Raw genomic sequence first — 72,089 nt, 5'->3', positions numbered from 1 at the left:
GAAGGATAATAATAACTGAAGTGAGGAAGTGAAATATTAGGTTGGTATAAATGTAATTGCAGTTTTTGCATTGTTGGGACTTGCCATTTGATATTGGAATACATTCTTAAATAAATATGGTTATGTTATACAGTGTTTTAATGGGCTTTTCTCACTTTATGTATTTTTGCTAATGACTTATTACTTGCTGTTTATTTTATGTTTATTTTAGACTATGGAAATGATATTAGAAAAAAAGCAGATTTGGGCAATTTTCTTATTCGAGTTCAAAATGTGTCATAAAGAGTGGAGACACCTCCCAACATCAACAATGCATTTGGCCCAGGAACTGCTACCGATCATACAATACAATAGTGGTTCAAGAAGTTTTGCAAAGGAAAGGAGAGCCTTGAAGATGAGGAGCATAGCTTGGCATTTGAAACAAATTGGAAAGGTGAAAAATATTAGTAAGTTGGCGCCTTGTGAACTGAGTCAAAATTTTTTAAAATTCGTCATTTTGAAGCGTTGTCACCTCTTATTCAACACAACAACAAACCATTTCTTGATCCCATTGTAATGGGCAACAAAAAGTGGATTTTATACGACAACCAGTGATGACCAGCTCAGTGGTTTGACTGAGAAGAGGCTCCAAAGCACTTTCCAAATCCAAACTTGCACCAAAAAAAGGTCATGGTCACTAATTGGTGGTCTGCTGCTGGTCTGATCCACTATAGATTTCTGAGAAGTATGCTCAGCAAATCGATGAGATGTACTGAAAGCTGCAATGCCTGCAGCCAGCACTGGTCAACAGAAAGCCCAATTCTCCATGACAACACCCAACTGCACGTTGCACAACCAGTGCTTCAAAAGTTGAATGAATTGGGCTACAAAATTTTGCCTCATTCACCATATTCACCTGACTCTTGTCAACTGCCTACCACTTCTCCAAGCATCTCGACAACTTATTGCAGGAAAAACACTTCCACAACCAGCAGGATGAAGAAAATGCTTTCCAAGAGTTCATCAAGCCCCGAAACATGGATTTTTATACTGCAGGAATAAACAAACTTATTTCTCGTTGGCAAAAATGTGTTGATTGTAATTGTTCCTATTTTAATTAATAAAGATGTGTTTGAGCCTAGTTATAATTATTTAAAATTCACGGTCCACAACCACAATTATTTGTGTACCAATGTGATGAATGATAATTTTAAAAAATGAATAATAAAGTGAGAAGTGAGATGAATCTTGCATGAATAGAAATGAACTCAACCTGAATCCCTCTCCCCATCTGAAATGGGGAGAGGAATTGCACACACCTGCAACACATGCACACATAAATACACACATACAGTAACTGAGAATTTCTCAATGGCTTGAACCTCCTAAAGATAGCTGCAAGTGTCAAAAACCTTTGTGGAACAAAATACACAATCTATTGGGGATAGGAGAGGAAGGTAGCCCAAGAAAAGCTCACTAATAAAGGTTACCTAAAATCAGTCTTCTAATCTTGGCTCAGTCACTTCCTCTCTATTACATTAAATAGATTATTACACTCCCTAGGTACCAATTTTCTCAAAATGAGCATATTAACACCCATTGCATAGGTAGTTATTACTGAGATAACATATTTGTGAAGAACTTCACACAATGTTTGACATATAGTGGGCATTCAAATAACATCAGTGTTCTTTCTTCTTTTTCCATCTACTTCCATTCTTTTTTCTGCTTTCTTTTTCTACTTAAATTGAGATACTGGCCTATTTTTTGGGTGGAAATAATAATGATCAATTTTGGAACACTCTCATATTCCATCCATTATGCTCCATATACATAATTCCATAAATTAGATGTAGCTATCCTAATGATCTTGAAGCTTGATGCTAATATTATGTTTTTCCAGATGAAAAGACTGAGGCTCTGAAAGGCTAAGCAACTCAACCAAGTCTATACATTAGTCCAGGCATTACCTAGAATACAACTACATTTTCCCAACCCTCACAGAGAGACAAAAGTGTTTGAACAGTTAATTCTTTTGGGAAATAATCCTCAAACTTCAGCTACTGTCTGGCTAACAGCGTGCCATAAAATGGATACAGTACAACATTGGCATTTTTCTTATGTTTGAGTGGTTCAAAAGTGACCACAAAGTGAGAAAGACACAGGATGGGAGCAATAAAAGGAAGGAAAGAATCCAACACACCTCTGCAGACACATCGACAAATGGAATAGAATGGAGAGCCCAGAAGTAAGGGCACACACCTACAACCATCTGATCTTTGACCAAGCCAACAAAAAGAATCAATGGGGAAAGGACTCCCTATTCAATAAATAGGGAAGTAAATGATATGGAGTAAGTGGTGCTGGGAAAACTGGCTAGCCATATGCAGAAGATTGAAGCTGGACCCCTTTCTTACACCATATACAAAAATCAACTCGAGATGCATTAAAGACTTAAATGTAAAACCTAAAACTATGAAAACCCTGGAAGACAACCTAGGCAATACCATTCTAGGCATAGGAACTAGAAAAGATTTCATGATGAAGACCCTAAAAACAATCATAACAAAAGAAAAATTGACAAATTAGATCTAACTAAACTAAAGAGCTTCTGTACAGTAAAACAAACGATCAACAGAGTAAACAGGCAACCCACAGAATGGTAGAAAATATTTGCAAACTATGTGTCCAACAAAGGTCTAATACCCAGAATCTATAAGGGACTTAAACCAATTTACAAGAAAAAAGGAACAAGCTTGTTAAAAAGTGGGCAAAGGACATGAACAGACACTTTTCGAAAGAAGACATACATGCAGCCTATAAACATATGAAGAAAAGCTCACTGATCATTAGAGAAATGCAAATAAAAACCATAGTGTGATACCATCTCACACCAGTCAGAATGCCTATTAGTTAAAAAGTAAAAAAAGTAGATGCTGGCAAGGTTGTGGAGAAAAGGGAAAGCTTATACCCTGTTGGTGGGAGTGTAAATTAGCTCAACCGTTGTGGAAAGCTGTGTGGCAATTCCTCAAAGAGGTAAAAACAGAGCTACCACCCCACCCAGCAATCCGATTACTGGGTATATCCCCAAAGGAATATAAAGCATTCTACCATAAAGACATATGCAATATATGTTCATTGTAGCACTAATCACAATGGCAACAACATGGAATAAACCTAAATGGTCATCAATGGTAAACTGGATAAAGAAAAAGTGGTACATATACACCATGGAATACTTCACAGCTCTGAAAAAGAATGAGATCATACCCTTTGCAGGAACATGGATGGAGCTGGAGAACATCATCCTTAGCAAACTAACACAGGAACAGAAAACCAAATACTACATTGTTCTCACTTATAACTGGTAGCTAAATGATGAGAACACATGGACACATAGAAGGGAACACACACAATTGGGGCCTACTTGGTGGGGGAGGGTGGAAGGAAGGAGAGGATCAGAAAAAATAACTACTGGATACTAGGATTAATATATGGATGATGAAATAATCTGTACAATAAGCTCCCGTGACGTGAGTACCTATATAAGAAACCCGCACGTGTACCCCGAAAGTAAAATAAAAGTTTAAATGTTTTTAAGAAATTGAGACAATTATAAAAATATTTCCACCCTTTTCATGGGTTTAGACTGTGCAGTCTCTGAGAATAAATATTTATCCTTGGAAGCCATGTATATATTTTGTTCAGCAACTACTCATTGGTTAATCAAAGGAAGAAACAGGTTTGTCTGAAATCCACCCTGGTGGAGAGATCTTAAGGAAACTTGTTCAACATGACTCTTTCTATGTAAGAGGAAGCAATAGCCTATCAAGTGGACAGTACCTAAGAGTCCCGGGTGGGGCTCAAAACAGGAAAAGTAATGATGGCATTTGGCCAGAGGTGGAAGCAGTTTTGAGAAACACAGGAAGCTGAGGAGCAATATTCAAGCAGAAATAAGTCAGAAGCCATTTTCAAATAAGTAAATCCAAAATTTCTTCTTATTTTAGATGAAAGCTGAGACTATATTGGCAAAATCAGAATTCAGTCTCAAACCTGGGTTCATTCCATCAGACTACAGTCTTTCTGTATGATTCTTGTGACTTAAATATTAAATATAGACTTTTTAATTCCAGTGATCAAGCAGACGTACCGATTTCCTTATACCTGCTGAGCTTTTTCATGTCTCTGTTAGTTCCACATGCTAGTATTAGCTTGGTGCATAAGTAATTGCGGTTTTTGCCATTACTTTTAATTGTGAAAACTGCAATGACTTGTGCATCAACCTAATAGTTAACACCTTCCACTTCTACCCCATTCATCAAGATCCAGATCAAGTCCCCAACTTCCCTCTGAGGTTTGTCTCAACATAACCTAGTTGTACTGATACCTCCCATTCCAGAAATCATATCACATCACACTTCCTATTGGCATCTTATAGACAATTATTACTTAATGTCTGAATATGCACAAATTCCACTTAGGTTTTCAGTTTTGTGTGAATAGACATCATGTTTTACTTCTTTTGTGGATCTTATATTTCTTAGCACAGTACCAGACACATAGTAGGTACAAATGAAATATGTGATCAAGTGATGGATTACTGATATTATTATTGATAATAACAATAACCCTTAATATTTCTGAGGAAGGAATATAAAAAGCAAGCAAGACAGATTCTAAAGAGGGAATATGATAAAGAAGGAATTATTATGTTAAACTTGATAAATGAAACTTTTCAGTGGGTGTTGCATCTTTTTTGTGTACCCCTGTTTAACAATGTGTAATCAGATATAAGCACAAGACACTCACCCCCAACTTAACATTTAGACACAATATCACTCTTTCCTATGACTCAGATTATTTGACCATTCGACTATCCAAGACTATTTATTTCAGTTTTCTTTTCCTTTTTTTAACCACTTCCCTGACCTTCCCCCTTCTCTGAAATCCGTGGCTTTGATATATTGTCTTCATTACTGGAAATTCTAACTCTAAATTTCCCACTGCAAATCTGTAGTTTGAGAGAGCTTCTGGGGCATTGAGATAATTTTTCCCTGTTTTCCAAAAGCCAAGTTTCTTCTCCCACATTTTCCCAAGTCCCACAGCCAATTATGACCTGAATACCTCAATGAATTCCAAGGAAAAATGCCACTTTGCTTGACTGACCTCATCGTTGGGACTGTCTTGCAAAAGGGATACTTAAATATTTGTTTTTCTCCTTTTGAGAAAATTCTGCCATTAGACCTTTTAAAATAATTTGTTATTTCTCCAATTCTTTTCAGCTACAATTTAAAAAGTTTGTTTTAAAATACTACCCTTCCTAGATTTCACCAGTTTCTTTCTTTGTATTTAGGAGACTTGAAAAGAGTAACTTCATTAAGACAATGGAGGGAGTGTAGATTCAAGGATCAGACCCATTTTATGATGAATTTATGAAGGGTTTGGCATGGTTTACCTACATGAGTAGTTGGGGTTTTGATTACAGAACATTGGTCATCAATTCTGGTGTGCATCCGAATGACCTATGGACATCTTTCAAGAATCTCTGTGTTTGGCCCATCCCCCTGGGATAAACTTAAAAGAACTCTGTACTGTATCAGGTAATAATTTATCCCTTTTAAGAAAACAGGTGGGTTCAATAAACTGTGACCATTGTTCTTAACTCACCCAGATCTCTGTGCCTTCTGCTGAAAATAAACAAGATGCTACAATAAGAGAGAACATATAATGTTTGCAGAGTTCCCATTTCAAACTTTAGCTCTATTCAGAATTATGAGTGCTCATTGTTTTAGGTTTCTATTAAGAGAAAAACAGGTCCCTCAGAGTAAAGAATGAGGTAAGAGCATTATGATATAATATTCTCATTATTTCTGACTATATGTACAAGCATATAGACCTCTCCAACATACCAAGAACAGTTTTTCCTCTTCTTTTAGTTTTAGGTTCTGGGATACATGTGCAGGATGTGCAGGTTTGTTACATAGGTAAACGTGTGCCGTGGTGGTTTGCTGCACCTATCAACCTGTCACCTAGGTATTAAGCTGCATATGCACTAGCTATTTATCCTGATGCTCTGCCTTCCCCACTACAGGCCCAAGTGTGTGTTGTTACCCTCCGTGTGCCAAGAATAGTTTTTCAATTGCCCATTGCTCTCCCTCCACCAACAGAATTTGGTTGTCAGCTGCAAGCGAAACTCGTCTGGGTGCACTTCATTACTAAGGAATCCAGGCCTGCTCAGAGTTCAGCACTGTACTTACTTATATCAGGAGTCTGGAAAGATGTAGGTGTCATTTGTTTGTTAATACCTTGTTTAAATAAGGGAAAAAAAGAAACAACAGAACCATTTGATTTCCGCTCTGTGCTGACTCAGAACTTGTGTTTCAATAGCAAAGATTCAGTGAGACCTAGCTCTAGAAGGTCTCATTTAGATATTATGCTAACAGGTCTAGGGTGTGGCCAGGATGTTTGAATTTTTAAAATCTCCACAGGTGATTCAAATATGTGCCAAAGGCTTAAAAGTTCTGCCTAAAATCACTTGAGAAGGTTGTCCTAAGGTGTGCTATCTTGTCTTCTTTTCCAGGGCTTTCTGGTAAAGGAGTATGCAGAGAGCACTGTCACTCACCAGACTGCACTCCATTTCACAATCACCTTTGAAACCCTCCTATGTGCAGATATTGTGCCAAGTGTTGGGAGTATCCAGAGCCCTTGCTCTCCTGGAGTCTATAGTCTACTATCTTTTTCTTACACTAGGGCAGTGAAAAAAAGAGGTCTGGATTTCTACTTATGCCTAGGTGTGAATCTGTGCTCTGCTACTTAATAACAAGCCATCAAACCTCTGGGACCTTGGCTTCCTCATCAGTAAAAGCAAGGATTATAAGACCTTAACAGCATTGTTGTAATATATAAATTGTGTACACAAATAATATAGTCTTGTGCTTGTGATCTGATTACACATGGTTAAACAGGGGTACACAAAAAAGATGCAACACCCACTAAAAAGTTTCATTTATCAAGTTTAACATAATAATTCCTTCTTTATCATATTCCCTCTTTAGAATCTGTCTTGCTTGCTTTTTATATTCCTTCCTCAGAAATATTAAGGGTTATTGTTATTATCAATAATAATATCAGTAATCCATCACTTGATCACATATTTCATTTGTACCTACTATGTGTCTGGTACTGTGCTAAGAAATATAAGATCCACAAAAGAAGTAAAACATGACGTCTATTCACACAAAACTTAAAACCTAAGTTGTGTACATAAATATGCTCTGCATGTGCAAGTATAAACTATTATTTCTATTGACTCTCATACAGATTCCTTCCCCCCGCTTTTTGTTTTTGATTATCTCTTTAATTTAGTCAAAAACATTTTACCAATTTGAACTCCATCTTTGACTCACCATGCAGACTACAGCAAAGGAGTTGTTATTTGGAGCTAGTTTCTTTATCTTGCTAAAGTGGGTATCACATTCTGGAAATGCTAGAAGAATAATTTGTTTTTTAACGAAAAAGTCTTAGGTAGCAATAGCATTTGATGCCAGTGTGATCCTACCATAAATCTACCTTTGTGATCTCAGAAACTTACTTCGGGCTGCATTAGACATGGCTTTGGAAACTTTTTCTTGGTTGTGAATTGTGTTCAGTGCAGGAATAGCCAATTTTGCTAGCTTCCCATCTTGTAAAAGTCACTCATCTCATTTGCATGATTTCCTTAATTTCATGCTGCAGAGTTCCCAGGAAGATGGGGAGGACATTACAATGCTGTTTTGATATGGATGTTATTTGTTACAAATCCAAGAGTCATAGAGTCAAGAAAGATAAAGATCAGAGAGAAGATAGTTAATTTTGCCATGCTAACCTTCATCTAAGATCTCCTTCACTTTATATCTCTTCTACAGCAATTGGTACATTCTAATTTGTATTCAAGTTACACATTGTATTAGTTTTGTGTTGCTACATTAATAGATTACCACAAACTCGCTGGTTTAAAACAACACAAAGTTTGTTAGCTTATAGTTCTGGGGGTGAAAAATGTGACACGGGTGTCACTTGGCTCAGATCAAGATGTTAGCAGGGCTGAGTTCTCTTTTGGAAAATTTTCTAGGGGAAAATTCGTTTTCTTGCTTCTTCCAGCTTTTCAGGCCACCCACATTCCTTGGCTCATGGGCCCCTTTCATCTTCAACGCTAGCAATATTGTATTTCTCTGACCATTTACATCTTTCTCTGCTTATAAATAGTCTCTTATTTTAAGGAATCATGTGATTATGGTGGGCCCACCCAGATAATCCAGGATAATCTCTCCCATCACAAGATGCTTAATTTTAATCACATCTGCAAAGTACTTTTTGCCATGTAAGGTGATATATTCACAGGTTCCTGAGTGTAGGGCACAAACATCTTTAAGATGGCTATCAATCTGCTGAACACATGTATATATGTCTTATTTCTTTTTACTAGATTGTAAACTCCTTGGAGCTTCAAATCTGTGTCCGACGTATTGTTGTATTCCTCACGGAATCTATCCAAGTCTACTGCTTACAACAAAGGTTTAGACCACAGCATTTGCTGAATGCGTCAGAAGAACTGAAGCAATTTCAAAGATTCATCCGAGAAAATGGCATACTCGTGGGACTTTAAAAATCCCTGAAAGAATGATTTTTGAAATATTTCCAAATCTACTGAAAAATTCCTGAACATTAAAATAATTTTATAAGTATATTATTACAAAAATTATTGTTTATTTTTGGTGCTTGTACATGACTATAGTTATGTAACCATATCACATATTCCAGGATGCTCTGATGGTGTTACTTTCCAGCTGGATTTCCCGCTATCAGTAGAATTCATGCCTTAGTGTTTTGCAGTGATGACAAGTACAAGTGAACAATTGGAAAACAGGTGCCATTGGAAAGACTCAGCACTGCATATCATATGTCAGCCATGGAAGGGTCAAGGGGAAATTAAACATTACAGGGCTGGTTTGAATTCTTTCCTTGGGCAGTTAACTTGCTGATAATTTTTCAAAGTTCATGTCTAGTAGAATTGAATGTGATGTGTGGCTAGACTCCCCAAAGAAGTGGCTTTTGAGAAACATGTCTTATATAGTTTGTATCACAAAGAGTTCTGCAAGTTGTGCAAGGCAGCCTTTGGAATCTATAGCTGGCAAAAGAAATAAACATTTCCATATTGCATTAGCAATTGCTATGTATTAAGGCAATTTTGTTTAAAAATTATTAAGGGCTTTGTAGCACAAAGGCACTGTTAAATTATACAGAATGGATTTGATGTAGGAGATGGGGTAGACTGGGGGATGTTAGATATGCAAATGCAGATGGTCTTGATCTACTCAAGAACACACCAGAGCCAAGCAGAAATATATGTTTTGCGTGGTTCCGTATGTTGTAAAGAAAATTGCCCCAGCATCTTTCCTGTAAGAAAGTATGAAGAAGGAAGAGAAGGGGCAAGAATAAGATCATGTGGGGAAAGGTGAAACAGAAACAACAGAAGCATATGTAGCAGATGTCTGGCTGACAGGAGCCAGGCAGGGAGGCAGGAGAACCAAATTTCTTCCCTGGCATGTGAGTGACTGAAGAGAGGAGGGATCTTCTGTGCCAAGGCTCAGGAGCACTGGGTGGATGTCTGTTTTGTGGATAGTTGCCTTGGAATATAGGTGTAACTCCCGAACCACCCTGCCTGGTTTGGCATAAAGACTGTTCTCCCATGAGGAATAGGTGCTTCTAATCCACCCAATTCCTTCCTTTTCCACAAAAATTCAAGACATTTGAGAAGGGCCTGGACAACCTCAGTTACTCTCAACTCCATTCTGAGCTTTTTCTAGAACTTAACTCATATTACCCTTACAAGAACACTACTATGAGGTAGGTTTCAGAGTGTTTCCCTCTTTTATAGATGAGGAAACCTAAGCACAAAGAGGTTCAGGAACTGGCCCAAGGTCATACAGCTAGTTGATATTGGGGCCAGGATTTGAACTCAGGCAATTTGGTTCCATGGTGCCTGCTTTTAAACCTTTCCTCCCTTCATCAATACACTATGGACTGATACCTTTAAACAAATGAGCCCCTTGAAAGCAGTGATTGCAGATTTTCATATTTATAGTCTTCACAGAACCTGTTGGAGCACCAACCCACAAAATAGATATTTCATTTTAGTAAATAAATAATTTACCTAAGGTTTCAATGTCTTTTGTCAGAAAGTAGAAAAAGCCCTACTCTTGTGTTTTAGTTAGTGAGGATGTGTTGTAAGGGGAATAAAAGAGGACAGGGTATAACCTCAAGAACTCCACAGTCAAACTTACAGAGGACTGGGCAGCTGGTCAGAATGCATCCGTTTCTCTAATATCTCAGCTGTGGTGGTGCGTGGCAACCCCCATTGATACTCTGCCATGTTCGTGGTTCAGTTTCCCCTCTGCCTTGTTCTCTACCTATTTTCTGTTTGAAACCTTCTACCACTAATAAATCTTTCTATTCTCTCTCCTTCCTTCCATTTCACAACTTCTGCTTGAGAACTAAATCTGCAACTTATGGGTTGTGCTTCCTTTAGGCTTCTACCCCCTGTTTGCACCTTCTATCTTATTTCATTTATCTCTCAAGTTTGTTCCCACTACTGACTCTGAGTTTGTACATCTCTCAGTCAGATCTCTCAGTGAGAGATCTGATGGTATCAGTCATTCCATTATGTTATTGAGTGGAGTTTTCTAGCTGGACTTCTTGTGGTTCTTGCCCAGTCTGTGGATGCTGCATTTGGATTGGCCATGCATTATCTGGACAGAGATGTTGCAACCAGAGTTGAAGGATAAGGGGTGAAGATTATAAGACATAAAGTGCAGCAATCTATGAATGGAGAACCACCCTGAAGGGAGCCGTGGTCTCAGGAGAGACTCCAAGGTTTCTCAGAAGGATACATTAGTTGGCGTGTCTAGTAGAGTCAAATTTGTAAGAGTGGACAAAGTTACAGTCTTAAGAGTGTTTGAAAGTCCATGAGAATGTGGTATTCCCAGTGTGCAGTGTGAAATAATGAGGTAAGCTTTGCAAAGAATGCTCAGTTTCTTAGACTTTAAAATTGTGCTAAATCTGCTTTGAAAGAGTTGAAATAAAGCATAGATGATTTATCCTTCTTCAAGACTCATTTATAGAGTCAATCAAACTTCAAAACATAGCAAAAAATGCAAACCAAAAGCCTACAACAAATTATACGTATATAAGGGTTCCAGTTGCCAAGAATATATGTATTTTTGTTTTTGTTTTAAATCACAATCCAATAATAAACCTAGTATTCAGTCTTGGCAAAATATGAGTCAAACTCGTTTGCAAAGCTTAGAAAATACAGAAATAGTTACAAAGAAAATTCTTTTTTGTCACAATCTTAAATTTGTAATCCCTTGTTACCTTTCAGAATGCCATATGGAAAGGAAACAACATCTTAAACGGGTTTCTGAAGAACTGCAGTTGACATGAATACCAAAAACCTTCACAAAACCACCAAATACTTGGCTAGCATTGAGTCTATTGGAGATTTTTAAAAGTCTGAAAACAAATTGTTATGTCAAAAGAAAAAGTCTTCAGACCATGGCTGACCTATCAACTGACCAATAACTTTCCTCACGGAGTATTTACATCACTCATTCTCCAGAACTAGCAGCTTCCCTAATCAAACAGCATTTCCCCAATGCTTAGGAATGGCCCAGTGTATTGCTTTGCCTTCCTTGAAACAGGGATGCACTATGTCTGGCCTGGCCAACTATCCAAACCACTTTTCTATATATCAAGGATCCAAAACAATTCCAGCAGACGCTAAAGTGCAGTGCCAATTTGCCTATTCCCATCTCACATATCTTCCTAGGAAATTGAGATCAACACAGAATACATGATATTTTTGCTCAAACATGGACCTTGGCAGATGTCTCGGAAATGCAGGAATGGATATACCACTAGCTATAGTGCTAAATGAAACATTTTTCATATTGGTCATTGGTATACAATTATAAAGTGAATAATAAAGGAGGTTTATGTTTGGGATTATAGTTTGAACCTTTTTGAAAAGCCTTTTAGATTTAAGAATATAGTGAATTCAAACAGGTAGGCAATATGGCATTACTGTAATAGGGATATAAAGAGCTTTCCTGAAGCCATAGGCCCTGTAAAATTTTCAAATGAAACATCTTTGCATTTCAAACTCCAAGTCAGCCGTTTCAGTAAAATTGTATATGTCAAAAGAAAATATATTAATGGTGGGTTCATATTCTGATTTCCTTGGACTTTGCAGTGGTGAGAATTAAGCTGTTCTCTTTAGAATGCTGGCCAAAGCTGAAAAATACTTGTTATAGAATTTCAGATGGTAACAAAGCCTGCCTGGTTTATTCATAACAAGTGCTATGAGGGTTGAAAAAATGGCACTTAAACTGCAAAGAGAAAAATGGGGCATCTTTCTGAACATCAATGGTGTTATCTAAAAACACTTTGCTGTTCCTCAACCTGAGGTCACGTGTGTGCATTAGACCTCATTCTACCTTTTGTGAAAAGATCTATTTGTCTTTGGGGCATAAAGGGAATAAGCCAGATCAATATCTGATGGTCACTCACATCCTCTGACTGCATGGCAGCTGCCCAGGGTTGAACTTCCCTTCTATTCACGCATCCGCTGAGGAAAGCTCGGGCTCAGCAGCTGTTCAGAGAACAGGAAGGCTAGGGCCACCGTCAGGTCCTAACTCTGCTCAGCCATTCAAGCAGCAGCCTTGCCTCATATGACTCATTGCCCCGTCTCTAGGGGTTGGAAGTACCAGGCTCTGTTGGCCTGCTGTGCAACTGACATTTCTAGCATCAGCATCTTTTGGAACCTAGCTGCATTTTATCTGATTAAGGATTTTGGTGAGGTGAGAAGCTACAAGCTAAAGCTGGTGCCTAACAAATAATAGGGTCCACAAATGTTTGTGGAAGAGTACATGAAGTTGATGTGATGACTATTAGTTAGTAAGTCTAGAGGGGAAAGGAACTTATTTCTTGGGGGAAAACATTCCTTTTAGTAGTTAGTAGTGTGAAGCCTTAGATAAAGATGGATAGCATAAAGACATTTATTAAATATGGCAAAAGATAGTGAGGAGGCAGCTGAGCAGTAGTGTGGGGGTGGCAGTAAGAATGGGAATGGGCGGAATGTTTCCAGGAATAAACTTCATTCTACTTCATGGCTACCTCTGTTGCCCCAATCAACTCTCATCTTGGACTAAGCAAAAACCCCCATCATGGAGGGGAGCAGTGAAAGTAGATAAGTGAATCCCTCTCCATTCTGCATTCTTCCCAACTGCATGACAAAGTGTTCTGGAAATAGAAATACATGCATTTTCAACTCTCTAATAGCTGCCAGGGTAGCAGATAATAATTCACCTTATTCTATATTTTGCAGCTAGATTACCTGTCAAGGCCTCTTTTCAACTTTATCAACCCATTACTTTATAGCTCTTCATGCTGTAGAGAGTGTCCCTTTCATTTTGCTCATTTGTATTCCTCATAGCATGCTGGTTTATCAGAACTTACTTCTACCTAGCAGATGAAAATTGGGCCTGGAGAATTTTGGTGAATTGAGCAATTCATCTCAATAAACAGGATAGGACCAGAGAGTAAGCTTAGAAGTTTTTGGAACACATGCTGTTGTAGAAGCCACTAGGCCCCGAAAAAGTCTCCTCATCTAAGTCTCTACTTTTTATTTCATTTGTATTCATTTAAGGTCTTTTGCTTGTGTGATCCCTCTGGCCTGTGGTTATCTTGAAGTGGAGTTCTTTTTTTTTTTTTTTTTTTTTTTGAGATGGAGTTTCTCTCTTGTTGCCCAGGCTGGAGTGCAGTGGCAGGATCTTGGCTCACCACAACCTCCGCCTCCCGGGTTCAAGTGATTCTCCTGCCTCAGCCTGCCGAGTAGCTGAGATTACAGGCATGCGCCACCAAGCCCAGCTAATTTTGTATTTTTAATAGAGAAGGAGTTTCTCCATGTTGGTCAGGCTGTTCTCAAACTCCAGACCTCAGCTGATCCGCTCGCCTCGGCCTCCCAAAGTGCTGGGATTACAGGCGTGAGCCACTGTGCCCAGCCGTGAAGTGGAGTTCTTAAGCCTTATTCTTTTTAAGCTTGACAGAGAGGCTGCTTTAAGATAATAAAGTATGTTCTGTTATGTAACTGTTGCTGAAGAAGAGACACAGGACTGGAAGCCAGGAGTTTTGTGCCATACATAAGCCCATGACTTGGGTGAAGCATCGGGTGCCTTAGCTTGTCCATCTGTAATCTCTGTTTCTCTGAACCTCACAGGGGTATTATGTGGCCAAATAAAATCAAATTATTTTGGCCTACTTGGACTTGATGAACTCTGAGTTCTCTTCCAGTTCTGAAATGCTATAGCTCTTTACCGTGGGTGAAGAAGTTGAAAAAGATAGCACAACTGAGATTTTTAGAGGATCTACATTTTTTATTTTCACCAGTAAACGAGAGATGACAGTTCTTCAGCTCCTATCTTATCCTTATCAAATAACAGTCATTTTATTCCTAGAGATATTTATTAGGATAAAAATCATTGATTTTCTCAGTCTAGCTACCAATGGTGTATGCTATGTTTGAGGATTTGACACAGTATCTTGGGTAATTCCTTACTTTCTACAGGACAAATGTAGTTGTCTCTGTTTCCCAGTGTTAGTTACTTCTTTCTCTACTTTCCTCTTTTATTCCCTCTCACCCTATGAACTTTCTCTGTTCCTCTCTCAGTTTGAGTTGACCTATGAGTTCCATTGTCTACAGATCTTTGACCTCTTAGTTCAAATTCTTACCGCACGGGGCCAGGCGCAGTGGCTCACGCCTGTAATCCCAGCATTTTGGGAGACTGAAGTGGGTGGATCACGAGGTCAAGAATTTGAGACGAGCCTGGCCAACATGGTGAAACCCTGTCTCTACTAAAAACACAAAAACTAGCCGGGAATGGTGGCGTGCGCCTGTAATCTCAGCTACTCAGGAGGCTGAGGCAGGAGAATTGCTTGGATCACTGGGAGGTGGAGGTTGCAGTGAGCAGAGATCATGCCACCGCACTCCAGCCTGGGTGGCAGAGCAAGACTCTGTCTCAAAACGAACAAAAAAACAAAAATCAAATTTTTACCAGATGGAATCTGGGCTGCTCACCCAAGTCTTTGGATGCCTCTTCCTTTTGGTTTAGGAGTCTATTCTGGTTAAAATCTGAGGGAAAGAGGACATGAGTAGAAGACACAAATACGGGCTTCCACTCGGGGCCCATAGATAGGGCAGGTCTACTTCAGTTTACAACCCATAATAAAAGAGCTCCTCTGCAAAATTCAATACCTCTATTTGGTTATAGATGACAAATATTGTGTTTTGAGCACATGTTGTATTTGGAGTCAGGAAGTCTTTGTTCATGATCCTGGTTATGCCTCTTACAATCTATGTGAATTTTTTATCAAAAGTTTACTTTGTAGGGGAAGAGAATAAAATTAACACCTTCTAACCACTTCACAGAATTGTGTAAATAATGTGCAAAAAAGTTTATATTTGTGAATTTAGATAATGTCATGCATTTTAATGTTTTTAAATTCATGCTATCTTCTATGATAAAATAAAATAAAATCGTACTCTATGCTCTTAACCCTTGTTTGATTGTTCAAATTACTTCTCCCACATACACACGCAGATCAAGGAGGCTTCCTCTGAAGGCACATCTAAAGTGCACCTGGATTGTAACTCCATCTTTTACTTTATTATGCTTTTCAGCACTTACAGTACATGACATTATATCATATGTTTATGTGTTTACAAGTTTGTATTATGTTGCTGTTTTTGGAAGTCAAGCTCCTATAGGGCTGTGCTCTTCATTTCTGTATCCTCAGTGCTTTGTCTATGGCATATAGAAGAGGCTTAAAAATATTTGTGGAATGAATACATTAATTGAATAAATAACCTTTGTTGAATTCTCTGTCTGCCTCTGGTTCTATTCTTGAGCTCAGGTGAAGTATTTTGCAGAAATATCAGTATGGACTAGGTGGCAAATAAATTCTACAGTCAGCCAGGGTTCAAATTCTATCTACCAATTCCATCTCCATCTGAAAAGTGTATGGTTATTATTCACTCTTCTTGTGCTTCATGGTCTGGTGGCAAGCAATCAGAATTCATACTCTACACATACAATGTATGATAAGATATTTTTTTTCAACCAGAGCAAAGCTATTTTCCATAGGGAAAATAGCAGGCATAAGTCTTTGGTCAGGGCATGAGTATTTGATTTTCTAGTTTTTAACAGGCATGTGTAGGGAGAAGAACATGAAGGGAAATGAAAGCCATGTTGTCACATGTAGGCTGCTCTAGAAATGAAGCAAAGCAAATACTGTCCTGTCTTGAGAACTTGCCACTGTCTGAACAACATGGTTTTTGGCCATCTAGGACCAGATGTCTTAGAAGATTGGTGCTATGAAAATCATTCCTAAATTCACACCACACACACACACACACGCACACACAAAAGAAAAAAAAAACAGAAAAATATAAACTCCGTGGGGTGAAATGTATCCAAGGAACATCTGAATGTCAACCTTATTCATCCATGATAGTTTTTTCTTCTAACTCAGAGCAGATGCCAGACATATTCTATGAGGTCCTATGACATGTCTCAACACAAGAGATATACTAAAATGTGTTTTTAAAACACCTAAATAAGAAAGTGATTTTCTTGTAAAAGGAAAAGAAAAACATATTCATTGGATACAAGAGAGTGTTTCTTTCTAGTCTCCTCTCCTGCACTTTCTTTTGCAGCTCCATTGATTTTTTTTGCCTGCTAGGAGCTAGATTTGTGGAGGTCATATAGATTTCAGCAAGCAGTTGTGTAGAGCCATCAGTCTCTGCTCTGGTTGGAGAATTTACTCCAAAGCATTTACTACTTCTCAGCTCCCACGTGGATTGACATTGCACAAATTCCTGCAATGATTATTGCCATATATTTAATTATTGATGTGGCTGATATTCCTTACACATTGCACAACAGTTTGTGAAAGAGAGTTCCAGAGTTTGCAGTGCATAAGCCAAAAAGTCTGTGTACTACAGTGGCTGGGTCTGAAAGATGACTGCACTTTCACCTGAGTACTGAGGAGAGCAGAAGGGCTGGGAAGAGTCCACAAGTACATGGAGATTTTTTTCTTCATTGGATTACAGATCTCTTTGGCAATAGTAAACTTGAGAATACATCAGGAGATCAAGGCTCTTTCATATCTTCTCTGCAGGTATAGGATGGGAATCCTTATGTAAATGGATAAGGAGGATTATATTTCCCAAGGGATTCCTACCTGCCAATAAACAGTCCTGGTTTTCTCAGGGACAGTCTGCTTGATAGTTACAGCATAACATACTAGCTTCATATAGTTATTGATTTAAGCATAGGTGGTTCCTAGGAGAACTTACTTGTTTATGGGTTCTACCCCATGGGGAAAAAAAGCCATTGCACCAGCAGGATTGCTCTTTATAATATGCAACTTAGAGCAAGCAAGGCCACTTGACAAGGGATGCTTTTTGTGTTATTAGGTCACATTTCTGGAATGGAGTTTATTCCAGGAGTGTTATTCAAAATATGGAACAATCATAATGGCAGAGGCACATCAATCAAAAGAAGTGCCTAACCAATAAGAATGGTCAGCCCCCATCCCCAAGAAAAACCCAGGGGGTCATACCATGATGGGCAGGTAGACATCAGCTGTGTTTATTCCCCACAAACAGCTCAGCTCTTCTAAACTCCTAGATCTTATCTTAATATAACCAATGTATACTAGAGCCCTCTGATCAGACATTGCAGATGTGTGGTCTTTAAAAATATTTGATTGCATTTATCTTTAAAATTACTCAACATTAAAAATTCAGCTAGCATAGATAACTGAGTAAAATTACTCAACATTAAAAATTCAGCTAGCATAGATAACTGAAGTGCTTTCTCACCTTGATCCCCAGATAGTCTCATTAAAGATTAACTATCTCTTGGAAATATATATATATATATATATATACACACCACTTGGACATATCTCATACTAATTTTCCTTTATCAGGATGTGGGTATATTAGTCTGTTCTTGCACTGCTATAAGGAAATACCTGAGACTGGGTAATTTGTAAAGATACGAGGTTTAGTTGGTTCATGATTCCCCAGGCTGTACAGGAAGCATGGCTGGAGAAGCCTCAAAAAACTTACATTGATGGTGGAAGGCAAAAAGGAAGCATATGCATCTCACATGGTCAGAGCAAAAGGAAGAGAGAGAAGGGGGAGGTGCTACACACTTTTAAACAACCAGATCTTATGAGAACTCACTCACTATCACAAAAACAGCAAGGGGGAAATCCACCCCCATAATCCAATCACCTCCCACTAAGCCCCTCCTCCAACACTGGGAATTACAATTTGACATGCGATTTGGGCGGGGACACAGACCCAAACCACATCAGTAGGTACAGCCTCAGCTTAGGATGTGACTTCAATTTGCTGCTCACTTAGGCTTCTGAACACAGGCCCTTTCCCCCTTTGAGACTGAGACATACATAGGATTTCCCTTTTACATACACTTTGGCACTCTTAGACTCATTACTTTACCATTTATTATCTTTCCTCCCTTCAATCATGTCAAATGTCCCCACTATTTGCCACTGTGTCCTTTATATAATTATAATTTTAATTAATTAATTGATTCTTTTTTATTGATACAGAGTCTCACCCTATCACCCAGGCTAGAGTGCAGTGGCGTGATCATGGCTCACTGCAGTCTTGACCTTCCAGGCTCAAGGGATCCTCCCACTTCAGTCTCTGAGTAGCTGAAAATACAGGCACATACCACCACACCTGGCTAATTTTTGTATTTTTTTTTTTTTTTTTTGTAGAAATGAGGTTTCACCATGTCTACCAGTCTGGTCTCCGCCTCCTGAGCTCAAGTGATCTGCCTGCCTTGGCCTCCTAAAGTGTTGGGATTACAGGCGTGAACCACCTCATCCAGCTTATAATTATAAATTTTAAACTACTGAAATCATTGATTGATTGACTGATTTATTGGCTTATCAATTGTCATTGAGCGTACTAGAACTGAATTAGACTATTAGATTAAGAAATATTTATTTCACTTGTTTCTTTGTATCTCTGCTAAAAGTTTTCTTCAAGGAGGATATCAGAATGCTTCAAAAATAAAGAAAAGAAGTAAAAGAAGAAAGAACAGAGAGACAAAATCCTATTGATAGTAAAAGTTCATCTTGCTTACTTGCACCAAGTTTCTAAAATTTTTGCCTTCTAAATGGCTTAAAATCTCTGCTCCTCATCTTTTCTGTCTGTTTGTATTTATTTCCCCCTGTCTTTCCCTCAACCAGAGTCTCATCATTCTTGTATTTTACTTGTGTACTTTTTCTTATGCCCCAGGGTCACTGATTTGTGCCTGACCTTTCCGATGAATCTGGAAATATTTGAGAGACAGAAGGAAGTAGTGAAGTGGCTGTACAGACTCACCTTAGGTACTCCTTCCTACAACACCTCAATGGAAGATGATGGAAGGCCCTCCCCACTCCATCCATTTGCTTCCCGGCTGCTTGTTGTATACTCCTTTCGCTTTAAATTTGTCTCAATGCTGACTTCATCTATATGTAAAAAATATTTTGGAAGGGGAAAGGGGAGCACCAACTCTTTCCACGCTCCATTTTCCATCTTGTTCCCAGCCAACTTACAGTGGTACTGGTGCCATTTCAGTGGAAACAGATGTTTCCTCTTCCTCAAATGTTTAGTGTTGCTACAAGATCTGGGTCTTTTTTTATATGTTATGTCATTTCCCCAGGAAGGCTTCCCTAGACATCTCAGAGCATTAAACATATAGCATTAAAATATAGCTTTGCAACTGGGCTGTTTCACTGAACATAAGCTCTTTGAGATCAGAATTTATTTCATTGTATTATTACTTTTAAAATCTCTTTCCCTACATATATTCCAGAGCTCAGCTTATCACAGTTTCTTAGTAAATATTTTGGTGAATGTATGAATGAATTAATTTTTCAAAAAGAGAATAGGGTGTGAACATTTTTTAACAGTTCAGTAAAGCTCTTTGTACCCTGATTGTGGGATTTTTTTTTTCTCTTGTTTGGAAGATTGGGGTTGAGGAAAAGGGTAAACCCCAGTTGTCTATCAGCTGTGTGGGGCTGATTTGAAGAATCCAAGAAATAATGAAAAGGAAGTTCATGGAAACTCATAATATAAAACGTGAAGTTGTATGTTAATTGAGATTCTCCCTTATGGGAAAGGGTCAAGAGGATTTGGGAGAAAGACAGTAAACAATCATTTTTCATTCCTCTTGGTTACAAATATAACTGGATAAACTATAAAGCAATAAAAGTTACATTAATACATTTTCTCCGAGTAATTTTACAGCCCTATTTTTGCATTTTTACCAGAAGCTAAGAAAATTCAAATTTTCAGGTGAGGCACAGTGGCTGACACCTGTAATCCCAGCACTGTGAGAGGCTGAGGCAGGAGGATCACTTGAGCCTAGGGGTTTAAGACCAGCATGGACAACATAGTAAGACTGTTTCTACAGAAAAAAAAGAATAGCCAGGCATGGTGGCACATACCTGTAGTCTTACATACTTGAGAGGCTGAGGTGGGAGGATTCCTTGAATGCAGGAGTTCAAGGCTGCAGTGAGCTGTAATTATGCCGCTGCACTGTGTCTCTGAAAAATTAAAAAAAAAATTCAGTAATGAAGATTAGAAAGAGAAGGGGTTTGAGGGCCAGCCAAACTTGGATTAGTCCCATTTTTGCTGTGAAAAGGTGGTTGAATAAAACATTTTATGTCTTTAATCCACAGTTTACTCATTAAAAAATGAGGATAAAGACAACTGCTTTTTTGTGAGGTTATATGCAAACAATAGATGTAAAAGTGACTTTTGAAAAAAGTCTTCGTAAAACATTACAGAAGCAGAAAATAAGGTATGGAATGAAGACAATTATCTTCAAGGCTATTCCCAGTCAAACCGGGCCCTCCTCTTTCAACTATGGAGGTAGATGTGAACTTTCTGACTTTTCATGTAAAGAAAAGGGAATACAAAATTTCCCTATCGAGAGAAGGAAACATAACTGAGTGATTTAAGGCAACATGTCTAGTCTGTCTAAATTCCTACCACTTTCTTTTTTTTTTTTTTTTTCGAGACAGAGTCTTGCTGTGTCGCCCAGGCTGGAGTGCAAAGGCGCCATCTCAGCTTACTGCAACATCCACCTCCCTGGTTCAAACAATTCTCCTGCTTCAGCCTCCCAAGTAGCTGGGATTACAGGTGCCCACCACCACGCTCAGCTAATTTTTTGTGTTTTTAGTAGAGATGGGGTTTCGCCATGTTGGCCAGGCTGGTCTTGAACTCCTGATCTCAGGTGATCCACCCACCTCAGCCTCCGAAAGTGCTGGGATTACAGGCGTGAGCCACAGCGCCCAACCATTTCCTACCACTTTCAAGCAGTGTGACACTGATGGTTATATCTGAAAATCTCGGGACATTGAATAAATTTATCCGCATGACTTCTTCAGGAAGAAAGAAGCAGTGATGTACACAGGCCTCCCTTGGCTAATTGAGGCTTTGGCCTCGTAAAACTAGCACATTCAAACATGATTTTAGTATTTTGACATAGGTTGTCAGCCTCCAAATGTGAAGGCTTCTTAACCCTTTAAGGTAACTCTGTTTTCTTTCTCAAAGAAATGGAGGATTAGGCAATTTTTTTTTTCAAATAACTTATTCCAATGCCTTCTGGGCACACTCAATGTATCTGTACTCTGCTTGGTTTGGACTCTTTCATTCAGCAACCATGAACTTCCAGTTGCAGGGCACTGTGCTCCATCAGTCCCAAATTACATTATCATGTAGGAGAAGGTCAGCCACATGATGGTAGAAACCCAGAAATGATAGCAAATGCTCACATAATGCTTATACAAATCCTTGTATTTGAAATAATAGTGAAAACTTACATGATGCTTACCAGCAGGGACTATACTAGAAATAATATGAAGATATTTAATTTTCACTGTAATCCCATGGAAAACTTTAGAAATATACCATCTTACAAATTAGGAAAGTGAGGCACAAAGAGGTGAAGTAATTTGCCCAAGGTCACATATCTAATAAAGTCAAAACATGAGTGCAGACACTCCAGCTGCAGCGTTTGTATGCTTAACCTCTGTGTTACACTCTCTGGGGTGATAGTTTCGGATTTAGCTTTACTGGGAAGGGCTCAGCTTTAGCAGTTTAAATAACTGAGATAATTTCTTAGTAACTGTGTAGATAACCAATGAAGATTACTTTTGAATATCACTAATAGAAAAATTAAAATTGACTCTATGTAACCATATAACACAATCTATTCTCTTTTTTGAATATCTATTATAATTACTATAGGCATCTGAATTTATTATACTTTTGCTGTTTTAAGTGGGTAAATTTTGCCTCCACAAGATTACAAGCAAGTGAAAAGAGTGACTGTGTCTTAAACTCCTATTGTACTTATTGATTATACACACACATACACACACACACTTCACTGGTATATTTAAACTCCTGCAGACACAGTGTAAGGCAGGAAGTTGGTGCTCATAAGCAATGTTGATCGGTTCCGTCACATTTATACTTTTATTTTGATACTTTTAATTTTGTTTCCTTCTTGCTTTAAAGATATTTATGGGGCTGTAAAGATGTAAAGAATTGTTTCCACTGCACCCCACATTTACCTCTTGGAGCAGCATTCTCATCAGACTACAGTGGGAATGCATCAGCTACCCCTTAGGAACTGTGCTATCTTGGAGGTGAGGAAGTAAAAGGCAACTTTGGGAAAGTGGAGGTAGAGTAGTATGGACAAGCCATGGTGGGGTATGTTTCTCATGTCTTAAAGGATCAGATACTGAAAGACAAATAGCCTCTCAAAATCGTATTCCACAAGACTGTTGTTGATGGGGTGGGACTAGTGTCTGAGTTATGTGGGTCTTTCTTCATCATGCTCATTTGTGCAATAGCTTGGCTCATGAACACCTGACTACTCTGGAAGTTAATTCTAAATATGGAAAACAATACATTCACATGAGATTTGGGATTAGGATGACTCTTTAAACTACTATGTTTTCCCTTAAGCATACCTTGTCTGTATTCAAACTTAGGCTGAGTGGCAAAGAGAAATATACACACATATAACACAGGCAAGTCAGGAGGCAATTCTGTTTTAATATGCCAGGTTTTATGAAAACCCTCTTGATTTCCTAGGCTTTATGAAAAAAAGAAGATGTTTTTATGAATGAAATAATTTTATATTGAAGATTAAAATGGAAAATATATTCCTTTGGGCCTTTCTATTTCTTATTAGTAGGGAACAAATAAAGTAATTTTGTATCCCTTTTATTAATAATTCCAAAGTTTAGTTTTAACTTTTGAAATTAATTTGGTGGTAACAGATGGTAAAACCGAGTACAGCTGAGAGAATACAAATTGTTGTAAAGAACTATTGATTTTTTATTTTAAGATTATTGATTTACTGGTTTATTAAACATACATATAATGGACATTATGCTAGCACTGAGAGTATAGTGATGAACTCCATGTGTTTTAAGCATATATCTCAAAGCACCAATTAAATTGACAAGTAGAGGCAGTTGAAATACAGGTTTCTGCCTCCCTATGTTGATATTTTATATTCCTTATAAACTGCATTTGTGGAAGTCATTTGATGGAGCTGAGGATGCGTAGACGTGACAATATTGTATGGGAGAGAGAAACACAGCCTGCTGTTTTGAGGGCTCAACACAAATCTGATCTACCTCAATAAAAATACCATCAGAGAAGATGGTAGTGACCCACACTGCATGAAGGCCTTAGTATGGGAATGGAGGAGTAGGACTCATTCCTAAGGACTCCAAAATGAGCAAAACTGAGCTAAGGCTCTAATAGGCATATCCGACATCATATGTGAGCCAGAGCTCTCCAGTAGGACAGGAATATGTGACTTTTGTGTATACTTAATGTATCCAGGGAATTATAATATAATCACTTTCTTCACTGGAACTAAATTGATTTCACTGCTAAAGGTAAACTGAACCTAGATCAAGAGAGCTTGTTAATAAATTATTGGGAAGAATGGAATGCGTGTATGTATTTAGCTAACTTTTAAAAGTTAACTCATAATTAAAAGCAGTTGTGATGAGCCTTAATACTGGTATTTGTTTGTGGATTAATTTTTTTTCACTTCTAACCAAGTAGCCCAAATAAGTGTAAATATATATATTTATACCAAACACAGCCTCAAGCACATCCTGTATGTTAGGTTTTATTTTTGTTGTGTCCATTTATTCAGTCTTACAAACCAAAGAAAAAGGATTAATACCACATGTATGCTTATTCTTCCCTTGGCTGTGCTACAAACTACTTGATCACTCTGGAAACAGATCAAGCATAGGTTTAAAGCGGATGTCCTTTTCTCTTTGCTAAGATTTTTTTTTTTTTCATGACAAACATCACTTGGATACTTTGTAAGAAGTTTACATTAATATCTTGATTAACATGATCATAACCTATGTTTGTTCACCTTTTGTGTGCATAGAAATGAGAGACTTGGAGGACTACTACTGAGTGATTTACAGTCTCATATCAGGAAGAAGGCAAATATACAGGTAACATTTCTTAGCAGTTCCCCCACATACTTTCATTTAAATTTCTTATTCACTTATGCTTCTAGAGTGACTGCAGATATTACAGAGTAAGTGAAATGGTTTGGTCCTCCAAGGCCTAACTGTAAAATGTATTTTGATCTATATTTGAATTAGGTAAAACATATTAGAGAGAAAATGTCAATAAACTATGGGCTATCGACCAAATCTGAATTATTGATTGTTTTTGTAAATTAAGTTTTATTGGAATACAGCCACACATATTTGCTTATGTTTTGTATATGGCTGCTTTGACACTAAAATAGCAGAGTTAAGTATTTGCAACACAGAACCTTTAGCCTGCAAAACCTGAAATATTTGCTATCTGGCCCCTTTTAGAAGTTTGTGAGTGCCCATGTAGCAGAAAAAGAAGAGAGGACATTCCAGTCAAGATTGTAACCCTGTATATAGCAAACATTAAAGCATTTAGATAATCAAAAATAATTTATAGATGGCTCTGAGGTTATTTTCTAGGACTATTGATTTTCAATAATAACTGATATCTGGAAGAGACTTCTGAAAAAGAAAATAAACCAAAATAATTCTTGAACTTTGTACAGAATGGATCAGAGAGTCTAGATTCATATTTATTTTCTTGTGTTTTTTTAAATAGCTTCCATTTGTCTACTGAAATTTATCCGCTAATTTATCACAAACATTTTTTTTCTATTTAGCATAGTAATAATAGCTGCTCTAAAGTCCTTTCTGTTTATTCTATCTTGGAGTCTGTTGATTACCTTTTCTTTTGAGAATAAGAAATTGAGTAATTTTGTATTCAATTTTTGATATTATTGATGTCATGTAGTAGGGACTCTGGATTGCCATGTTATTCCCAAAATAGTACTTATTTTGTTTGTTTTAGCTGGTAATTACCTTGATTGAACTCAGACTTCAAATTCTGCTTTTGCATAGCAACTCAACTCTAAGTTTAATTCTTTTGCTTTTAGTTAAATAGCTTGAAGTCTGTGCTATGCATTCATAGCTTACAGACTTTGGCAGACTGTGTGCACAGAATCTGTGACTCTCTCTCTCTAGTGCTGTCTCCTCCTAAATGCCCCCTTCACTTAGCAGAAGATATACTCCAGGTTTTTTGGCTGAAAAACGTAGTGCGGTTTTAACATTAGTATTATTAGGTTTTAACTCCTTTACATGGTGCCAAGTAGAGCTTTCTCAGCTGAAAGATGTAAAAAACAAAAACGAAACAACAACAACAACACCTGCTTTTCTTCCAGGTTCCAGAATCTGCCTGTTGTTTTGCACTATCCAGTTCTTTCAGATAATTTCCTTTGCATTTTGTCCAGAGCTTATGATTGTTATCTGCAAGAAAGTCAATCTAGTAATAATTTTTTGGCTATTCCAGAAACAGAATTACTTCTATGCATGTCAGCAAAGACTCAGTGGAACCCCTATGTAAACATTTGTACACACAGATGTCTACTTTCAGGAATTTTGACTCATAATTTCTAGCTGGCTCAACCTCTCAAAATTTGATCCACATCACCTCAACTCAGGGAAGCCTACTGAATTCTCTTTGTATTCCCCGACGGTTTATTTATGATTTGGTAATTAAATCCAGGTAGAAAGCCAGTATATGTACGGGACTCATGTCAGTTTGTTATCTTCTCTTAGGAATCAAAGTTTTGCATTTCCTGCTTTTACTATGTCTGGAAACAGTTGTTTCATATATTTTCCCCAGATTTTTAGTTGTTTACAGCAGGAACCTAAGCTCAATATTTGTTATTTCATCATGGCTAGAAGTCCTATGGATTTATTTTTTAAATAATATTTAAGGAATACAATAAATAATTAGATGCACACATACTTATTTTAAAGTATTTTTCTAAGTTTAAAAATAAAAAAATCTTATCATAAGATATTTAGAAAACATGGAAAAGAAAGAAATAAAAACATTCTAAAACCTAATCAACAACACACAATTGCTCATAACGTATTGAATTCTGTTGCCAAGATGACAGCAGAGGTGCCTATGCCCCAGGTACCAGTGCCATTACTTGTCTAAAGCCCAAAGCCATAGTCTTTCCACTCACATGCATGCTTCAGGCTTCAGCTCCATGATCACTGCATAGGCACCACCCATCAAACACCAGTGCCACAACCACTGCAAACAAGTTCATAAACCAGACCCAGTGCGAAGGGGAATCTCCTCAGCTACAAGTTCCCAAGAGATCAGTAAAGCCTTACCAACTATTACTATCAAAGACCCCAACAACCCTCCCCACAACTCACTGCAGACATGCACAGCTTTGACCCCTAAGGACATCTGCAATCTTCATCAACACTGATCTCAGCTGACAGAGTTGGATAGAGACTACACAGCTGCATTCTCACTGATGCCAGAACTGCTGTACACCACCTAGAAAATGGCCTTGCAATCCCTTACCCATACATACGGGAAGGTCTTTTTGTAGTGAAACTACCCTTTAAAGTTTGGAAGAGGTGACTACTCTACAAAATATGCAGACATCAATGTAAGGCAGCAAGAAACATGAAAAACCAAGATATAAAACCTCAAAAGAATACAATAATTTCAGATAGCTGATTCCAAAGAAATGGGGCTATAAAAATTGACTGACAAATAATTCAAAATAATTGTTTTAAGGAAGCTTAGTGAACTTCAAGAAAATACAGAAAAACAACTCAATGGAATCAGGAAAGCAACAAATAACCAAAAATATAAATTTAACAGAGATTGAAATTATACAAAAAAATCAAACAAAAATCTGGACCTGAAAATTACAATTAATGAAATAAAAATACAATAGGATTAATAGCCAAATTGATGCAACAGAACAAAGAATCTGTAAACTCAAAGACAAGTTATTTGACAATATACAGTTGAAAGAGAAAAAAAGAAAAAAAGAAAAAGAATAGGGAAAGCTTACATGATTTATGTATTTAATTTAAAAAAAGTGAATTTTTAAATTACAGGTTCAAGAAGAAAGGGACAAAGGAGTAGGAAGCTTATTTAAAGAAATAATAGCATAAAAATTTCCAGATCTGGGAAAATATATCAATATCAAGGTACTAAAAGTCAAATGTTTCCAATAACTTTCAATCCAAACAAAACTATGCGAAAATATGTTATAACCAAACTCAAAAATCAGAGACAAAGAGAGGATCCTGAAAGCAACAAGATAAATAAAGCAAATCATGTACAAGGAAGTTTTAAAAAAGCTAGCCACTGATTTCTCAGGAAAAACAAAAAAACAAAAAAACCTTATAGGCCAGAGAGAGTGGAATGATATAGTCAAAGTGCTAATGGCATCTTCTGAGAATAAAGAAGTGATAAAAACTCCCAGACAAACTAAAGCTGAGGTAGTTCATCGTCACCAGACCTGTCTTGCAAGAAACGCTAAAGAAAGTTCTTCAGGCTAAAACAAAGGATACTAATTACTAACACAGAAACATATGAAAATATAAAATTTGCTGGTAAAAGTAAGTATGCAGTCAAATTCAGAATACTCTAATACTGTGTGGATGTTGTGTAAATCACTTATATCTTTAGGACAAAGATCGAAAGACAAAACTATTAAAAATAATGACTACAATAATTTATTAAGAAATATACAATATAAAAATGTAAATTTTAATATCAAAAACATAACATGTGGGAAAGAGGTGGAGAAAACATGTAAAGTTATATTATGCAATTGAAGTTAACTTGTTATCAGCTTAAAATAGCCTTAAAAAAACCACCATACGGTGTTTACTGTAAGACTCATTGTAATCACAAAGCAAAGACCTACTGTAGATACACAAAAGATAAAAAGGCATCAAAATATACCATCAGAGTAAATTATTCAATCACAAGGAAGACAATCTCAGCATGGTGGCTCATGCCTATAATCTCAGCACTTGGTGAGGGCATGGCAGGAGGATCACTTGAACCCAGGAGTTTAAGACCAGCCTGAGCAATATGGTGAGACCTCATCTCTACAAAATATTTAAAAATAAAAAAATTAGCCTGGCATGGTGACATGCACCTGAAGTCCCAGCTATTCAGGAGGCTGAGGTGAGATCACCTGAGCCTGGGAGTTCAAGGCTGCAGTAAGATGTAATTCTGTCACTGCACTCCAGCCTGGGCAACAGAGCAAGAACCCATCCCTAAATAAATAAATAAATAAATAAATAAATAAATAAATAAAGTCAGCCAGCAAGAGAGAAAGGAACAAAGGATACACCAAACAATCAGAAAACAATGAACAAAATTGCAGTAGTAAGTTCCTACCTATCAATAATTACCCTAAATATAAATGGATTAAATTCTTTAATCAAAAGACATAGAGTAGCTGTGAAACTACTAGGTGAAAACATAGAGGGAAAGCTCCATGACATTGGGCAATGATTTTTTTGGATATGCTGTTAAAAGCATAAGCAATAAAAGCAAAAACAGTCAAACAGAATGGCAACAACTAAAAATCTTTTGCAAAGCAAAGGAGACAACGAACAAAATGAAGAGACAACCTACATAATGGTAGGAAATATTTGCAAACCATATATCTAATAAGGGATTAATATCCAAAATATGTAAGGAACACAAAAAGTATCAAGAAAACAAATAAACATATTTAAAAATGGGCAAAAAACATAACTAGATAGTTCCCCAAAAAGACAAATAGTTGACAGGTACATGAAAATATGATCAACACCTCTAATCATTAGGGAAATGCAAATTAAAACCACAATAAGATATCACCTTATACCTGTTAGAATGACTTTTATCAAAAAAAGATAAATATTGGCAAAGATAGAGATAATAAGGGAACTCATTTACATTGTTTGTTGGAATATAAATTAGTACAGTCATTATGGAAAATGATAAGTAAAAAACTAAAGGTAGAACTATCATATGATCCAGTAATCCCACTTCTGGGCATTTATACAAAGGAACTGAATTAATATGTTGAAGAGACACTTGCACTCTCATTTTCATTGCAGCGTTACCCACAATAGCCAACATATGGAATCAACCTACATGTCCATCAGTAGATAAAGAAATGAAGAATATGCGGTATATATACACAATAGAATGCTATTCAGCCTTAAAAAGTGGGGAAATCCTGTCATTTGTGCCAATGCAGCTGAATCTGCAGGACGTTATGTTAAGTGGAATAAGCTAAGCACAGAAGGATACATGCCACTTGTTTTCACTTATTTATGGAATGTAAAAAAGTCAAACTCATAGAAACAGAGAGAAAAATGATAGTTACCAGAGGCTGAGGGTGGGAGGATTGGGGAGATATTGGTGAAAAAACACAAAATTTCAGTTAGAAAAACTAAGTTTAAGAGATCTATTGTATATTATGGAGACTACAGTTAATAACAATATATTGCATAACCGAAAAATTGCAGAGAGTATGTTTTAAGTATTCTCACCATAAAAGTAATAAATTTGTGAAGTAATGCATAAATAGGCTATTTTAGCAATTCCACGTGTGTGTGTATATATATATCTCTCAAAACATCATGCTGTATTTGATAAATATATACATTTACTTGTCAATTAAAAAAATTATTAATAAAAAGATTAACAGTTAAAGATCGTTCACAGCTCCTAGGTAGAAGATAACAGATCCAAGACACGATGACAGCTAATATCCTCTTTGGGTGGCTTTTTGGTGTTTCTTAATTGAACAAAATTACACAAGCCATTCTAGTATGAGCTTCAACCATGCAAAAAATACTTCCTCAAGTAATTGTCAGTGTAGTTGGTATGGTATTGCTCTTTTGGCTCTATACTGTAGAGATAGGTAAGGAGCTTTTACTGGCAGAGTGCTTCATGCAAATAGTTTAGATATTTTTTTTCAAGTACTAAATAAAAATAGCAGAAAATGCATTATTTTTGTAAAAAAATAATAAGAGACTCCAGCTCAACTCTGGGATAAGCTATTTGGTGATAGACACAGTACCTGGACCAGGCAGAGGAGTGGAATCCAAAGAGAAAGTTAGGAGAGCATATTTCAAGGGTGAGCTTTCCTCCTGGGCTGCAGAATTTATCCAGTAGCACATAAACCAACTGGAATCAATTGAAGTTCAAAATATATTACAGGAGAGTTTTCATGTTTTAACTTCAATTGCTGATTTACTTTCTGCCCTTTCTATTTTATTCCTTTCTAACTCTTATTTCCCTCTTCTCTTCTCTTTCTTCTGTCCTTTTCATCTAATCTTCCAGTCAAATTATCTCCTATTTTTCTCTGATGATTCTCTGCATCTGCTAAAATGAAAATATATTCTTATATTTTAAAGAGGACTGCAAAATGTTATAAAATTTTCTTTCTGTTTCTATAATGTGTTATTTTCAGGGTTGTATTTAGTTTATTCTTCTCTTCATTATCTGGGGAAATTTGTCCTTTCGCTTGTGGTGTCATAGTCTTTCATGGATCCCCTGCTGTTGTCTGTTTATTTCTCCTTAAACAAGGAAAAATATACCCAGACCCAGTTTTCATCAGCAGACCAGGTAAGCAAACTGCTTTTGGCTCTGCATGTTCTCTGGTTGGATGGTGGTCAAACTCTCTTCTAAGATCTACAGCCAAAGACAGGTGATAAGTGTGAACTGCAGTCCTACACCTAGTGTCTTTCAGTTTATTGGACTGATTTGGGACTTTTCTCAATGTATAATATATGGCTAAAAGGATTCAGAACATATAAAAGAACAAAAAACCTAAAGTTTTAGGTTTACATTGTTATTTGGGATCTTTTTGCTGGGAGTTAGATGGCAATGCGGTTTTTAAAATGTAGTCATGAGCCAGTTAGCACAAGTATGCAGAGCCTTGGGCCTAATCCCAGAACCCCTGCATCACAATCTTTAGTGTGAGGAGGAGGAAGACCTAGAAACCTATATTATGCACAGGCTCCCGGGTGATTTATGTCTACATTGAGAACATCTGTAATAATGCTTTACATGTGGAGACTTCACTACCTGGAAGGCAGCTCAGTACTTCTTGCCCATCCCAGCTTCTCAGTCAATGAGTCCTCTCAATAGATGAGCTGTAGACCAAGAAATACTGATGATTGAAGGTATAAAGAGAGCCTGCATTTGGCCATCACAAAAATCTAGCACCACAGTGAAGAGAGCTGCCAACTGTTCTGTCTGGTAAGGTATTTTGTTCCCTCCCTGGACCAATGAACAGACTACAGGGAGAGCTAAGGGGATTTTTAAATTATTGTCTGGTGAGTAGGTTTGCTTTATTTCTAGTTCCCCTGCTTTAAGCATTCCACAGATTGTAATTTTTCCTTCAATTCCTTTGGTCTAAAAATTAAAGGAGATTCTGCCCAGATTGTCACTGTGTTTCTGGAAGCTTTTACCTTTTTGGTGTCTACATCCTTAATTTTCATAAAAGGTTGGAAGTGGTTATGTTAAGGCTTATTAGCTCAGAAATCCGGACAGGTATATACAACTATTTGCTTGTCTTGGAGTAGAATTGTAAAAAATTCACTTATACTGCTTACGATTTCATTTATATTTACAGATCTTTTTTAAATTACAGAAAAATACAAAAAATATATGACAGCTATGCCTATTCATTGAAACTAATGTTAACATTTTGCCATATTTATTTTATCAATTCTGTATAAAGTAAATAAAATATTAGAGATAAAGTTAAAGTTGCTTTTATTCCCCCTAACCATTCCCCTCTGCTCTCCCTATAAGCAACAAATATTACACCTGTAATAGTCTAATCTATTTAAATATACATATTATGTTATTTGTAATTTTATTAATAGAATTTATTGCATGCTCTAGATTCTGCCAGTTGATTGTTTTTCTCCTTAAACTTGTGGTTTGAGATCTAGCCATGTTGATATATTAAAATCTGCTAAATTTCTTTTATCTACTTGACAATATTCCTTCCTTTGTATATACCTCATATTTTTCAACTCTCTGATTGCTTCCAATTCTTAAAATATTACAACAATACTGTGATAAACATTATTGTTATATTTACTTGTGTACTTGTGTAAGAGTCTTTTTAGGTTATATACTCGCAAGTGTAATTTTTGGGTAATAGGACTTGCCTGTTTAATACTACAAAATACTATCAAGATTCTGATTTTTTGTTTGTTTGTTTTAATTTTGAACTACTTTTTACTTCTACCATTAAGGCATAGAATATTCTGTTCTTCTAAATCTTTGCCAAGAGTTGCTAAAATCTGATATTTAATTTTTGCCCAAATGATGTCATACTTGCAATAATTTTACCTCCATACAAACACGCCTCCATATTTAGTTCCCTCATGTATCCCAAGCACCTAGAACAGTGCCTAGCTCAGAAAGACTCCATAAATATTTTGTTGAATGTTGAATATATTTACTTGAGATTCAGCATTTTCTTCAGCAAGTACATATTTACTTGCTATTCGGCATTTTTCTGTGTATTTCCTGGTTTATTTCCTTTGCTCATTTTCTATTGCATTGTCTTTTTCTTATTGATTTGAGGAGCTTGTTTATATATTCCATCCACTAATTTCTTGCTGTATATGTTGCAGACATCTTTATCCTGTTGTCCTTTTTTTTAATCAATAGATTATTTAGCTGTTTTAGGCTTATATAAAAACAGAGTGTTCCTATATACCCTCTCAACCTATCCTCTACTCAAGTTTTCTTTATTATTAACATGTGGCATTAGTGTGGTATGTTTATTATGGTTGATGAGCTGATGTGGATACATTATTATTGACTAAAGTCCATAGTTTACATTAAGAATCACTCTTTATGTTGTACTTTCTATGGGTTTTGAAAAATGTATAATAAGATGTATCTGCCATTGCAGTACTATGCAGAACGGTTTCACTAGCCAGAAGTCCTCTGTGCTCTTATTTGTCCTTCCCTACCTCTCTTCAAACCCTTGGCAATTACTGATCTTTTTACTCTTTCCATAGTTCTGCCTTTTTCCAGAATGTCGTGTTGTTGAAATCACATATCATGTAGATTTTTCAGACAGGCGTCTTTCACTTAGCAATATGCATTTAAGGTTCATTCATGTCTTTTTGTGGCTTATTAGCTTATTTCTTTGTATTGCTGAATAATATTCCATTTTATAGATGTACCACGTTTTTTAAATCCATTCACCGACTGAAGGACATTTTGGTTCAAGTTTTGGCAATTATCATAAAAGCTGCTTTAAATATTCATATCCAGGTTTTTTTGTTTCTTTTTCCTGCATGACATGAGTTTAAGGTAAATATCAAGAAGAATAATTGCTGGATCTTTGGGTAAGTATGTTGAGTTTTATAAGAAGCTGCCAAATTATCTTCCAAATTACTGTACCATCCATCATCTTTTAATTTTTATCATAAGGAAGTTTTACATTTTGACTTAGTTGCATTTTCTTCATGGTTTGTAATATTTGCTTTATAAAAAATTTATATTAAGCTGGGTGCAGTGGCTCACACTTGTAATCTCAGCACTTTGTGAGGCCAAGATGGGAGGATTGCTTGAGCCCAGGAGTTCAAGACCAGACTGGGCAACAAAGTGAGATTTGTCTCTAACAAAAAAATTAGACAAGTGTGGTGGCGTGTGCCTATGGTCTCAGCTACATGGGAGACTGAGGCAGGAGGATTGCTTGGACCCAGGAGGTCGAGCTGAAGTGAGCCACGTTCATGTCACTGCACTCCAGCCTGGGTGACAGAGCAAGACCGTACACTACTGCCTGCAAAAAAACCCTAAAAGATAAAATGATGTTATAAAATTATAAAGTATCCTGTGAAATCTCTATGAGTAACAGTTTTAAATTTTATTTTTATAATAATTTCTTGAAACTGGCATTCCCAGCCTTCTACATCCTGTCCTGAATCTCATGCTTCCTTCTTATCTTCAACGTAACCTTTATATTTAGGCTACATCAGTCTTCCAGTTGACACCAAAATACAGCATAAGGAGCCTCACTTCTTGCCTCTGATCATGCTTGTTCCCTTGCCTGAAGAGTTCATCATTGTTTCCAAGTTCAAATTTTATTTCTCCTTAAAAATTGAAATAAGTTCAAGATTCCCACTTATTGATTCTCTTAAATACCTGAAAGGACCAGTCATGGAGAAAAATGCTTCATCTTTGGGATTTTCTCCAAGGTAATTCATTTGTTTATATGTATATATATATATATATATATATATATATATACACACATACACACACACATATATACATACGTATATATAATGCATATATATAAAAGTATATATATAAAGTATATATATATGTACTTTTAAAAGTTTGATTTTTTGGCACTGCAACATAGGCATCATTTGTTGATATATTGTAGTAACTCTTGATTTTTCACATCTCTCCTAAGTTATTCCTCCATTGTAAGTCATGTGGTATACTGCCTAACTATTCTGGAAAAGCAAAACTTCACATTTTATCTCTTATTAAAAATCACGCTTGGTTTAGACACTTGTAAGATGAAATAATGATGCTTTGTGGTAGCAAAGTATCTTCCACCTAATATCTATCACAACAGAGTGCTCAGTGGATAGTAGATTCAAATATCAACATACATTATTTTTTTCCCACATCTGAGGTATTTCACACACTGTGAGAATCCATAGCCCAGATGAGCCACAAGAGAACAGGCCAACATTCCTGTTCCAGAGAAGCTTGTATTCTTGGCCTGGGTGCTGGCTGACTACTTTCAATTTAGCTCTGGTCTGTTCCCATATTCCAATAAATTTCCTTACCACATTCCATTCCTCAGACTTCTCCCTACCACGATCTTTCCACACCCGGACTCTGCCTTCTACATGAAAGATTCAAGATATGCAGAGCCACGGTATCCATCAAGCATTTATCTGGGCGAAAAAAATAAGATGATTTGATCATGTCAGTATGCTTGATACTCAACTGGTTTTCCCAGCTGTGACAGGATTTTCCACAGAAGTGTATCACTGTAAAAAATTTGATAATATTTATCAAAATTATCCTGTCATCTCTAAAACATAAATGTTGAGGATCCCCACCCCCAACCTCAACAGAATGGCATGTGCCTGGATAAACTATAAAGTCTTTCCTTAAAAGATTGGACACATTTGCTAAGCAGGTGAGGAATTTGGAGGAAAGCATACAACAGGCCACGGTCAGGATGGCAGGAAGGACACAGTTCACCAAGATCAAATAACTTAAAATATTACAAAGCATACACTATCTCTTCAAGTTTTGCTATTATTCTATTGTTTTCCTCTTGAAAAATGCATGCCTGATGATGATAAGGATGACAACACGGTGATGGTTTTTAGGAAAGGGATATCACCAGGATTACAAATCTTCATTAATGTGAAATATGAGGCTGCATATTGATAAAATTATTGCATCATTGACTCATTTGTATATTTCTCAAAATGAGTTTAAGTTACTAAATTTTTTTAAAAAAGAACATAAGTACACCATGGAGTTATGTATTTTATCCAACTTAGGATACAAAGCCAGATGCAGATGATAAAATTAGTATAAAATCAGAATTATTCTAAGTCTCTTCAGAAGGTGCATACTGGGGATCAAATCGGCATCTCTCAAGTAGTCTAACACAGCTCATTACTTTTTCTCCAGCATAGGAATGTTACTTACATTTATTTTATTTGTATATTCATATATTTATATATGAATTTGGTTAAGCATCAGGCAGTTGATTTGCATTTAGATTGTGTATAATTGCTTTATGTATATGTGTGTGTGTGTGTATATAGATACATACATATATTTTTTAAATAAAATCCAAATCTAGTAAGGAGAAATAGTGAATCTGATAAGGATATGCTTTATCTCACAATCTTAATTAATAAGGAGAAATTCATGCTTGTAATCCCAGCGCTTTGGGATACTGAGGCAGGCGGATTACCTGAGGTCAGGAGTTCGAGACCAGACTGGCCAACATGGTGAAACACCATCTGTACTAAAAATACAAAAATTAGCCAGGCATGGTGGCACACGCCTGTAATCCCAGCTACTTAAGAGGCTGAGGCAGGAGAATTGCTTGAGCCTGGGAGATGGAGGTTGCAGTGAGTCGAGATTGTGCCACTGCACTCCAGCCTAGCCGACAGAGCAAGACTCTGTCTCAAATAATAATAATAATAATAAAATAAATAAGGAGAAATACTCACTGTATGAGAGATGCTCTGGAACCGAGACCAACAGGGCAAATAGCAGAGTTCAGACTTACATTATGCTCATGCTATAACATGTCCTTGAGTAGAAGAATGAATGGAATTGATGAATTTGGGTTTAAGTTATATTTGTTTGTTTTGGTGTGGTTTCTTGCTGAGTCTGAATGATTAACTCTGTATAAGTAGAAAACTTAAGTATATAACTTTACCACAAAACAGATAAACTTGTCACCAATAATTTTGGAGAATAAAAGTGTCTTTGTTTGATATCCATTTCTACTGTTGGCATCCAATAACAATATATGTCTGTGTCATAAATTGGCTTGAAATCAGTTATGGCTGCCTAATACCTCCTACTTTTCCAATTTTCCTTGCTAGCTTCCTCTCATGCCTTCAGCTCCAAACTACTTTCTTCAGTTGCCCAAAAGACATGGCTTTTCTAGTCCTCCATGGCTTTGTATGTGTGGCCGTCGTTACCTCAGTGGTTCTGTGTGATCACTGCACTTAATAAGGCTTGAAATGCTGCATTTGTGTCAAATGACCTTTACATTCCTCTCTTCAAATTGTCTCTTTAAAAGCATTGTTTGTAACATATGTCTTTGCATCTTCCGCATTAAAATAGACTCAGTAGCCACTCCAAATATGGTTGTTCAATAAATATATAAGACATATATATTTATGCTCAGGATGTTAGAAACCAAAAGAAAAGATAAAAGAGGTTAATTTGGTGTGAGGAATTCACGCTCAAATACCCTTTTTTTTTTCTCAGTGTACACTGATTCTTTCTGTTCTTTTACATGTGTACACCCAAATAAAAGCCCTACTGTGGTCTTCATCGGGTCTGATGTTTGTAAGAGAAGAGAAATCACCACGTGCTTTCCAGGAGCATTCCCTGGATAATTATTGGCACCTTTGCTGCAAATACATAGCAAATTCTGGACACTGTGTGGGTGTGCCAGTGGCCTGGCAGTCATCCTCCTTATCAGTTGAAACCACACAGTTTCATTTACAATTCAACAAAAAGCTCTAATTTCCCACTCGAACTAGGATGTGAGCCCAGTATTCATAGGGAATCTGAAATGGGGAGATAAACTCTGCTTTAATTTAAGATCTCAGAAAGGTGTGAGACTGAGCCTACTAAATTTTAGAGGCAGAACACTGTGTGAAGAAGGGACGATGTCTTTCCTACCCCACATCTGACATTTCCCACAACTTTATAAGCTACCAACTGTAAAGTTAATATGCTATGGCTATTATGCCAAGGAATACACATTCCATTTTTTAAAAATTTATTTCTCACTTAGACCAACTTGTTCAGTATTTATGAAAATAATGCTTGCCTTTTTGCTTTATTCTGTGTATTTCTATTTTACATGTATTAAATATATTTTTAATTTTAATGTAAAATTGTAAAATATGTAATATAAAATTCACCATCTTAATAATTTGTAGGCATAGAGCTCAGTAATGTTAAGTACGTTTACATTGTGCAGCCAATCTCTAGGACTCTTTTCATCTTCCAAAATGAAACCCTGTCTCCATTAAACAGCAACTCCCCATTTTCTCTTGTCTTCCAGCCCATGGCAAACATCACTCTACTTTCTGTCTCTATGAATTTGAATACTCTGGGTAACCTCATATAAGTGGAATCATACAATATTTGGCTTTCTGTGTCTGGCTTATTTCATTAAGCATGATGTTTTCTCTTTTTTTAAACTTTTATTTTAGGCTCAGGGATACACATGCGTGTTTGTTTAGGTAAACTGTGTGTCATGGGGCTTTGGTGTACAGATTATTCATCATCCAGGTAATAAGCATAGTGCCTGATAGGTCATTTTTTAATCCTCACCCTCCTCCCTCCCTCCACCCTCAAGTAGGCACCACTGTCTGTTGTTCTCTTCTTTGTGCCCATATATATTAATGTTTAGCTCCCACTTACATATGAGACTATGCAGTGTTTGGTTTTCTGTTTCATGTTAATTTGCTTAGGATAATGGCCTCTAACTCCGTACATGTTGCTGCAAAGGACATGATCTTGTTCCTTTTTATGGCTGCACAGTATTCGATGGTATATATGTGCCACATTTTTTAATCCAGTCTACTACCAATGGGAATTTAGGTTGATTCTATGTCTTTGCTATTGTGAATAGGTAAAAGAAAATGCTTATACTTTTTAAATTTAAGTTTTTAAAAAGCAAATACTGCTAAATAAGAGTATACATATAACTTCTATTGACAGAACCTATTTTAATTGTAGAATCATTTGGTCGAGAGTGATTTCAGAGATCTTACATTTTAAAGCCTATTTTGACATAAAAGGAATAGCAGCAATCCTGAGGAGGTGTTATGAATTCCTCAAGGTTACCCAGCCTTAATTTAGTTATTGGACTTCAACCCATTCTTCTGAGCTTTCGAAAGGTGTCTTTTATTTTAAAAGATGATGTTTTAGACATGAAGTCTTTGCCCATGCCTATAACATCATCTTTTAAAATAAAAGACACCTTTCTAAAGCTCAGAAGAATGGGTTGGAGTCCAAGAACTAAATTGCGGCACTACTCACAATAGCAAAGACTTGGAACCAACCCAAATGTCCAACAATGATAGACTGGATTAAGAAAATGTGGCACATATGCACCATGGAATACTATGCAGCCATAAAAAATTATGAGTTCATGTCCTTTGTAGGGACAAGGATGAAGCCAGAAACCATCATTCTCAGCAAACTATCGCGAGGACAAAAAATCCAAACACCGCATGTTCTCACTCATAGATGGGAATTGAACAATAAGAACACTTGGACACAGGAAGGGGAACATCACACACTGGGGCCTGTTGTGGGGTGGGGTGAGCGGGGAGGGATAGCGTTAGGAGATGTACCTAATATAAATGACGAGTTAATGGGTGCAGCACACCAACACGGCACATGTATACATATGTAACAAACCTGCAGGTTTTGCACATGTACCCTAGAACTTAAAGTATAATAAAAAAATAAAAATAAATAAATAAATAAAGTAAAAGATGAGGAAATCTAGGATAAGATTTAAATAATAATTTGGTATGATAGAAGATTATTAAAATAATTTCAGGCCATAAATTTGAAATGATACACATTCTCTTCAGAGAGTTTGTTTATAAATAAAGTTGACTGACGTTAGAAATGCTATTGGTGTGTAGCCAAAGGAAAACTACTATCAAATGTAGAGTGGTGTTAGTTAAGTAAATGAATCCAGTTAAGATGTCTAGATCTTCAAATAGCTCAGTGGTTGTTATCATTTTCCAAATCTTTTTTATTAACCCATTAATTTTTGAGAAATACATAAAGATAAATGGCCAAGATTTTTAAAAGATGAAAATAATCTTCTCAAGGAGATATTAATTTTTCCCAGGAAATAACTATTGCTAAAACACAAAACTTCTTTGCAAGTTTTAGTTATGTGCAATCTTTCTATTCCATAGCTTTAAAAGCCTGGCCTACAGGAATGATTGTAATTGAAGGCCATGAGGTTTTATTTCCTTGACTTATACTCTTAGAAAATTTTATCCTAGAGTTGCCAACCAAGTCAGATATTAACATATGATTTAGCAATTGTTTTGTAGCCAAGAAACACTCTGTTGATTCTGTTCTTAACAGCTGGATTCACCACATAAAAAGTGACCAAAGATAGTTTATGTCTAAAATACACAGACAAAGATATTAAATTTAGTAATTTGTTTTAGAAGTATGTGTAAACTAGGCATCAGTCAAAATAATCAGTGGAAATTTCTTTTTATGCTCAGCTTTTTATGTTGGGATGAGAAAAAAAAAAAAGATGACCAGAAGTCTTTTTCCACCCTCTTGCACCCTTCTTTATCTCAAACACCTCATGCCACTCCAAAATTTATAGAAGCCTCAATTATGAGACTCTACCACACCCCAACTTCCTGTATGAATTATCTTATCAAGACTTCTACTTCCCAAATTAAAATATACTTCCCTGTATCTCACCCACTCAAAGCTCTTTTGATATAGAAGAAAAAGCGGCAGCCCTAGGTAGATGGTATGACTTCCTCAAGGTCACCCAACCTCTTTAGAGCTTTAGTCAGGTGTCTTCTATTTCAAAAGGTGATAAAATTTAGGATAAGAGTAAAACAAAAGTTATTCTTTAATTAATGTACTATTTTCTCATGTTATTCATTTGTACTTATGAGTGCCAAAGATTTCTGCTGGGCAAGGGGGATGAAATATATTTGAGATATCAGCAGATCTTAAATTAGACTACATAGGGATATTCCTACCTGCGGGTTGTTGTATTAGTCAAGGTTCAGCAGAGAAACAGAATCAATTGTGTTTGTGTGTGTATGTGTGTATGCATGTATGTATATATGTAGTACATGCATTATTGCACTTGGCAAACTGGAGACCTGAGAGCTAATGATGTAGTTCCAGTTCAAAAACTGGCAGGCTCTAGACCCAAGAAGAGCTGGGTTTCAGTTTGAGGTGAAGGTGGAAAAAGACCAATATTTCAAGCAATCAGGGTTTAAGGAATTCTCATTTACTCAGCTTTTTTGTTCTATTCAGGTCTTCAATTGATCGAATGAAGCCCACTCACATTAGGAAGGGTTATCTGCTTTACTCACTCTACTCATTCTTTTAAATATTAATCTCACCCAGAAACACCTTCAAAGACACACTCAGAATAATGTATGACCAAATGTCTGGGCATCCTGTGGCCCAGTAAAGTTGACACATAATTTCTTTTTTCATGATCTTATGTATTTATTGCATGTAAGTGACTTTCAAGGATCATTTTCCCAGTTGGATTTGTAATCTCAGGGTCGGTGATCCTAAGTACTGCTATCCGGGGGCTGGTATCTTTAAAGATGTGTGTGGGTTTTGATTTGTGTTGCTTCAGTTTTGGGGGAAGATCATCCCCAAGCTTCTCCCCAGTGCAGCTCGTGAAGAAGGCTCCCTGCGTTACATTCACTGTAATGCAGTGACATTGATCCTGACCCTTAACCACACAGCCAAGTATTTGTTGGAGGCAGATATTAAACTCTTCCAGAAATACTTTTGGGATAGGTACTTTCTTGTCATATTTGTGCATAGTGATCCTGGTATACAACAATGCACACTCGAGAGAATGCAGGCATCAATTTGTTGGTATGGGAACAATCTATTTTGGGGGGTAGCACTTTCTTTTTTCTGTTTTTTTTTTTCCTTCAAATTCTATTTTAAGTTCAAGGAGTACTTGGACACATAAAATTAACCATTACACACATGGAAAAAGGGTCAGTTTTCATCTGTGAGATTATAGACAGCAGAACTGGGAGCAATGGGCAAAACTCATGGGAGACTCATTTGAGCCTACTACAGGAAGATGTTTATAACAGGTGTGACTATATTAAAAAAAAAAAAAAACACTGTTCTGTAAGAGAATAAGCTTCCAGATCTTCAAGCTTAAGCTGAATGATTCTCTGTAATGGATGCTTTAGAAAGAGTTTCTGCTCTGACTGAAGGTGGGACTGCATGACCCCCCCCCCTCCCCGCTCCAAAGAGTTTCTACCCAGAGAAGTATGATATGCTCAATATTTTGAAAGCCAGTCTTATTTTCATGTAATCTTGGCCAACTCTATCTTCTGCATATTACAGCTAGAGGGATCTCTTTAAATACTTATCTGATTGAGTAGATTTGTTAAGGAAGTTCTTCTAATAGAAGCTAATGAGAGAAAATAGAAGGGAAGAAGCCAAGCCATGTCTCAACCTCAGCCTTTGTCTAAGGTAGGGTAGAACAGAAATTACAACACAGAGCTGATGTCATAAACTGTGAGCTACCCTGGGAACAATATCTCCCAGCACGCTGCATCTCTGGGAAGAGCAGCTCCAGTTGCTCATCGACAGTCCTCTGAAGCAAAGTGTGGGAGTAAACCTTTGAGAGGACTGCATGGTGGAGTTAAGGGGTGGGAGCACAGAAAGAAACCATAAAGGGATTCTGAGAGGATCTAGGCATAGAATTAACACTGTTCTCATGATGTTTCGTTTTAGTCAGGGATGATATGGAACCTTGCAGACGGCATGCATGGATCAACCCACGAAACAGTAAATCACTCAAAATCTTACTACAAAAGACAAAGTCCATATTTGCTTTTACAGAAAAAGATAAATCTTCCTTGATATATTTGGCAGAATCTATGAAGAATTCATTCATTTATTCTTGAAATAAATATCAGGTAGAATCTCTGAACTAAAAGAAACTTCTATGTTGCAAAGCTTTTCTTTTTTCCAAATAATGTAACAGTTTAGAAAACTTGAGAGGTGGGGAAATGTGCTTTCATTCAGTTCTATGTTTTTCTGGAACAGAGCAATAAAAGTAAGATTGACGTCTTGCTGACTGTTTAACTGCCAACCTTGCCACCTGCTATCCTGAGGCAATAAGCAGCCTTATTGGCACCCTTGTGCCTGGAGAGAAAACCAAAAGATGATGAATAGTCAGTCCCTAAAATCAAACGTCATGCACAGCAGTGGCTGGCACAAGATGAAGTGCTTGCTAAGGAAATAGAATGGTGAATTGAAGCTCTCAGACCATTGATCAAACTTGTTTGTAGCCAATCTTCAGTGTTTTGTTTCTGGCTGCTAGAATCTCACTACCCTTCTTGGTCTAAAGGAAGCCAAAGACCCTTTATCTGTTTATACAGACCATATGTAACTACAAACAGAACTGTACAAAGTCATCCCTTTGGAGTCCAGGCATTCATGTACTTCCCCCATATGTAAGCCAAGAAATGAATGCGTTCACTGTTTTTTATTCCCCTGTGAGATCTTGCTACAGATTTACTAGTGGTATGACTTAACCTGTATTTCCAACCTACATATGGAAGAAAGTAATAAAGCCAGTAGATAGTGTTATTGTTAACAGAAAATGAGACCTTTCTGACTCCATTCATGGATGGATAAAGACCTCTCCATAGACTCATCAATTTCACTTTACAGACATAACTGGAAATTGATTAGCCCTTGGAGTGGGGAGCCGCACCTTGTAAGGTACACCTCAGAAGAAGTGGGAAATTTTAGTATTCATAGTTGTTAATGACAACAAGCTAATACTAGTAAGAGAGAATATGTCATCGTGGTAAGTCCTTCCATGAAACTCTCAAAATAAAGATTATTTATTCAGAAGGGTTTGAGTCCACTTACTAACATGTAGTTACTGCATCATATTCACAATGCTCTCTGGCCCTTCAGATGATTGATCCCTCCCTCTGTGCCAAATCTGTATGTTCACATACTTTTATTCCTGTTGTCATACTGTTTTATTATTACTAGTATTAATTGAATTATTATTATTAATTGAATTATTATTATTATTAGAGACAGACTCTTGCTCTGCCACCCAGGCTAGATGCAGCGGTGTGATCTTGGCTCATTGCAACCTCTGCCTCCCAGGTTCAAGCGATTCTCCTTCCTCAGTTTCTTGAGTAGCTCAGATTACAGGGGCATGCCATCACACCACCTGGCTAATATATATATATTTAGTAGAGACAGGGCTTCACCGCATTGGCCAGGCTGGTCTCAAACTCCTGACCTCAAGTGATCCACCCACCTCAGCCTCCCAAAGTGCTGGGATTACAGGAGTGAGCCACCGCACCCGGCCCAATTTATTGAATTATTTTAGACTTTTAGGGCCTTCAGAGCAATGACTTCTGTCTTATTTACTTAACTGCATCTCTTCACATAGGACACAGGTAATTGTGTTCAGTAAATATATATTAAATGAGTGAATTAATGAATGAAAAATATAGAGCAAGAAATTGGAAGAAATGAATTCTCAAGCTCCTTTACAGCTTGTGATTGGCAGAATTCTCAGATGACCCCCAAATGACTCGTGCTTGTATAATCGCCTTCCCTTGAGCGTGGATGGATGAAAATATGATGAGCTATCACTCCTCTGATTATGTTAAGTTATATAGCAAAATAGATTTCTGAAGAGATAATTAAGATTACTAATTTTAATGGTGGAGTTTAATCACTGTAAATTTTGATTTTAATTACTGAAGATTTTGTAGATGTACTTAAATTTACTGATCAACTGACTTTGAGTTAATCAAAACAGAGATGATCTGGGTGGGTCTGACCTGATCACCTGAGACCTATAAATTTGAATCTAGAGGTCAAGGATAGAAGTCAGAAATTAGAAGCAGCAGAGACCTTTTCTTATTAGCCCTGAATGGGCACCTGCCATGTTGAGAGAGAGCCAACATGTTGGAGAATGGCAGATATCCTCTAGGAGCTCCTTCACATTAATCAAGAAGGGGCCTCCTAGACATCAGTCAAGAACACAGGGACTTCAGTGTTACAATCTCTGAACTGAATTCTGGCAACACTCTGAATGAGCCTGGAAAAGAACCACAAGCTTCAGGTGAGGCAGCATCCCAAGGCAACACCTTGATTTCAGCTATGTGAGACTCTGAGCAGAGAACTCAGCTGCATGGTGCTAGATTCCTGACCCATGGAAACGGTGAGATTATAAATAAGTGTTGTTTTACAGATTGTGGCCAATTGTCACACAGCAATAGAAACTAATACACAGTCCTAAAAACAATTATTTAATGGGCAATTTTAAATAATTTTTATGTAGTGGCCAAGAATAAACATATCTTTCATATGCTTCTCATGGCATTGTAATTTCTCCTGTTATAAAATCAGCTTCATGAGGGCTGGGAATTTGCATGTTTTTTTCATTGTTGTATCTTCATGGCCAACAATAGTGCCTGCACGTGGTAGACTTTTCATAAACATTTGCTGAATGAATCAATGTTTTTTGAATTGGACTAAATTGCTTACTATATACTATAATATTGCTATACTGGTAGCAGTGGGAGTGGGTAGGAATGGTATAAAGTAGGGTCATTTTCCTTGAGGAATTTACATTCTGTGATTTTCTTCTATTATAAAATAGAGATTGATGATGGAAAAGGACAATCTGACCAAGCCTGCCTTCCTTTCCCAGCAGACGATTGAGTGCTGTAGAGGAAATATCATGAGCACAAGGGTCAGACAAATTTGAGTTTGTACTCAGGTTCAGCGACTTACTGGCTGGCGTTACATCGACATTCCCAGTTCCTCATCTGTTGATAGGGATTAATAATATCTACCTTGCAGAGTTTTTCTGAGGATTAGAAGCAATATGTGTACATGTAGGGTGATCAATAAGTAGAAACATTATTTTACGACTGATGATGACTTCTGGTATTTTATTCTTTATGTTTTCTTTTCCTCCTGAGTAAAATCGGTTTTTAATGTGAATGAGCAATTTTTTATTCCTCTTGAAAACATTATATGCATTATTTTAGCTCCGTATTTAAGGGTTGTTCTTTTTTCTTTCTTTCTTTTTTGAGATGGGGTGTCTCTCTGTTGCCCAGGCTGGAGTGAAATGGAATGGTCGTAGCTCACTGCAAACTTTGCCTCCCTGATTCAAATGATTCTCCAGCCTCAGCCTCCTGAGTAGCTGGGATTACAGGTGCCCGTCACCATGCCTGGCTAGTTTTTGTATTTTTAGTAGACACGGGGTCTCACTATGTTGGCCAGGCTGGTCTCGAACTCCTGACCTCATGATCTGCATGCCTCAGCCTCACAAGTGATGGGCTTACGGGCATCAGCCACTGTACCCGGCCAAGAGTTATTCTTTATAGTAGGTGTCTATTAAGGTTGATTTAGAGTTTAGTTAATGTAGAATGCAGGTCTTAATGGATAATGATAGGTGCAGTAGCTTTCAACTGAGCATATTTCCATCACTCCACCTTCCAAATGTTGCCTGACCAGTACTGAAGACAACGGAGTTAGGAATTCCTCTAAGCCCTTTTCTTCTGTTAAGACATCCCAGTATAACAGTTTTACTACATTGTTTTTGTTGCAAAGGCAACACACTGTTGGCTCATACTGAGTTTGTAACTCTCTAGATTTTGTTGATAGAAATGATTATTATTAAGCCAGGTGTCTCCTGTCTTGTACATATGAGATAATTTTGGAGACCACTATTATCTTGTTAGTTTCAGCCCAATATTCCAACCTGTCATAATATTTTTTTAAACTTGATTTAGCCATCCATCATATTAACTGTCTCTCCTAGCTTTGTGTTGGCTGTAGATGTGATAAGCAGGCCATCTTGTCCTTGTTTAAGTCATTAGCAAAAGTGTGGAGCACAATATATGAGAGTATAAAACCCTGCAGCATGTCACCAGAACACTGTTTCCCAAAGTATATTCTTTAAGATACTAGTTCCATGAGATTCTAAAAACACCACATATGATCTGCCTTTTCTTGGAAAGTCTCAGTGCAGATTGCACGTTATAAACTGCGAATCTTGCAGTAAATAAAGGAAAATCTTCTTTAACTTCAATTAATCCAACATTTTCCAAGCTTATTTGTATAAGAAAGCCCATTTAGCAGTTGTTTGGATTTATTTATATTAACATAATGCCATGTTCCTAGTTCGTGGAATACACCCCCATCTAGCCCTAATAACATGCTTTAGAACTTTATCATGAAAGACACAAACTAATAGGTCTCTAGTTTCAAAAATTCATTTTATTCATTGTGAACTTTAAGATAAGGCTCCTTTTTTGTCTCTTTGTTATTCAATGTGATTCCTTAAACATTGTGTTACTTCAAGTTGTTTTAATATTCTGGGCTATGTTGATCTCACCATTAATTTGTCTTATTTTATCTTGTGCCTCATTTTCCTCTTCTCCATATTTCTTCTTTTTTTGGATTGAATATCTTTCTCTATATATAAAAGTTGGAAGAAAACAATAAGAGTTTGGTGTTACACTAATGTTACACTGCCTCTCCCAAATAAATTTGATTCTACATGTTCTTTTCACTGTGGGAAGAGCAAACTTTAATTTTTAAAAAAATCATTTAAGTTCTGTATTTTGTATTTTGTTTTCCACAGCCCATTTTCAACTTAATGGTTTATGGAGCTCTTATATTTTTATAAGAGCTTATGGTTTATGGAACTCTTATATTTTTATGGTTTATGGAACTCTTATATTTTTATTTTTGGCTATACACTGTTTATTCTGACTTTTGTGCATGTCTTTTTAAAAATGACCTCATCCCAGACAGTACCTACGGTTCCAATTTTTGTTTGTTTTAAAAAATGTAATCAGTAACTGTATTATCAAAATGTTATTATTATTCTTTCATCTCCTGAAGCAGTCTTCTCTTTTGAATCTCTAGCCATGTGGTCATTCCTAATTTGTCTTACACTTTTTGAGGCCTGCTTTCCTGAAGTCCAGAGTAGATATCTGGCTGTCCCCCAGGATTGCTTTCCACAGCTTTATTATAAATACTAAGAACATTGTTCACATTCTCCAAAGCTACTATCATGTCCATTGACTCAGTCAGTTTTCCCTTGTTGCTAAGAATTAAATTCAAATTAGCAACTCCTTTTGGTTATTTATGGACTCATTAAGAGATGAAATTATTAGCAAAGCAACCTCAGGGTTAGTCAGGTAACTTGATTTTCACATTAAATATATAAAGAGTACTTACTATGTGTCAAGTAAGGCTCTTGTTGAGAAAAATGTAGCAGAGAACATGACAGAGAGAGGAGACAGAGGACATAGTAAACAAAAAAAAATCAAAATATTTCAGCTAATTGCAGGTTCTATAAACAAAGTAAATTACCATAACATGACAGAAAGTTATGGGTAAGGAGTTATATCCATTACTATTAAATTAGATGCTCAGGAAAGGCCTCACTAAAGAAGTAACACTTAAGCTGAGAGCTAAATTCCAAGAGGGATTAAACCATAAAAATATCTTAGGGTAGAATGTTCCACACAGAGCAATAGCAAGTGCACTAGCCCTAAAGTGTGAATAGTCTTCGCATCTTCTAGGAAGAGGAAGAAGGCCAAAGAGCTGAACACAGGGAATCAAGAATGCAGTGGTAGGAATCAAGGTTCAAGAGTGGGCAGGAGATGGAAAGGCAGGGAATATTTTTCAAGTTAACTTTGACTCCAGATGAGGAATAGATGTAGACATGATTGAGAAAGGTGGAAATAAAGAACCCAACAAGGGATCTACTGGGGATTTCAAGAATAGGTATCTGAGGTCCTCCTTGATGCCATGATTCAATTCTGCAATTTTTGTGATCCTAAGGTATAAATATGACATATGTCCCTCCTGGTGGACTCGAGAATGTTATGCATTCTCCCCAAACTAGATAATTTATTATGGCTCTCATTTTTTCTGATTAACTTGTTTTTCTTCATATTTTTCTTATATGGGTCAAGGTTTTTCACATAGTTCAGTCTTTCTTGATTTGTGATACTACTCCATTATCCCATCTTTTCAGATTTGTGTTTCATCAGATCAGACTAATAGTCTTGCTCCATTTGTGCAAAAATGTTACAAACGATGTCCTTGGAGTGGTGCCATGCAGAGCCCCTGAACACTGACTAAGCATATTTTAACCACGAGTCACAGATTATGTCCTATTGATACTTTATACTTCTAAGGGGTTCTCCTGAGTTTCTCTAAATCATTAAGAATTCCCAACTTTATTAGTTGTATTTTGGATAGGAGGAAGGAAAGAAAATTAGCTTTTGTTGAAAGAAGTCTGGAGAAGAAATAACATATCTGGTTCCTTATTTAAATTAGCTAACCAATTTGGTATTGGAAAACACTTCAAGTGAATCATATAACCTCCACAAAGAAACTCTAGTCAGTAGGCAATAACAGTTGCTTCAGGTCAGACACAACTTTGAACTAGCCAAAAATTATCAGGTTTTCTATGAGCACATTAGTTAAACACCAAACAGTTTCCCACTTATTCTTCCTTGCTCAATTGCTCCACTCTCCATGGCATAACACTGAACTCACATAGGTTTCAAGTCCCTTATGACTATGAAGTTATAAGGGACTTATATGACTTAGTGTCTTATATGACTCCAGAGACCTGGGGGTCATGTTAATTTGCTTTTCTCTAATGTATCTGGTTCCCCTATCATAGTACCAGTGAGAGTTGCCTGCAACCAATTGTCTTCTCACCAGAGATTATTGCTTCTGTTACTAGATGAAGGCAGTGGTCATTCTCCCTATTGCCCCAGTCAGTTTTACTGGACAGAATTTCACAAAATTTCCCCACAGAATAATGGGGAGAGAAAAAAGCATGCTCTGTTGTTGCCAAAAAAAAGAACAGAAAAAAATATTTCTGTATCTTTAAAATAATCAATCCTAAAACAGTCATGAACATTGTAGCCCAAGAAATTGACATACTGTTAAAGTTTCTTTCTGAGTGTTCTCTACTATTACCTGACTTAGTTATACTAAAATATGAGCATCAAGACTTAGATTCTACTTCTATCATGGAAAGCTGTGAGAGCTTGGGCAAGTCACATTTTCTCTCTGATCCTTAGGTTTCTCATTTGTAAAGATATTTCATTAGAAAATGAGCCCAGATGCTCCTTCCATTCTAAAGTTCCATTTTCTTTTATCAAGATTTGCCATTAAGGGAAAATATAATAGATTCAGTTTTGTGTATTATTTTCCCTTTTTTCCCCTAGCAAAATAAAGGCCCCACAGCTTGGAAAATCTAAGATTCTACGGAGCCACTTTCTTTAAAATTAGAATACGGTTCTTTTTTCCATGTTCAGCTCTGTTTCCTTGTCTGACCAAAGTACTCTTTCTCTCCAGTATGCTGCACATTAAAAAGTTCAGTGTGGCAGGAGGGAGGAGGATGAGGGGTGATTAGGAACATCTGGAAGAGAGAGCAGAGGGTAGATGATTACTTGTAGCTCATGCAGGAAAAGTTAGATTTAAGTGTTTCTTTGTTTCCAATCCTTCAGCTGCCATGAACCAACTCTAAAGGATTTTGAGCTTAGATTTAGAAAATGAAACACAAGTTAACATTTGGAACTGCAGATTTTTCATCATATAATCATCACATATTCAGAAGGAGGTCTTCTCCTGACAGTGGACCTATGAGATTTATCAGTGACAAAAAGAAAAGAGTGAATGAGTGGTAGAAAAAACTTTAATCTCAGCTAAGGGTTTGGAGTATTAACCAGTCTATTTAGAGTACCCACATTTAATCAACCCACACCATCTTTGCCTTGTATTTATCTAATCAGATGTATTTCAATTTAACATAGTTTTTATTAAGTTCACATTATATGTAGGAAATCATGATTTATCCTCACTTCTCATCCAGAGAATAATGCCTTATTCAAAAAGTAAAGTGTGGATAACATAATTTATATGTGGTGTAGATGACTGAGAAACAGATTACTTGGACACCATATTAGTGAGTCTGTCCATAAAATAGCACTTGTAGTTTTTCATATATTTTAATAAATTTTATATGATAAAAGACCAAATAGAGTCAGGGCTGATGTTTCATGGTTTATATCAATGATTTCCTATATTATCGTGTTGTATTTTATGTGTGTGTGTGGGTGTGTGTGAGTGTGCATGTACGTACATATCTGCAAATTAGGCAGAATCATTGAGATGTTAGATTGGAATAGATACAGTTGATTCTTGTTCATGACAGTTATGTTTTATAAAGACTCTGTGAATGCTGAATTTGCTGTCACTGAACCATTGTTTCTAGGAGAAATACAGGCTTAGGTTCTTGTGAGCCTCTTCTCAAATTTTCATCAACTGACCAAAACATAACCTTGTTTAGTGTGTGTCTGTTTAACTTTCATATCCATATGGAAGTTAGGATACATATGGATGTTAGGCTGAAACATTCAAAGCCAATTTAGATGTAGGGAGCACAGAGGACACAGAGCTCTCCCCATGATAATATTCACTTCCCCAACCTTAGGCAACACTGATATCCCTTTGCATGTTTTCCTGTTCCAATTATGTATTGATACCTAACAAATCACCCCAAAACTTAATTGCTCAGATAGTATCAATAATTTATTTTATTAGAGATCTAGAATTTTTCAGGGTTTGATAGGAATGACTTCTCTCTGCTCCACAGGGCATCTGTTGGAGGCTGGAGGATCTGCTGTCAAGATGACTCACTCTTATGACTAGCAGGTTGGTACTGACTTTCAACTTGGAGCTCCCTAGGGCTATGGGCCAGAGCCTTTGGTTCAGCTCTTTGAGGGCATCTTCATGAGGTAATTTGGCTTCCTCACAGTGTGGTGGGTGGGATCCAAGAGCAAATGTACTAAGAAAGAAGAAATGGAAGTTACCAATTTTTGGTTGCCTGGCCTAGAAAACTGAACGATGTCACTTTGGCATATTTTATGATTCAAGAAGTCACAGAGCCCAAATTTAAGGGTAAAGGACACAGAGCCCTTGACGGGAAGAGGGTCAAAAGGATTTGGGGGCCATATTTCCAAACCAACACAATCACAATGCCATTGACATTACCATTAAGCCTAAGCATTATACCCTAGTAGCAATGATTATAGTTATTTCTTATGACCATTTCTGAATATTTCCCATAATTATTCTCCTAGATTTTCTTGCTGTTATAATTTATATAGTATATACACAAATATCAAGTTTACTGAAAGTGAGTCTTATAGCAAGCCACACTATGTTTCAAAAATCATGATTTGAGATTTGAAAATATCTCTAGCTTGGCTAGAGACAGGGGTAGTGGACTCTAATTAAATGGAGACATGGTGCCCTTTTATGGTAATGTTGAGAGGAAAAGAACTGCTCTATCCTCTCACAGCAGGACATATGAATTTAATGAAGGTTTTTGGCATGCTCGAATTCCAGATGAGTTATGTAACCACAACCTACCCATTTTAGAAATTTATTCTTTGAGATAAAGTTCCAGGCTACAAAGTTTCTAGAGTAAGGGAAAGAAATAGGAGGCTGATAGGAGAGTTCAGTTATAGAAAGCCTTGAGGCTGCAGAATTCATTCAAAATAAGCAGATCAAGTTTGAAGGATATTAGTGAAGAAATAAATAGCTAGAAAAAAAGGGAACTAGGAAAAAAGAGCAAGAACTGATGAGAACTTAGAATAAATTAGAAAGTCCAAGAGAGGGTAAAAGAAAGAAACTTAACATTGACTAGGAATTTTCCCTATAACTTGTCTGCTCTAATTAATCTCATTTAATCCTTGAAGATATCTCATTATGCATTACTACAAACTTTCATGGGTGAGCACACTGAAATGAACTTAAATAATTTACTGAAGGCTATTTAGATTAAACAAACATATGCTGGAATCCCAAGCTCAAGAAGGTGGAGATGAGGAAAGTCTATGTTGGGCTTCGTCTTTGGGAGAAAAATCTCTTCTCCAGTTTCATTTAGTAAGGAAATAATGCACATGGATATCAAGTAGGAGAGGCCTGTTTGGGATTAGCTTGGGATTTGTCCTTAATTAATCACAGTCCTTAATTAATGAGGCAAACTCCACATGGGGGCCCCTTTTGTTGGTTTAATTTCATTTAGAAAACGTTGAAGTCACATTGAGCTAAAAAGGATGCTTAAATAAGTTAATATATGCACCAGAAATTTGGAAATGATACATTGTCATTTATTATGTTATTCCTCCAACTATTCACGTTAGCCTTTAACATTAATAGGTAAATGCTTGCCCAAGTTATTCCATGACCAAGAAGTGTAAAGGAGAAAGAGAACAAAGAAATATAAATTAGTCTCAAGTTACTTACCCTTTAGTTAGACTACCTTTAGTTAGAAGGATACCTACAAAGCAGTGAATTTCCAAGTTTGTAATGTCTATCACAGTAACTACAGTGAAAGTGCATAAAGTTGAGCAGAGGGAAATTGTTGGGAGGAATAATATCCTGAGAAGGAGTTAGAGACTGGGATAGTCACAGGCTGAGAAAGATTGAAATTTAAAGAAGAGAGGAAGAATGCTGTCAAGTAGGCCTGAGGGGACAACAGGAAGAATTTGGAGTTGTACCTGAGTTCAAGTCCAACCCCACTGTTGTCTAACTGCATCTATTCCAGTTAATTATTCAATATATCTGAGTCTCAGTTCCTTCCTCTGTAAATGTTGATAATTATATATACCTTAAGGGATGATTATTAAATGACATAATGTTTGTAAAGCACCTGGCACAAAAAGCATCCTGATTAGATTTTGTTTTTGAAAACTCATCTAGGCTCAGTCTGGCTTCTGAATAACAAATATCTTATTTCTGAGGATTCCTCCCTATGGCCAAATTAGTTTGAATAGGAAAATTGACATTGATTTTCTTTGCAAATGTACAGCTTCCCTGTGTGCTAGTCATTATTAAATATGTGTGTATGGGGTATACCACTTATAGTTTACTCCCTGAGGTTTCCTTTAGGCTAGTTTTAATGCCACAGAATTAAAAAACAGATGTTGTATTTATTTTAATACAACAGATGCTGTATACTTAAAAATGTAGCAACATTCGCATTCTTCTCTTACGTCTGACTGCCTTCACTTTTGTTTACATAAGGAAATGCATAAGCAAATTTTAAAGGGAATATTTTGGAATAAGGTTCTGCACAATCAATCTTTGGGTACATAGACATCTGTGATGTAAAATCTCCTGGCATTTTTTCAGAAAAAACATTATTGTTTAAAGGCTGTCATGTGGAATGCAATTTTAAAACTTGTTTCCAACAGTTATGGAATTATACTGAAATTCTGAAGAGACAAATGTAAAATAGATACATGATGCTCTTTGTTTTCTCATAGTTATGATAAACATTTAATACTTAAATCTAGAAGTAAAGTGTGCTGTGTATGCTTTGATTTCATTTAATGTTTTTCCTTTTGAACATCATTTCTTTCTCTGACTCATAACTTTTTAGTATTATTATTATTCTAAACTTCCTTCTATAAATCTCTTGTTTTTAAGTGATGAAAGCAGATGTCTAATATTTCCCTTAAGACAAGAATTTTTACACTTATTTATTAATTGAAGAGATAATTACTGAGAGCCAACTATGTGCCTGGAAATCTGTCAAGTTCATTGAATATGATGGTGAGCAAACAAATAGAATCCCGAACTCCAAGGAGCCTAAAAATCTGGTAGAAATAGAAATTGTGAAAACATTTCCTAGATCCACTTACACCCTGTGGTCAGTGATATGAAGAATCATTGTTGGGTGCTCTTGTGAGCACACCAAAGGGAACTGATCTAGTTGGGTGTATAGAGAGGACTCTGAGTGCGGAACTAAAAAATAAATATGTTATTAATAGTTAGATGAGATGAGGGAAAAATGTTCTAGACACAGGCATTGACTTAAAGGTATCAGAGTGTTGCCAAGGACCAGAATACCCAGCATGAGCCTGGAAGTGTAGGTAGCAGCCAGATAGTGTATGGTTGTGCTAAGGATTCAATTGTTATCTAGAGAGCTAAAGTATTAGAACTTTTATAAAGGAAATATAATGAAGAGATCTGGATTCTTAAAAGTCACTGTGTCCAAGGTAGAAAAAATGGAGAGAAGAAAAGTAAAAGAAGATAGAGGGAAAGCAGTTATAATGTTACTGAGGTAAAGGGGGTTAGAAGACTGATAATCGAAAGAGACAGTTTGCAGATGTGTGTGGGAAAAGAGTGTCTCTTTGACTTATTGTTTTGCATTTTTTTCTTTTTTTAAATTTTTTTTCGGTTTGGGGGTACCTGTGAAGGTGTGTTACATAGATAAACATGTGTTATGGAGGTTCGTTGTATATATTATTTCATTATCCAGGCATTAAGCCCAGTACCCAATAGTTATCTTTTCTGCTCCTCTCCCTCCTCCCTCCCTATATCCCCAAGTAGACCCCAGTGTCTGTTGTTTCCCTTGTTGTATTCATAAGTTCCTATCATTTAGCTCTCACTTATAAATAAGAACATACAGTATTTAGTCTTCTGTTCCTGCATTTGTTTGTTAATAGCCCTCAGCTCCATCCATGTTCCTGCAAAAGACATGATCTCATTCTTTTTTATGGCTGCATAGTATTCCATGGTGTATATGTACCACATTTTCTTTGTCCAATCGGTCATCAATGGGCATTTTGGTTGATTCCATGTCTTTACTATTGTGAATAGTGCTGCAATGATCATTCACACGCGTATGTCTTTATGGTAGAATAATTCATATTCCTCTGGGATTGCTGGGTCAAATCATAGTTCTGCTTTTAGCTTTTGAGGAATTGCCACACTGCTTTCCACAATGATTGAGCTAATTTACACTCCCACCCACATCATATAAGTGTTCCCTTTTTTTCCACAACCTCACCAGCATCTGTTATTTTTTTTTTTTACTTTTTAATGATAGCCATTCTGACTGGTGTGAAATGGCATCTCATTGTGGTTTTGATTTGCACTTATCTAATAATCAGTGGTATTGAGCTTTTTTTCTTATTCTTGTTGGTTGTATGTATATCTTCTTTTGAGAAGTGTCTGTTCATGTCCTTTGCTCACTTTTTTTTTTTGAGATGGAGTTTCGCTCTTGTTGCCCAGGCTGGAGTACAGTGGCGCAATATCGGCTCACTGCAACCTCCACCTTCTGATTTCAAGTAATTCTCCTGCCTTAGCCTCCCTAGTAGCTGGGATTACAGGTGCCCACCACCACACCCAGTTAATTTTTATATTTTTAGTAGAGACAGGGTTTCACAATGTTGGCCAGGCTGGTCTCAAACTCCTGAACTTAGGTGATCTGCCTGCCTTGGCCTCCCAAAGTGCTGGGATTACAGGCATGAGGCACTGTGCCTGGCCCTTTGCTTGCTTTTTAATGAGGTGGTTTTTTTTTTTTTTTTTTTTTGTAAATTTGTTTACAATCCTTATAGATGCTGGATATTAGACCTTTGTTGGATTAATAGTTGGCAAATATTGTCTCTCATTCTGTAGGTCATCTGTTTACTCTGTTGATAGTTTCTTTTGCTGTGCAGAAGCTCTTAAGTTTAATTAGATCCCATTTGTCAATTTTTGCTTTTGTTCTGATTGCTTTTGGTGTGTTTATCATGAAATCTGTGCCTGTTCCTATGTCCAGGATGGTATTGCCTAGGGCTCTCTCTTCTGTTCCATTGGTCTATGTGCCTGTTTCTGTACCAGGACCATGCTATTTTAGTTAATGTAGCCTTGTAGTATAGTTTGAAGTCAAGTAACATTATGCTTCAGCTTTGGTCTTTTTCCTTAGGATTGCCTTGGCTATTTGGGCTTTTTTGGTACCGTATGAATTTTAAAATAGTGTTTTTCTAGTTCTGTGAAGAATGTCATTGCCAGAGTTTTTATAGTTTTGGATTTTACATTCAAGTCTTCAGTCAATCTTGAGTTGATTTTTCTATATGGTGTAAGGAAGAAGTCCAACTTCAATTTTCAGCATATGGCTAGCCAGTTACCCCAGCACCATTTATTGAATAGGGAGTCTTTTCCCCCATTGCTGGTTTTTGTCAGCTTTCTCAAAGATCAGATGGTCATAGATGTGTGGCCTTATTTCTGGGCTTTATATTCTGTTCCACTGGTCTATGTGCCTGTTTCTTTACCAGTACCATGCTATTTTAGTTAATGTAGCCTTGTAGTATAGTTTGAAGTCAAGTAACATTATGCTTCAGCTTTGGTCTTTTTCCTTAGGATTGCCTTGGCTATTTGGGCTTTTTTTTGACACAATGTGCATTTTAAAATAGTTTTTTCTTGTTCTATGAAGAATGTCATTATTAGCTTGATAAGAATAGCATTGAATTTGTACATTGCTTTGGGCAGTATAGCCATTGTAATGATATTGATTCTTCCTATCCATGTGCATGGGATGTTTTTCCATTTGTTTGTGTCTTCTCTTATTTCTGTGAGCAATGTTTTGTAATTCCCATGGTAGAGCTCTTTCACCTCCCTGGTTAGCTGTATTCCTTGGTATTTTATTCTTTTGTGGCAATTGTGAATGAGATTGCTTTTCTGATTTGACTCTCAGTTTGGCTGTTATTGGTGTATAGAAATGCTAGTGATTTTCATACATTGATTTTGTATCCTGCAACTTTGCTGAAGTTGTTAATTAGCTGGAGGAGCTTTGGGGCTGAGACTGTGGGGTTTTCTAGATATAGAATTATGTCATCTGCAAACAGAGATAGTTGACTTCCTCTCTTCCTGTTTGGATGCCCTTTATTTCTTTCTCTTGCCTAATTACCCTAGCTAGGGCTTCTAGTACTACAAGGAATAGGAGTGGTGAGAGAGGGCATTCTTTTCGTCTGTCAGTTTTCAAGAGGAATGCTTCCAGCTTTTGCCCATTCGGTATGATGTTGGCTGTGGGTTTGTCATAGATGGCTCTTATTGTTTTGAGGTACGTTCCTTCAATACCTAGTTTATTGAGAGTTTTTAACATGAAGTGGTGCTGAATTTTATGGAAAGCCTTTTCTGCATCTGTTGGGATAATCATGTGGTATTTGTCTTTAGTTCTGTGTATGTGATGAATCACATTTATTTGTTTGTGTATATTGAATGAACTTGCATCCCAGGATGAAGCCTACTTGATCATGGCAGATTAGCTTTTGGATGTGCTGCTGAACTCGGTTTGAAAGTATTTTGCTGAAGATTTTTGCATTGATGTTCATCAAGAATATTGGCCTGAAGTTTTCTTTTTTTGTTGTGTCTCTGCTTAAACACACAGAATAGTGTCACTGTAAAGCAACCACACAACCAAGCCAACATAATGACCAGCTAACAGTACAGTGACAATCCACACATATAATTACTAACCTTGAATGTAAATGGGCTAAATAGCCCACTTAAAAGTCACAGAGTGGCAAGCTGGATAAAAAAGCAAGACTCAATGGTATGCTGTCTTCAAGAGACCCATCTCACACTTGATGACACCCACAGGGTCGAAATAATGGGATGGAAGAAAATCTACCAGGCAAATGAAAAACATAAAAAAGCTCAGGTTGCAATTCTGATTTCAGACAAAACAGATTTTAAACCAACAAAGTCAAAAAAGAGAAAGAAGGGCATTACATAAGATTAAAGGGTTTGATTTAACAAGAAGTCTTAACTATCCTAAATATATATGCACCAAATTTAGGAGCACTCAGATTCATAAAGCAAGTTAACAGAGACCTACCAAGAGACATAGACTCACACACAATAATAGTGAGAGACTTCAACATGCCACTGACAGTATTAGATGGATCATTGAGGAAGAAAATTAAGAAAGATATTCAGGACCTAAACTCAACACTGGACCAAATGGATCTGAGAGACTTTACAGAACTCTCCATCCAAAACTACAGAATATACATTTTTATCACTGGCACATGGCACATACTCTAAAATCAACCATACAATTGGACATTAAACAATCCTCAGCAAATGTAAAAGAATCAAAATTGGGGGAGGAGCCAAGATGGCCGAATAGGAACAGCTCTGGTCTACAGCTCCCAGTGCGAACGACGCAGAAGACGGGTGATTTCTGCATTTCCATCTGAGGTACCGTGTTCATCTCACTAGGGAATGCCAGACAGTGGGTGCAGGTCAGTGGGTGAGTGCACCGTGCACCAGCAGAAGCAGGGGTGAGGCATTGCTTCACTCGGGAAACGCAAGGGGTCAGGGAGTTCCCTTTCCAGGGGTGACAGACGGCACCTGGAAAATCGGGCCACTCCCACCCGAATACTGTGCTTTTCCGACGGGCTTAGGAAATGGTGCCCCAGGAGAGAATAGCCCGCACCTGGCTCAGAGGGTCCTACGCCCACGGAGTCTCACTGATTGCTAGCACAGCAGTCTGAGATCAAACAGCAAGTCGGCAGTGAGGCTGGGGGAGGGGTGCCCGCCATTGCCCAGGCTCGCTTAGGTAAACAAAGCAGCCTGGAAGCTTGAACTGGGTGGAGCCCACCACAGCTCAAGGAGGCCTGCCTGCCTCTGTAGGCTCCACCTCTGGGGGCAGGGCACAGACAAACAAAAAGACAGCAGTAACCTCTGCAGACTTAAATGTCCCTGTCTGACAGCTTTGAGGAGAGCAGTGGTTTTCCCAGCACGCAGCTGGAGATCTGAGAACGGGCTGACTGCCTCCTCAAGTGGGTCCCTGACCCCTGACCCCCGAGCAGCCTAACTGGGAGGCACTGCCCAGCAGGGGCAGATTGACACCTCACACGGCCAGCCAGGTACTCCAACAGACCTGCAGCTGAGGGTCCTGTCTGTTAGAAGGAAAACTAACAGAAAGGACATCCACACCAAAAACCCATCTGTACATCACCATCATCAAAGACCAAAAGTAGATAAAACCACAAAGATGGGGAAAAAACAGAGCAGAAAAACTGGAAACTCTAAAAACCAGAGTACCTATCCTCCTCCAAAGGAACGCAGTTCCTCACCAGCAACAGAACAAAGCTGGACGGAGAATGACTTTGACGAGCTGAGAGAAGAAGGCTTCAGATGATCAAATTACTCCGAGCTACGGGAGGATATACAAACCAAAGGCAAAGAAGTTGAAAACTTTGAAAAAAATTTAGAAGAATGTATAACTAGAATAACCAATACAGAGAAGTGCTTAAAGGAGCTGATGGAGCTGAAAACCAAGGCTCGAGAACTACGTGAAGAATGCAGAAGCCTCAGGAGCCGATGCGATCAAATGGAAGAAAGGGTATCAGCCCTGGAAGATGAAATGAATGAAATGAAGCGAGAAGGGAAGTTTAGAGAAAAAAGAATAAAAAGAAATGAGCAAAGCCTTCAAGAAATGTGGGACTATGTGAAAAGACCAAATCTACGTCTGATTGGTGTACCTGAAAGTGATGGGGAGAATGGAAACAAGTTGGAAAACACTCTGCAGGATATTATCCAGGAGAACTTCCCCAATCTAGCAAGGCAGGCCAACATTCAGATTCAGGAAATACAGAGAATGCCACAAAGATACTCCTCAAGAAGAGCAACTCCAAGACACATAATTGTCAGATTCACCAAAGTTGAAATGAAGGAAAAAATGTTAAGGGCAGCCAGAGAGAAAGGTCGGGTTACCATCAAAGGGAAGCCCATCAGACTAACAATGGATCTCTCAGCAGAAACCCTACAAGCCAGAAGAGAGTTGGGGCCAATATTCAACATTCTTAAAGAAAAGAATTTTCAACCCAGAATTTCATATCCTGCCAAACTAAGCTTCATAAGTGAAGGAGAAATAAAATACTTTACAGACAAGCAAATGCTGAGAGATTTTGTCACCACCAGGCCTGCCCTAAAAGAGCTCCTGAAGGAAGCGCTAAACATGGAAAGGCACAACCGGTACCAGCCACTGCAAAATCATACCGAAATGTAAAGACCATCGAGACTAGGAAGAGACTGCATCAACTAACGAGCAAAATAACCAGCTAACATCATAATGACAGGATCAGATTCACACATAACAATATTAACTTTAAATGTAAATGGACTAAATGCTCCAATTAAAAGACACAGACTGGCAAACTGCATAAAGACTCAAGACCCATCAGTGTGCTGTATTCAGGAAACCCATCTCACGTGCAGAGACACACATAGGCTCAGAATAAAAGGATGGAGGAAGATCTACCAAGGAAATGGAAAACAAAAAAAGGCAGGTGTTGCAATCCCAGTCTCTGATAAAACAGACTTTAAACCAACAAAGTTCAAAAGAGACAAAGAAGGCCATTACATAATGGTAAAGGGATTAATTCAACAAGAAGAGCTAACTATCCTAAATATATATGCACCCAATACAGGAGCACCCAGATTCATAAAGCAAGTCCTGAGTGACCTACAAAGAGACTTAGACTCCCACACATTAATAATGGGAGACTTTAACACCCCACTCTCAACATTAGACAGATCAACGGACAGAAAGTCAACAAGGATACCCAGGAATTGAACTCAGCTCTGCACCAAGTGGACCTAATAGACATCTACAGAACTCTCCACCCCAAATCAACAGAATATACATTTTTTTCAGCACCACACCACACCTATTCCAAAATTGACCATATACTTGGAAGTAAAGCTCTCCTCAATAAATGTAAAAGAACAGAAATTATAACAAACTATCTCTCAGATCACAGTGCAATCAAGCTAGAACTCAGGATTAAGAATCTCACTCAAAACCACTCAACTACGTGGAAACTGAACAACCTGCTCCTGAATGACTACTGGGTACATAACGAAATGAAGGCAGAAATAAAGATGTTCTTTGAAACCAACGAGAACCAAGACACAACATACCAGAATGTCTAGGATGCATTCAAAGCAGTGTGTAGAGGGAAATTTATAGCACTAAATGCCCACAAGAGAAAGCAGGAAAGATCCAAAATTGACACCCTAACATCACAATTAAAAGAACTAGAAAAGCAAGAGCAAACACATTCAAAAGCTAGCAGAAGGCAAGATATAACTAAAATCAGAGCAGAACTGAAGGAAATAGAGAAAAAAACAACCCTTCAAAAAATAAATGAATCCAGGAGCTGGTTTTTTGAAAGGATCAACAAAATTGATAGACCACTAGCAAGATTAATAAAGAAAAAAAGAGAGAAGAATCAAATAGATGCAATAAAAAATGATAAAGGGGATATCACCACCGATCCCACAGAAATACAAACTACCATCAGAGAATATTACAAACACCTCTATGCAAATAAACTAGAAAATCTAGAAGAAATGGATAAATTCCTCAACACATACACCCTCCCAAGACTAAACCAGGAAGAAGTTGAATCTCTGAATAGACCAATAACAGGAGCTGAAATTGTGGCAATAATCAATAGCTTACCAACCAAAGAAAGTCCAGGACCAGATGGGTTCACAGCTGAATTCTACCAGAGGTACAAGGAGGAGCTGGTACCATTCGTTCTGAAACTATTCCAATCAATAGAAAAAGAGGGAATCCTCCCTAACTCATTTTATGAGGCCAGCATCATCCTGATACCACAGCCTGGCAGAGACACAACAAAAAAAGAGAATTTTAGACCAATATCCTTGATGAACATTGATGCAAAAATCCTCAATAAAATACTGGCAAACAGAATCCAGCAGCACATCAAAAAGCTTATCCACCATGATCAAGTGGGCTTCATCCCTGGGATGCAAGGTTGGTTCAATATATGCAAATCAATAAATGTAATCCAGCATATAAACAGAACCAAAGTAAAAAACCACATGATTATCTCAATAGATGCAGAAAAGGCCTTTGACAAAATTCAACAACCCTTCATGCTAAAAACTCTCAATAAATTAGGTATTGATGGGAAGTATCTCAAAATAATAAGAGCTATTTATGACAAACCCACAGCCAATATCATACTGATTGGGCAAAAACTGGAAGCATTCCCTTTGAAAACTGGCACAAGACAGGGATGCCCTCTCTCACCACTTCTATTCAACATAGTGTTGGAAGTTCTGGCCAGGGCAATTAGGCAAGAGAAGGAAATCAAGGGTATTCAATTAGGAAAAGACGAAGTCAAATTGTCCCTGTTTGCAGATGACATGATAGTATATCTAGAAAACCCCAGTGTCTCAGCCCAAAATCTCCTTAAGCCGATAAGCAACTTCAGCAAAGTCTCAGGATACAAAATCAATGTACAAAAATCACAAGCATTCTTATACATCAATAACAGACAAACAGAGAGCCAAATCATGAGTGAACTCCCATTCACAATTGCTTCAAAGAGAATAAAATACCTAGGAATCCAACTTACAAGGGGTTTGAAGAACCTCTTCAAGGAGAACTACAAACCACTGCTCAAGGAAATAAAAGAGGATACAAACAAATGGAAGAACATTCCATGCTCATGGGTAGGAAGAATCAATATCAAGAAAATGGCCATCCTTCCCAAGGTAATTTACAGATTCAATGCCATCCCCATCAAGTTACCAATGACTTTCTTCACAGAATTCGAAAAAACTACTTTAAAGTTCATATGGAACCAAAAAAGAGCCTGCATTGCCAAGTCAATCCTAAGCCAAAAGAACAAAGCTGGAGGCATCACACTACTTGACTTCAAACTATACTACAAGGCTACAGTAACCAAAACATCGTGGTACTGGGACCAAAACAGAGATATAGATAAATGGAACAGAACAGAGCCATCAGAAATAATGCCACATATCTACAACTATCTGATCTTTGACAAACCTGACAAAAACAAGCAATGGGGAAAGGATTCCCTATTTAATAAATGGTGCTGGGAAAACTGGCTAGCCATATGGAGAAAGCTGAAACAGGATCGCTTCCTTACACCTTATACAAAAATCAATTCAAGATGGATTAAAGACTTAAATGTTAGACCTAAAACCATAAAAACCCTAGAAGAAAACCTAGGCATTACCATTCAGGACATAGGCATGGGCAAGGACTTCATGTCTAAAACACCAAAAGCAATGGCAACAAAAGCCAAAATTGACAAATGGGATCTAATTAAACTAAAGAGCTTCTGCACAGCAAAGGAAACTACCATCAGAGTGAACAGGCAACCTACAAAATGGGAGAAAATTTTCGCAACCTACACATCTGACAAAGGGCTAATATCCAGAATCTACAATGAACTCCAACAAATTTACAAGAAAAAAACAAACAACCCCATCAAAAAGTGGGCGAAGGACATGAACAGACACTTCTCAAAAGAAGACATTTATGCAGCCAAAAAACACATGAAGAAATGCTCACCATCACTGGCCATCAGAGAAATGCAAATCAAAACCACAATGAGATACCATCTCACACCAGTTAGAATGGCAATCATTAAAAAGTCAGGAAACAACAGGTGCTGGAGAGGATGTGGAGAAATAGGAACACTTTTACACTGTTGGTGGGACTGTAAACTAGTTCAACCCTTGTGGAAGTCAGTGTGGCGATTCCTCAGGGATCTAGAACTAGAAATTCCATTTGACCCAGCCATCCCATTACTGGGTATATACCCAAAGGACTATAAATCATGCTGCTATAAAGACACATGCACACGTATGTTTATTGCAGCACTATTCACAATAGCAAAGACTTGGAACCAACCCAAATGTCCAACAATGATAGACTGGATTAAGAAAATGTGGCACATATACACCATGGAATACTATGCAGCCATAAAAAATGATGAGTTCATGTCCTTTGTAGGGACATGGATGAAATTGGAAATCATCATTCTCAGTAAACTATCGCAAGAACAAAAAACCAAACACCGCATATTCTCACTCATAGGTGGGAATTGAACAATGAGAACACATGGACACAGGAAGAGGAACATCACACTTCGGGGACTGTTGTGGGGTGGGGGGAGGGGGGAGGGATAGCATTGGGAGATATACCTAATGCTAGATGACGAGTTGGTGGGTGCAGCGCACCAGCATAGCACATGTATACATATGTAACTTACCTGCACATTGTGCACATGTACCATAGAGCCTAAAGTATTATAATAATAATAATAATAATAATAATAATAAAGGAAAAAAAAAAAGAATCAAAATCATACCAAACCCACTCTCAGACTACAGCACAATAAAAATGGAAGTCAAGACTATAAACATCTCTTAAAACCATGCAATTACATGGAAATTAAACAACATGTTCCTGAATAACTTCTGGGTAAATAATGAAATTAAGGAAGAAATCAAGAAATTCTTTGAAAATAATGAGAACAAAGATACAACATACTAGAATCTCTGGGACACAGCTAAAACAGTGTTAAGAGGGAAATTCATAGCACTAAATACACACATCAAAAAGTTAGAAAGCTCTCAAATTAACAACCTGACTTCACAACGGAAAGAATTAGAGCAGCAAGAACAAATCAACCCCAAAGCTAGCAGAAGGTGAGAAATAACAAAAATCAGAGCTGACCTGAAGGAAATCGAGACACAACAAATTATTCAAAAGGTCAATGAATCCAGGAGTTGGTTTTTTGAAAAAAAATAGTAAAATAGATGGGACATTAGCTAGCTTAATAAAGAAGAAAAAAGAGAAAATTCAAAAAACACAATTAGAAATGACAAAGAGAATGTTACTACTGACCACACAGAAATAAAAACAGCCATGAGAAGCTACTATGAACACCTGTATGCACATAAACTAGAAAACTTAGAAGAGACGGAAAAATTCCTGGACACTTACACCCTCCAAAGACTAAGCCAGGAAGAAATTGATTCAGTTTTTTCCTGGCTATTTGTTCCCTGAACAGACCAATAATGAGTTCCAAAACTGAATCAGTAATAAGTAGCCTACCAATCAAAAAAAGCCCAGGATCTGATAGATTCACAGCCAAATTCTACCAGATGTAGAAAGAAGAGCTGTTACCATTCCCAGAGAAACTATTCCAAAAAATTGAGAGGAGGGCTCCTCCTCAACTCATTCTGAGGCCAGCATCATCTTGATCCCATTGTTTTTCTTTATTCACACAGTTTACACTATTTCTTCTTCCTACTACAGTCATTTATATTGTTTACTGTGTATCTGCTTACTTCTCTATGTTCGAACAAAATATGAAATGTATCTTTGTAATCATATATTCTTAAGTTATATAGGTAGTATTATATGTCTGATTTTTAGGTCCAGTTCTGTTGCCATATACTTATAATCCATTATTTTACTTGAGGCATAGTCCTCAAAGGTGTGCTTCTGCTCTCCTACTGAAGGCCATATAGATCAGCGGTCTCCAATCTTTTTGGCACCAGGGACCAGTTTTGTGGAAAACAACTTTTTCCACAGACTGGGGGCAGGTAGATGGTTTCAGGAAGATTCAAGTGCATTACATTTATTGTGCACTTTATTTCTATTACTATTTCATTGTAAAGTAAAAAAATAATTATACAACTAACCATAATGTAGAACCAGTGGGAGCCCTGGGCTTGTTTTCCTGCAACTGGATGGTCCCATCTGGGGATAATGGGAAGCAGTGAGAGATCATCAGGCACGAGATTCTCTTAAGGGGCAAACAACCTAGATCCCTCACAAGTACAGTTCACAACAGAGCTTGCAGGATCAAGTTGGGGACCCCTGAAATAGATTGCTTCCAGCTTTCCATCATCCAAATAATGTTGCAAAGAATATCCATGTACATATTTATTTGTGGATCTATGTGAGAATTTGGAGAGAGGTGGTGTATAATTCTTCTACTACTAATGAATTGAAGTATTTATATGATTGTTAGCCTTACAAAAATTTTCTCCTCCAAAAATTGCCTGTTTATATATCCTTTGCTCACTTTCTCCCATTGGTATTGATATCATTTTCTTATCAATTTCCAGGTGTTTCTGGTATAGCCTACATATTAATCTCTTGTTGATCTCATTTAGTTACCCATCTCTTAACTATCCTGATATCTTAATAGTCCTGATATTGAAAAAGACCAATCTCACCTGCATGCAACTAAGTTCATAAATGTTTTTGGAGGGAGTTTAGGGAAATAGGGCATGGTCAACAATACCATTTATTGCCGAGATTTCATATGGAGATGGCTCAAGTATTGTATAGGATGAGATAGAGTGATGCAGGCAAAAAGTAAGGGATTTTTAATCTCAGTTTTCCAACCTATAAAACAAGAACATTTATATACCTCTGTTTGTAAGAAATACAACAAAGTTGTTAGCTAGAAAGGTTTTCATAACCATTTGTAGGTTTCATGATAACTATTTTACATAGTCTGTATCTACTAACAGTCTTCAGATGGTGTACAAACTTGATCAAAATTTAAATGGCACAAAACATAGAGTTTATATATGCTTTTTATTTAACTATTTTTATTATACTTTAAGTTCTAAGGTACATGTGCACAACATGAAGGCTTGTTATGTAGGTATACATGTGCCATGTTGGTTTGCTGAACCCATTAACTCGTTATTTACATTAGGTATTTCTCCTAATGCTATTCCTCCCCTATCCCGCCACCCCATGACAGTCCCCAGTGTGTGATGTTCCCTGCCTTGTGTCCAAGTGTTCTCATTGTTCAATTCCCACCTATAAGTGAGAACATGCAGTGTTTGGTTTTCTGTCCTTGGGATAGCTTGCTCAGGATGATGGTATCCAGCTTTGTCCATGTCTCTACAAAGGACATGAACTCATCCTTTTAATGGTTGCATAGTATTCCATGGTGTACATGTGCCACATTTTCTTAATCCAGTCTATCATTGATGGACATTTGGGTTGGTTTCCAGTCTTTGCTATTGTGAACAGTGCCGCAATAAACATACGTGTGCATGTGTCTTTATAGTAGCATGATTTATAACCCTTTGGGTATATAACCAGTAATGGGATCGCTGGGTCAAACGGTATTTCTAGCCCTAGATTCCTGAAGAATTGCCACACTGTCTTCCACAATGGTTGAACTAGTTTACAGTCCCACCAATAGTGTAAAAGGGCTCCTAGTTCTTCACATCCTCTCCAGCACCTGTTGTTTCCTGACTTTTTAATGATCATCATTCTAGCTGGTGTGAGATGGTATCTCATTGTGGTTTTGATTTGCATTTCTCTGATGGCCAGTGATGATGAGCCTTTTTTTCATGTGTGAGTTGGCTGCATAAATGTCTTCTTTTGAGAAGTGTCTGTTCATATCCTTTGCCCACTTTTTGATGGGGTTTTTTCTTGTAAACTTGTTTAAGTTCTTTTTTGTTGTTGTTGTTTTTTTTTTTGAGATGGAGTTTTGCTCTTGTTGCCCAAGCTGGAGTGCAATGGCAAGATCTGGGCTCACCACAACTTCTGCCTCCCGGGTTCTAGTGATTCTCCTGCCTCAGCCTCCCAAGTAGTTGGGATTACAGGCATGCGCCACCATGCCCAGCTAATTTTTGTATTTTTAGTAGAGACGGGGTTTCACCATGCTGGTCAGGCTGGTCTCAAACTCCCAACCTTAGATGATCCTCCTGCCTCAGCCTCCCAAAGTAATCCCAGCGTGTGAGCCACCACGCCCAGCAAAATTTGTTTAAGTTCTTTGTAGAGACTGGATACTAGCCCTTTGCCAGATGAGTAGATTGCAAAAATTTTCTCCCATTCTGTAGGTTGCCTGTTCACTCCGATGGTAGTCTCTTTTGCTGTGCAGAAGCTCTTTAGTTTAATTAGATCCCATTTGTCAATTTTGCCTTTTGTTGCCATTGCTTTTGGTGTTTTAGTCATGAAGTCCTTGCCCATGCCTATGTCCTGAATAGTATTGCCTAGGTTTTCTTCTAGGGTTTTTATGGTTTTAGGTCCAACATTTAAGTCTTTAATCCATCTTGAATTAATTTTTGTATAAGGTGTAAGGAAGGGATCCAGTTTCAGCTTTCTATATATGGCTAGCCAGTTTTCCCAGCACCATTTATTATATAGGGAATCCTTTCCCCATTTCTTGTTTTTGTCAGGTTTGTCAAAGATCAGATGGTTGTAGATGTGTGGTGTTATTTCTGAGGTCTCTGTTCTGTTCCATTGGTCTATTTCTCTGTTTTGGTACCAGCACCATGCTGTTTTGCTTACTGTAGCCTTGTAGCATAGTTTGAAGTCAAGTAGTGTGATGCCTCCAGCTTTGTTCTTTTGGCTTAGGATTGTATTGGCAATGTGGGCTCTTTTTTGGTTCCATATGAACTTTAATGTAGTTTTTTCCAATTCTGTGAAGAAAGTCATTGGTACCTTGATGGGGATGGCATTGAATCTATAAATTACCTTGGGCAGTATGGCCATTTTCATGATATTGATTCTTCCTATCCATGAGCATGGAATGTTCTTGCATTTGTTTGTGTCTTCTTTTATCTCCTTGAGCGGTGGTTTGTAGCTCTCCTTAAGAGGTACTTCACATTCCTTGTAAGTTGGATTCCTAGGCATTTAATTCTTTTGATAGCAATTGTGAATGGGAGTTCACTCACGATTTGGCTCTGTTTGTCCGTTATTGGTGTATAGGAACGCTTGTGATTTTTGCACATTGATTTTGTATCCTGAGACGTTGCTGAAGTTGCTTATCAGCTTAAGGAGATTTTGGGCTGAGACAAAGGGGTTTTCTAAGTATACAATCATGTGATCTGCAAACAGGGACAATTTGACTTCCTCTTTTTCTAATTGAATAGGCTTTTTTCTTTCTCTTGCCTGATTGCCCTGGCCAGAACTTCCAACACTGGGTTGAATAGGACTGGTGAGAGAGAGCATCCCTGTCTTGTGCCAGTTTTCAAAGGGAATGCTTCCAGTTTTTGCCCATTCTGTATGATATTGGCTGTGGATTTGTCATAAAAAGCTCTTATTATTTTGAGATATGGTCCATCAATACCTAGTTTATTGAGAGTTTTTAGCATGAAGCCTGTTGAATTTTGTTGAAGGCCTTTTCTGCATTTATTGAAATAATCATGTGGTTTTTGTCTTTTGTCCTGTTTGTGTGATGGATTATGTTTATTGATTTGTGTATGTTGAACCAGCTTTGCATCCTAGGGATGAAGCCAACTTGATTGTGGTGGATAAACTTTTTGATATGCTGCTGGATTCGGTTTGCCAGTATTTTATTGAGGATTTTTGCATCGATGTTCATCAGGGATATTGGCCTAAAATTCTCTTTTTTTTGTTGTGTCTCTGCCAGGATTTGGTATCAGGGTGATGCTGGCCTCATAAAATGAATTAGGGAGGATTCCCTCTTTTTCTATTGATTGGAATAGTTTCAGAAGGAATGGTACCAGCTCCTCTTGGTACCTCTGGTAGAATTCGGCTGTGAATCCATCTGGTCCTGGAGTTTTTTTGGTTGGTAGGCTATTAATTATTGCCTCAGTTTCAGAGCCTGTTATTGGTCTATTCAGGGATTCCTGGTTTAGTCTTGGGAGGGTGTATGTGTCCAGGAATTTATTCATTTCTTCTAGATTTTCTAGTTTATTTGTGTAGAGGTGTTTATAGTATTCTCTGATGGTAGTTTGTATTTCTGAGGGATTGGTGGTGATATCCCCTTTATCATTTTTTATTGCATCTATTTGATTATTCTCTCTTTTCTGCTTTATTAATCTTGCTAGCAGGCTATCAATTTTGTTGATCTTTTCAAAAAACCAGCTCCTGGATTCATTGATTTTTTCAAAGGGTTTTTTGTGTCTCTACTTCAGTTCTGCTCTGATCTTAGTTTTTTCTTGCCTTCTGCTAGCTTTTGAATTTGTTTGCTCTTTCTTCTCTAGTTCTTTTAATTGTGATGTTAGGGTGTTGATTTTAGATCTTTCCTTCTTTCTCTTGTAGGCATTTAGTGCTATTAATTTCCCTGTATACACTGCTTTAAATGTGTCCCAGAGATTCTGGTATGTTGTGTCTTTGTTCTTATTGGTTTCAAAGAACATCTTTATTTCTGACTTCATTTCATTATTTACCCAGTAGTCATTCAGGAGCAGGTTGTTCAGTTTCCACGTAGTTGTGTGGATTTGAGTGAGTTTCTTAATCCTGAGTTCTAATTTGATTGCACTGTTTTCTGAGAGACAGTTTGTTGTGATTTCTGTTCTTTTACATTTGCTGAGGAGTGCTTTACTTCCAACTATGTGGTCAATTTTGGAATAAGTGCAACGTGGTGCTAAGAAGAATGTATATTCTGTTGATTTGGGGTGGAGAGTTCTGTAGATGCCTATTAGGTGTGCTTGTTGTAGAGCTGAGTTCAAGTCCTGGATATCCTTGTTAACCTTCTGTCTCGTTGATCTGTCTAATACTGACAGTGGGATATTAAAGTCTCCCATTATTGTTGTATTGGAGTCTAACTCTCTTTGTACATCTCTAAGGACTTGGCTTATGAATCTGGGTGCTCCTGTATTGGGTGCATATATATTTAGGATAGTTAACTCTTCTTGTTGAATTGATCCCTTTACCATTATGTAATGGCTTTCTTTGTCTCTTTTGATCTTTATTGGTTTAAAGTCTGTTTTATCAGAGACTAGAATTGCAACCCTTGCTTTTTTTTTTCTTTCCATTTGCTTGGTAGATCTTCCTCCATCCCTTTATTTTGAGACTATGTGTGTCTCTGCATGTGAGGTGGGTCTACTGACTACAGCACACTGATGGGTCTTGACTCTTTATCCAATTTTCCAGTCTGTGTCTTTTAATTGGGGCATTTAGCCCATTTACATTTAAGGTTAACATTGTTGTGTGTGTATTTGATCCTGTCATTATGATGTTGGCTGGTTATTTTGCCCGTTAGTTGATGCACTTGCTTCCTAGCATCAATGGTCTTTACAATTTGGCATGTTTTTGCAGTGGCTGGCACCAGTTGTTCCTTTCCATGTTTAGTGCTTCCTTTAGGAGCTCTTGTAAGGCAGGCCTGGTGGTGACAAAATCTCTCAGCATTTGCTTGTCTGTAAAGTATTTTATTTCTCCTTCACTTATGAAGCGTAGTTTGGCTGGATATAAAATTCTGGGTTGAAAATTCTTTAAGAATGTTGAATATTGGCTCCCACTCTCTTCTGGCTTGTAGAGTTTCTGCTGAGAGATCCGCTGTTAGTCCGA

This window comes from Pongo pygmaeus, chromosome 2 (assembly GCF_028885625.2).
Source record: "Pongo pygmaeus isolate AG05252 chromosome 2, NHGRI_mPonPyg2-v2.0_pri, whole genome shotgun sequence".
In the NCBI taxonomy this organism is placed as follows: domain Eukaryota; kingdom Metazoa; phylum Chordata; class Mammalia; order Primates; family Hominidae; genus Pongo; species Pongo pygmaeus.
The sequence above is the reverse complement of the archived record's forward strand: the minus strand, read 5'-3'. Positions refer to the sequence as shown.